General features: G+C 39.3%; 2 protein-coding genes and 1 long non-coding RNA gene across 4 annotated transcripts in view; all 3 read left to right on the plus strand.

Moving 5' to 3' along the window:
• LOC122141721 overlaps positions 1-1,402 on the plus strand; it is a 1,754-nt gene extending 352 nt beyond the window's left edge. Inside the window, exons 2-5 of one of the 2 annotated variants that reach the window (XR_006158033.1) lie at positions 312-454; positions 631-852; positions 966-1,092; positions 1,377-1,402. This is a non-coding gene — a long non-coding RNA (uncharacterized LOC122141721). Of the gene's footprint in view, positions 1-311; positions 455-630; positions 853-965; positions 1,344-1,376 lie in introns of those variants that run through there. The other variant, XR_006158032.1, reaches the window with a different exon arrangement.
• A 7,305-nt stretch (positions 1,403-8,707) lies between these two features.
• LOC122134269 (protein NLRC3-like) lies at positions 8,708-56,134 on the plus strand. The gene is made up of 7 exons (XM_042746593.1): positions 8,708-9,160; positions 35,042-35,317; positions 40,243-40,404; positions 40,576-40,623; positions 48,333-50,130; positions 54,933-55,024; positions 56,130-56,134. The coding sequence occupies exons 2-7, from the start codon at positions 35,059-35,061 to the stop codon at positions 56,132-56,134; spliced, it is 2,364 nt and encodes a 787-aa protein (XP_042602527.1). The 5' UTR covers positions 8,708-9,160; positions 35,042-35,058.
• On the plus strand, positions 23,903-27,115 carry LOC109104341 (calphotin-like). The gene has a single exon (XM_042749527.1). It carries the CDS (start codon positions 24,295-24,297, stop codon positions 26,437-26,439), a length of 2,145 nt encoding a protein of 714 aa, XP_042605461.1. The 5' UTR covers positions 23,903-24,294; the 3' UTR covers positions 26,440-27,115.
• Positions 56,135-72,089: the final 15,955 nt, after the last annotated feature.

Here is a 72,089-nt window from a genome sequence, read left to right on the forward strand (position 1 = left end):
GTCATGAAAGCTTCATGGCTAACGTTTAATGTTTGGATCAGTGGTGATGATAATCAAGCGGCTTTCACAATAGTGTGTTTGCGTTTTGTGTTAGACTGCTACGGTTCTCTTTCACATATATTTGACCGTGACCGTGTAGTGGAGGCTAAACGCAAGTAAACACAGTTTACCCACCTCTGAAATGTCAGAAACAGTTTATCCACTTCTCACTTCAAAGTTTAGCTACCTTCTCAGTAAATTCACTACCTAGAGTTTATGCACCACATGTACTCTAGACATTTATAACCACTTATTATATTTGTTTTCGCAAGATGATGACAGATACCTCACAGCAGGAGACCGTGGACAGTGTAGACACTGTGGAGAGTGTCGATACTGGGGATCAGCCCTTGCCCTCCTACACTTCTGACGCTGTGACACAGTGTTATTTGAAGCCCTCCCCGATGGTCTCGCGGTAAGTTTTGGGTATTTTAAGGGGTAGATATTCTGTCTAAATCATTGCCAGTATCTATGCAAGCAGAACATTTCCATACACATTGATTAAATTAATACATAGCCTACACCAAAACATAGCCGCTTAGATTTGCCATGATTGTCACATGTTTGGGTATGTTTACTGCCTCTCCACAGCTGTGCAGGTGAACCTGAAGCCCAAGATGGTCAGCGTGGGCACACAGACGTCTTTCAGCCCACAAACCTCCACTCCCCTCGCTAGTCCTGAACAGACAGATGATGAAGATGATGATAATGCCTCTGTCGTTAGTGACTTATCGTGGGTGCCCGAAGAGCCGATGCATGAGGAGGACTTGTTTGATGAGGAGCCACCTTACGCGTGTGTGACCCCCACCACAAGTGAGATAATTTAAAACCAACATAGACCATTTTGAATGCTCATTTTATTGTGTACTGTAGCTTTGGTAGTTTGAATGACACCTCCCTCCCTCCCTAATTTTTTGTTGTTGTAGTGGCATTGACAAATTTATTGTTTGCCAAGAGGAGCTGATGGGCCTTTTTGCCATCTGTCCGGCCTGTTGTGAGAGGTCAGATAGTAGCATCGTGCAGCAGGAAGGAACTTTTGTTAAGATCAAGCAGGTACGGTTTTGTTTGCGCAGCAGGCCATCTGATTAGAAAATCAGAATATCTAATTACAATCTGATAGCTCTGACTGTCTTGCCAGATATTTTACAATGTATGTACCAGGCTGGCTTTAGTCTGTTGGTTTGTGATGGCATCATATTTGAGTGTTATACTGTATTGGTCATGTGTGTTTCATTGAAAACATGAAACCAGTAATGTACAGTACTTAATTAACTTATATTGAATCCTGATATACTGTTGATTACTCTTTTTTTTTTTTTACATATCTACATATCTAGGTCTGTGCATCATGTGGCTACCACCCGTTTCTGGCAAAACCAACCAATGCTCCACAGGAATATGCCGACCTGCAACCTCCTGTTAAGTGGGGCCATTCATTTCACTGGATGTTTGGCCACCCAGACATTAAGAATGTTGACTCTGTTTGGCCTGCAGTGCATCAGTGCGAGCAGTTTCTTTCGCCATCAGCACCGCTACACTATCCCTGTAATCGTTCAGGCCTGGCAAAACGATCAAGCAAAGAATTTTAGTGACCTACGGGCAATGGATGGCGGGCTAGTTCTTGCTGGTGACTGCAGGTAAACCAGTGTGAGAGCTCATAGACCAGTTGCACGTTTTGATTTTGTTATTTGTTATCATGTAGGGTGGCTTTAGTTGGCATTTGCAGATGACATGGTGGATTGTCTTTACAGACCTTGATTATTAAAAACTTGAAACATAATTCAAATTTTTAATTAATTCCAGGTCAGATTCTCCTGGGCACTGCGCGATGTATGGATCCTACTCTCTGATAGAGGACAGAGTGAACAAGGTGGTGGAGTGTTCAGCTTGTTCAGGTAAACCTGATGTTATTAGACAAAGAGATGAACTCTGCAATTTGGTAAACTGATTGTATCTTAATATAACATCTTTCCACTAGTACAACGATGCATAGAGCTTTATTGTGTATTGCCTAACTAGAGTACAGTGTATCATAATACCTGGACCAGCAACGCTTCGGGTCATTCACGCCTCCTTCAACAACACCAGGATTCTACACTTACACTGTTATGTCATGTTGCAGAGCTCAGAGGTCCCCAACAGCTCATGGTGTGAGCTTGAAGGGCTCAAGCGCAGTGTTGACCTGCTGAGGGGAAAGGACCTGCATTTGGCAACGCTGATCACGGACCGTCATCGCCAGGTATTTACAATAAAAATGCAGTATAGAATGTAAATATCTGAATTGCATTGAAGCTGGATGTTTGTGGTTTGCTGATGCACTGAGGGCCACACAGGTCAATCATCCACAAAAGTTTGTTTGTTTCTCCTTAGGTTGCCAAATGGGTGAGAGAGGAGCTGAGCCCTGAAGGGACACGGCATTATTTTGATGTGTGGCACATTGCCAAAAGTATGTATCCATTGTTGGAACCTTGAAGCAGTTTTTGTTAGTGCATATCAATTAATACCATTTGTTCTAAAACAGGTCTGGGGAAGGCATTGGATGCAGCTTCAAAAGAGTGTGACCAACTACAGTTGTGGAGGCCTGCTATAGTGAATCACCTCTATTGGACTGCAGCCTCAACCCCAGATGGGAAACCCAGCGGTCATGGAGGCCAAATGGAGAAGTTTAGTCAACCACATCCAGGACATTCATGACCATGACACCCCTGCCTTCTCCAGTTGTGCCCATGGCCCTCTAGACGGGGATCAGCGCAACAAAGAGTGGTTGGACCCAGGTACAGTACACACAGTATCTGGTATTATGCACGCTCTACAGTTTTGTTGTATTTGCTGTCTGAGTGATTGTTTGGATGCTTTGACATGTGACCTTTGTGATGAAATGTTTTCATTCACTGGCAATCTCATAACATTTTGTTTACTGTTTATGTTTGCTATAATTCATATGTGTGTCTGTCTGCCTCCCTGTCTTGGTCTTTGCAGGCTCATTGGCAGCAGTAAAGTTGGAGAACATAATCATGAGGACTGCCTTACTGAAAGATGTTCGACAGCTGTCTCCACAGCACCAGACCTTCTCCCTTGAGGCTTACCACTCCCTCCCTCACTTCGCGCCCAAGCACACAGGGTTTTCATATCTTGGGATGTATAGCAGGTCAGTGCTATCCAATGGAATAATACTGCCAATTATTATGCCGTTTATAGTAATAATAGTACCTATTATCATGCCTATTGTAGTATTTTGTCATGCATACACCAAGTATAAAAAAATTCTCAAATGTGTTATTTTGTAGGCTTCTCTTAGCGGCGCTGCATTATAATCACAATGCCAACCGCGAGACAGCACGGAGAAGTGATGGGACGGAAAAGTACTGCGTGTGGTATCCGCGCTTCAGAAAAGGTGCCCATGTGGTGCTTCCCATCAAAGAGGCAGCCTCATACGGTAAGCAGTGTCATGCAGTTCTATCATATTTTGAGATGGTGCACGAGACATCTGTGATCAGTGGCAATGATCTTTATACAGTATTATTATTATTATTATGTCTGCAGGTTATGCAACATCATTAATGAAGGCCCTTCGGGAAAGCTACACCAATTCACCTGCAGCTCTTCGAGAGGTTAGCGACAATTTGTCCTCCGATGCACCCGACCCCCCCATCGCCAAATCCTTCGAACAGGTTCCTAAGGAGGAGGCCGTCAGCCTCTACCTAGCCCGGCAATCACGTTACAAAAAAAAGTCAGCCTTCACATTATTATTTTTTTTCCACAGACAAGCCCAATGATTTAGTTGTAAGTATTTATTTTAGTTGTTAGTTATCTTCTTTCCCTCTGTCCCTGTCATCTCATTTGGTGGTGGTTTCCTGCATGCTGCATGGTTTGTTTTTTCTTTGTTTGCTGTTGCTTTGGTTTTACTTTGCACAAAATTATTACTTTTTTCCGTCTTTGTAAGTGGCAATAATTGTCGCTGTACCCCATTCAAGGGGTCCTGCATGCTGCATGTCTGCTCCTCTGTCTGTTATTTGCATGAAATGTTGTATGTAATTCAAAATAATTTACCAATCATTTTACCTGTGCCTTGTCAACCTCTGTGTGCGGTGTTGTCTGGGCTCACTGTGTGTCTGCTTGATGTGCTTTTGCGCGTGTGTGTGTGTGTGTGTGTGTGTGTGTGTAAGAGAAACAAAAGAAACTGTGCAAACGTTTCAGGTCAGTAATCTTCGTCCTTGTTCAGTAAATGTTCAGTAACCGTTACAAGCAATGCCAATAAACTGTGTTTTCTTATCAAAATTCATGTGTTCTGTGTACTTTATAAAATTTTAAGGGCAATTGGGGGATCACAACAGAATAAGCTTTTTTTATGAATTTTCATCCAAAAAGCCCTGATAGGTCTGGTCACCACTTTGAAATTGTTGTCTGATGGTTGAAACCACACAAGAGGGTTAGAGGCTTCCTTATACTCCTGCCTAAAACTCCATAAGCCCAGCGTATAGCCTGCCTGTACGCAGTGTACCGGTATTGCCTAGGGATAAGTAGGAAAGATTCTTAAGTTTAAAACTGTAAGTAGGTTGGAAACGTCATTTTACGCCTGTCTCTTATGCATGTTTATTGTGTATGCAAGCACATCTCCTGTCACCTATAGCTGTTGTTCAAAAGACTCAGTGTAAAAAGATTGGTAAAGTAAACATAAACCATGAACATACTCGTGCGTGCTGGCTTGAAGGGGACCATGATCCTGCCTGAAGTGTGAGTATGCTATGTGTAGCACAAACGGATTCAGGCAGCATGCCTCAAATCCAGGATGCTGCGTTAGGCACGTTACATCTGCTGGCCGCGGGGTGAGGTCCTCGACCAGCGACCAAACGCGCTCACCTCACCTCGCTACAAACACAACTCTCCACCCACAGTTTCCATGGGACGACACTGCCCACACAGACACCTGCCAAAAACACAGCGACACAGACGCATACTACTCACTCCCTCTACCGGTAAGCCTGACTGTGTCAATGACAATTAATCACGAGGAAAACTAGTTGGCACTATCAACAATAATCACACTGAAGACACTGGCTACGTTTTGCAAACAACATTTTCACCGGAGAAGGAGGTAAAAGCTTAGAAATAAACACTAGGGGTTCACAGGTGGGACTGTCAAGCTAGCCCATAGCTAATTACTGTCACTAGATATAAAGAAAACGTTGACTTTTATTCGGGTGCTATTCACTGACAGTAAAAAAAAGTTGTTATTGTATGCACTGCTGTTCACAGACTACTAGCTCCAGCGGTCATTTGCTGCGTTTCTAAATGGTAGCAACTCACCAGGACACTTCACCAACTCTCCAGTCATTCTCCTCTGACCATGCATTTATTTGTCTTTGATTGCCATCGGCTCTCGGTATTTCCTCATTCGCCCTGTCACGTCTAAACGGTTCGAAATTATATGGCTGTGGGCCATCATAAATGTTAACTGTGGGTCTTTCCACCTCTTCCTCATCCCAGTTAGACGCCATAGTCACTGAGTGCTAGAACTAGTTCTAGTAGCTGAGCTGCAAGGCTGAGGCTACCTTCCAGCGTGTCTACCTCATGTGACGTCATCGCCGAATTGCGTAAAAAATAACCGTTTACTAACCAAAAACTACAAAAACTGGACTTTAACACCATTTTGGAGACATTTCTAACTTTATATACATATCTTGACTGCTTTACGTACCCATTAATCGAAAGTAGTGTTTAACCTGCACCATGACATTTTTTATTTTTTTTGCATATCTTGACTGCTTTACGTAGATTTGTCTTTGTCTTGTTTTATCTTACGTGTATTTGATTTTATCAGACGACGGCTCAATTACAAATTAGAATTTTTGTGCAGATTAACATCTTGGAAGGGAGAGCTGGTCAATGTGCAGTCTTAAAGGGCCGCGTTTCAGTCATTATTTCATCTCTATCCTGTTGTCTGACTTTCAGTTTTTCAGTTAAGGATTATCTAGTTTGCATTAGATTCTATATAAGTTAATAACAAACAATATCTCAATTTATTTGTTGAACCTAGAATAAGGTGAACCTAAAATACCTTTTTACCTCCAAGAAACTTCAGTTTATCTTTCCATAAGATAACGTTTAACATCCATAGTAACATCTACAGTAACTCAGTCACTTGCACCTATCAATCTTTTGCACTTTATCCATTCATTGTATTCATTTAGTAGTTATAAGAAACTCTTGTCTGTCACTTTGTTAATAAAACCTTTTTTTATTACACTTGTGTCTTTCTTGTGTTGATAATACAGTAAGAGGCTCTACAATGATATCTCACAAATCCTTCAGATTGGTCAGACTACAAATTCATATCATTTAATTGTAATTCTTATTTAGTCAGCAGTTTTCCATGATTGTTATTTAATGTCTAGGTGCAATTCCTTGGCTGGTGCACCGTAAAATAGTATGACCAAAACTAAATATTAATATTTAAGCCCAAAGCCATTACACTGGTGGTGCTACTTAAATCTAAAATCACTGCATTTAGTGGTGCCCCATGTTAGGCTATCTAACATGTGATATCACTACGCCAGGAATCAATAGCACTCCAAGTATGATATTTTATACTTGCCCAATAATACTTACTGGCCTGCACAACTCCATACTTAAGATTCTGTCATCTGGAGATGGACTTCTCATTTGTTGCCCTCTTTTAGCAGTGCTCCGTTTGTCTTTTCCTTTCTGAAAAGCATTTTTTTTTCTTCACCATATCTTTATATACTCCTGACAAAATAAAAATTAAGATGTACGTACGTCACATATTTGAACAGGTTAACTACCTGCCAACAACCTAAAGACACAACATACACAAACCTCCAAACAGCAGTGGTTTAGCTGCAAGTGTTATTGGTCTTTTTGTACTGGGACAGTTGATTTCAACCCAGACATCCTCAATGTCAAGGCCAGGCCGTCTGGTCACCTGGGCCAACTGACCCATTCTCTTATCTTTGATAACAGAAATGTTATACATTTTCACACTTCTGTCATATAAAATAGGGTAAATTTGAATGTATCTATCAGAGACAGGATTTATTTTGTAAGTTTCCACATGCAACAAACAACATTTGCTATGTAGCTTATTTAATTTTAATTAGTTAGATAAATAGAGCAGCTCAGGACAGCAGCATGCATCTGGTGATGAAAGCTTTTTATTGGCTCGGACAAATTAATGGGCAGCAAGATAGTTGATCAATTTTGTCTAGTATTTATTCTGTACTAATGAGTTCACATGAAAAGGGAAACCCTGCAGACTCATGGCATCATGGCATGCAAACAAAGCCTCAAGAACTACATACATTTTACAGTTACACTTTATTATAACTTTCATTAATAAATCATTAACAAACATTATACAATGATTAGTGGATCATTAGTTAATATACATTCAAAGAGTTAGAAAAGTGAGATAATGTGCTTGTTAATGTTTGCTGATAAACGTATTAAACATTAGATAATGTTCAAACAAATCATTATTTCATGCAAGTTAAAATGCTTAAAAATATCATTAAACTTTCAATTCCATATGATCAAGCACTTCTTGAAAATTTACAAATGATTTTACCAGATGTTATAAACTGATTAAAAGCTTGTGTTAATGCACAACACTTCTGCTGCTACTGAGGTGTGATATGGGTAAAGGTTAAGGGTTAGGGACAGGTTTGGTGGTGTGAGTAGGTTTAAGAGTTGGTTAAAGGGTCAACAGTGCACAGGGGTCAGTTTGATTATGATAAGGGAACACGGTTCAATCTGTTTATATTATATTTGTTTTCTCCTGTTTATTTATGATTCAAGGAATATCCTGTTTAATAAAATACTTGAGAGTAGTATACTAATGTGAGTGTATACTAAAGTATACTAAAACTTTTTTGCACCAAAATTACAATCTGTTATGTCTTTAGCAAGCATTTAGCTGAACTTAACCAGCCACCCTGTACACAAACCTAGTTACACAAGTCCAATGCCCATAAAGATACTAAATGATTAGTAATCATTTATAAACATTTACAAATGATGAATAGTTTCAACTTTAGATCTGCTTCTCCAAAAACATGAACACATACTTAATAGATTATTTGTTAAGATGTAAACATATAAGTCTACACAACAAAGACCAACAAAAGAAGGTCATATGAACTGAAAGTTTACTGACATTTGTAAGTATTTCAGTTTACATTAAATAATCATCTGTTAATCATTAGTTAATGTTTGAAAACAAATAAAACAGATGTATTAGTAAAATTGTTTCATTTTTTTAGTTATTATGAATTTATATGAACTTTTTATCTTTTTTGCATTACATAATGTTTGTTAATGATTTATAAATTAAAGTTATTATAAAGTGTTATGTTTTTAAGTTTTTATACAAATTTTCATAATTTTCAAAGCTTTTATTTTGGCGGGTTGCCAGATTTTGCTGAAGATGAGACCTTCATTATTTATATATGGGAGGTACCTGGGTTGTTATTGGTTGCAGGGAAATGAGGAATTAAAGTTGAGAGTCCATGGAAGTACATTCGAGCAGGTTTCTTTCATAATTATACAGAATATTAAAACAAAATATATGTGAACAGAGACAGAGAAAATAATGTAGTCCACACCAGCATTTACAAATAATGTGGAACACATTTCAGTTTACTCGGTAGAATTGCAAGTGATGAATCTGTAGGCATCCAGCATCTGTCAGGTAATTATTTGTGCACTTTCTGTCCAAATGATCCATAACACCTCATTCTCACCAGCAAGGACATGAAACTACTGTGTATCTTTTCCATTATTTGTCAGAATTTTTCAGCTACTGCTTCATCCCTAATATGTAGTTGACATTACACTGAATTATCTGTGCAACTACAACAGTACATTTTCCTGAGAATTCATCTTTCTAAGGAACCAGATCAGTGTGTGTGTGTGTGTGTGTGTGTGTGTGTGTGTGCGCGTGTGTTGATGTCTGACTGTCATTCTTCTGATTCTCATGTCTCTTCCTGAAAGAAAACAGGAAGCAGGTTTCACTTGTTTTACAGAAGTGAAAGAAATTTCAGAGCAGCTATTCAACACAACAGTTCAGAGGAGGAAATAGAAATATCTAGAAATATTGTTTGAGGTGAGTGTTTGATCTATCTTTAGTTATTTTCATGTATGAGTGTTGTCTTATGATGTGTCATTGGTCACTTTGAGCTTCTGAGAATTTAATGCTGTGCTGAAGTCATTTTGATAGTTTTATTTAAAGGTCTTGATGTTGTGATCAAACAGATGATCAAGTGTGTCTTTTCATGGAGAGCTGCTCATTCTGATATTGTTGTCACATCATGTGAAATCACTGTTTCTCTCATTTTACTGTTTGTTAGTGAGTCTGTGATTTCAGTATTTCTCATCATGCACTCTTTACTCTGAGACAGAAACTATCACTCAACATCTTCATGTGTCTGCAGACAGTTCTATATGATGAGCTCTATAACATACTCATTTAATACAATGAGCAGCCAATGTCCTCCACTGTTTTCTACTTCAATAAAACTGTTTTATTTCAGTTCACTGTAGGTGTTGAAAAACAGAATTATATAAATATAAAACTCTCAATATTGAAAACTTCCATTGCAAAAATAAAGTGCCCATAAATGTACAGGTGCTGGTCATATAATTAGAATATCATCAAAAAGTTGATTTATTTCACTAATTCCATTCAAAAAGTGAAACTTGTATATTATATTCATTCATTATACACCAGACGCGATATATATTTCAAATGTTTATTTATTTTAATTTTATGAGTCGTTTATAACTGATAACTAAGGAAAATCCCAAATTCAGTATCTCAGAAATTAGAATATTGTGAAAAAGGTTCAATATTGAAGACACCTGGTGGTGTGCCACAAACTCTAATCAGCTAATTAACTCAAAAACACCTGCAAAGCCTTTAAATGGTCTCTCGAAGTCTAGTTCTGTAGGCTACACAATCATGGGTAACAGACTGCTGAATTGACAGTTGTCCAAAAGAAGACCATTGACACCTTGCACAAGGAGGGCAAGACACAAAAAGGTCATTTCAAAAGAGGCTGGCTGTTCACAGAGCTATGTGTCCCAAGCACATTAACAGAGAGGTGAAGGGAAGGAAAAGATTGTGGTAGAAAAAAAGTGTACAAGCAATAGGGATTAACCGCACCCTTGGAGAGGGATTTGTGAAACAAAACCCATTCCAAAAATGTGGGGGAGATTCACAAAGAGTGGACTGCAGCTGGAGTCAGTGCTTCAACGAACCACTACACAAAGACGTATGCAAGACATGGGTTTCAGCTGTCGCATTCCTTGTGTCAAGACACTCTTGAACAACAGACAGCGTCAGAAGCGTTTCTCACTTTCAAAAAGTGACTATACGTGCTGCTGAGTGGTCCAAAAAATTATGTTCTCTGATGAAAGTAAATTTTTGCAGGTCCCCAGAGTCTGGAGGAAGAGAGGAGAGGCACCACAATCCACGTTGCTTGAGGTCCCGTGTAAAGTTTCCACAGTCAGTGATGGTTTGGGGTGCCATGTCATCTGCTGGTGTTGGTTCACACTGTGTTTTTCTGAGGTCCAAGGTCAACAACACAGCCGTATAACCAAGAAGTTTTAGAGCACTTCATGCTTCCTGCCTGCTGCTGACCAACTTTATGGAGATTGCCGATTTTCATTTTCCAACAGGGCTTTGGCCCCCCAGCACACAGTGCCAAAGCTACCAGTACCTGGTTTAAGGACCATGGTATCCCTGTTCTTAATTGGCCAGCAAACTCGCCTGACCTTAACCACATGGAAAATCTATGGGGTATTGTGAAGAGGAAGATGTGATATGCCAGACCCAAGAATGCAGAAAGAAAGCTGAAGGCCAATATCAGAGCAACCTGGGCTCTCCTAACACCTGAGCAGGTGCCACAGACTGATGGACTCCATGCCACGCGCATTGCTGCAGTAAATTCAGGCAAAAGGAGCCTCAACTAAGTATTGAGTGCTGGTACATGCTCATCTACTTTTTTTTCATTTCATACTTTTTTAGTTGGCCAAGATTTCTAAAGTCCTTTCTTTGTATTGGTCTTAAGTTACAATATTCTAATTTTCTGAGATACTGAATGTGGGATTTCCCTAGTTGTCAGTTATAATCATCAAAAATTAAAAGAAATAAACATTTGAAATATATCAGTCTGTGTGTAATGAATGAATATAATATACAAGTTTCACTTTTTGAATGGAATTAGTGGAATAAATAAATTTTTTGATGATATTCTAATTATATGACCAGCACCTGTATAATTATATATATATATTTTTAACATAGATCCATGAAGTATGAGTTGGAAAAGTAGGACTGAATAGCTGAAATTCACTATATTGAGCTGCTGTTGTTCATAATGAAAGTAAGACAGTTAAAGTGCATTTAAACTGCAGAACATCTACATGTGAGTAAAGTACACTAGTGTAGAGCTGCAGGTAAGTGTAGTAAAGTTATCTTAGATTTCAGTCACACAAGAAAGAAAATGCCTCCTTTCTGTTCAGACCAGTGGTGTAATCGGGGCCATACGCAAGTGTCACACAAGAAAGAAAATGCCTCCTTTCTGTTTTTTTTTTTTTTTTTTTTTTTTTTTTTTTTTTTCTTACTTTTTTTTTTTTTTTTTTTTTTTATTTTTTGTTTTTTTTTTTTTTTTTTTTTTGTTTTTTTTTTTTTTTTTTTTTTTTTTTTGTTTTCCGGTGCCATTTGCATATGTACGACTACTCTAGGGATCAATATCTGCGTATTTATACCCTCGGTATACCCACTTGTTTTGTTTTGCTTTTGCAAAGTCCCGTAATCTACTATCACATGTATCGCTTCCCCTTTAATGGTGTACCATACAGTTGTGTGAAACTCGTGATTCTTTGTTGTAATGACCTCTGTCATTCTATACTGATAATTTGAGAAATCCAAGACATTTTTTTGTCCATACAGTAGAAATGAAAGGTATACGCAAAATGGTTTGGTAACATTCTACAGAATATCTTTTGTGTTCCACAGAAGAAAGTAAGTCATACAGGTTTGCAGTCACTGGGATGGGAGGAAAGGATGACAGAATACATTAGAAGTAGGCCTAATTTTATTTTGGCATTCTAGCTCAAAATCATTGTTTTAGTGTCAAGTGCATTTCTATCTGACAAAAATGCATTGCTTTGAATCTCAGTAATATTTATCATTATTTGTTTCTGTCCTGTTTTATTTATTCATTTATTTACTCCAGTTGAAGGCCCTATAACCCAGCAGAACATTCATGGGCTGGATATGTCCAGGGCCAAATTTGAACCCCAGTCCATCCCTGCTTACATGCTGAAAAATCCCCTGGCAGGAAGTAGAATTCCCTTCCTAAATATACAATCAGTGTATAAAAGCATAAAATAAAACATCAAATTAAGATGAACATTCAGATGCAAAATTCAGATGCATCTCTGAAACACTTTTCACCATGAATAAAATTCCAAAGAAACATGTTGAAATTATAAAGAACTGTAATAATGCGTCGACAGATGGGCTTAAACAACCCTGGAAGGTCATGCTGTAGACTACTTGAGTCAAATAATCTGTTATCAAAATATTAGAGTGCACTGTATTGATATTCCTAAATTTTACTATTTAAAATTACTAATACAACCCAACAACATAAAATGTTTTTTTGTTGTTGTTGTTGTTGTTGTTGTTTTTTTGTGGTGGTGGTACAGGGGGTGGCGACTGGGTAATAATAAACCACTTTTTTCTTTAGGACTACACCACTGGTTCTGACTCTAGCTGCACAAACTCACAGACTCCTAGAAATGATCTCAAACACACAACAGAGCTTCACTGTTTAAACACGAGTGTGGGATCCACCATTAAAATAAATCCTCACCATGCAGTCTACATCCTAAACAGATGTGATTATAAACCTAGAAAATTGGAAGCTATTTGACGTTTTTAAAAGTGATCTAATGGATTGATGCCACTCTAATTCATTGATCATTAGTTGCTGATCAAGATTAAACAGATGTCGCTGTCATAAAAAAAACTTGTTTTAATGACTCCCTTATGCATAAAATTATTAAGATAAAAAACAGGTTAAGTAAAATATGCTAAATATAATATCGTACAAATTTAAAGTGATAGAAACCTTTTGCAAATAAGGACTGCAGTTTCCACTTTTTGCATCTGCATAACAAAGTGAATAATTTTAAACATGCAATGATTCAGAATAAAAACCCAAAATAAGAATGAATTATGCATCACATCTCTTGTCGCACCCAGCAGCATGTGTGCTGAACACACAAAATCTTGCTCTCTGTAGGCTATGCATGCAGTGCAGATAGCAAAAATAGTTATTTGAAACACATAAAAGATTTAAATAAGATAATATTGACAATGAACATTATATGACATTTAAAGATAGGTTTGGTGATTTAGTCCTTACAGTCCGCAGTTCTTTACTACTGCACAGCAAATGCAGGCTAAATCTCTGTAATATTCTTGTTGAGAATGGAAATTTCTAAAATGTATTAGAATGGATTCATTTCTAAAATTATTATGATACAGTAAGTCTGAAACAGCTCACAGCAGTAGACCTATAACAGTCTATCATGTCATCAAACAACGTGGTAAACATCTGTGCCAATATGCATATGATTTAATATGAAGCATCCGTAATGCATTATTAAGGTTGATAAGAACAAAGAATGGAGATGAGTTGTTGATCATAATTCGAATAGACATAAGTTGGTTAAGCATAAGTTCATTGCATTAATAATTATTATATGATATAAACTTAATCTTTAAAAAGTTACAGCTGTGACAGTGTTGAAGAGTCCTGACCTCATAAATCTAGCCCTTATAAATTAAAAAATCAGCTGAGTTTATAAATTTTTCAGCCAGGTCTCCATCTTTCTAAAAATGCTTACCGTTGACATAAAAAAAATGGGTAGCCTTTGATTTCTCAATTGAAAACATGAAATACAGTCGAATGAAAATGTAATTTTACCATAGGTGCACCCCTCATATGTGGTGAATAAACCGATTTCCTTCAAATTTCTTTTAAAGCACATTAATGCAGACTTAAAAGCACAACTTTAAAAGGGTTTTGTTCTTTTGGTAAAAACTTTATTTTTTCATGGTAAGGTTGACATTTGCATGGAATTGCTCATATAGGCAATATGTAGATTCTGTGGTCCAAATATTAGTAAGACTAAAGAGTTGTGTTGTGGGAGGTTTTTTGTGTTCATTTAAAGGGGAGGTCGACCAAGCTATTCTCAAAGGCTTGATTGTGTTTATGGGGGTGCACTGTAACTTGTGTTCAGGCTTGTTGTTTTAAAAAAAAAAAAAAAAACAAAAAACATTACTTTTTTTCACATATTTTAGCTTTTTATTCATATATCGCTTTTTCTGTTTGTCCTAAAACGGTCTGTTGACTTCCTGGTTTTATGAAACCCCTCCCTCAGAAATACACAGTGGGCTCAGATTGATTCGCTGGTCCAGTGTGTTGTGATTCACTAACCACCTAGTCCACTGTGGATCTACAGTGATCACTACTGACTGTGTATACCACCATTAGGCTGATGATACACAGGGCAATACTTTTTGGGCAATGTTTCCATCAATGGGCAACCAGGTGAGACACAGGGCTCATGACCGATCTAAAGTATCCAGATGGAAATGTGTTACCCATTCTCAATGAGTGAGAGAGTGCAAAAGCATTGCTCAAAAGAAGTTGCTTGGCTAAATTGCTCAAAAAGTTGCCCAATGTATCTTGAGTCTTAGTTTTGTTTTGTGTAGCAAAATATCTGTCACCAGAACTACGAGCCCATTATGAAGACTAACCATGGCTTCACTACAGTGGCCAGATTAAACACAGAACCATATTTAGTGTGCTGGTAGCTAAACGAGCATGTGGTAAAAGCTCTAATCAAAGAATAGTTTACACTAATCACATAAACACCAACATTTTAGTTCGCTGGTGGAATTAAAAAGAATTTTGTAAGCATCTGACAGATAAGAATAAATTAGCATTTAGCTAACTGGCTAGCGGAGCCAAAGAGTGTTACCCTTTGTTTATGTCCTTGCTACAACATAAAATTAACAATAGAAACTATTAATGGAAAACACATCAACACAGAATAAAACATACTTACACTTTGTGGCCCATAAACAACAGCTTCTGCTTTTTTAAGGTGGGAACTGCTCCATCTTTCAGGAAAAGCTTTTGGGTGAATCCGGTGTTCTAACAAATAATGCTACCTATCAGATCATGCTACCAACACTGTATTTTAATTTTGTAAGGTTAGGATTAGGGTTGGGGTAGGTGTAGACAATAATAAAGCCTCAAACCACATTAAAATCATGCTGGAAGCACAATTTGATAGAATATATTTTTTTTTGTTGTTGGGAGGATGTTTTATGGGTGTTTTGTTGTTATTATTTTTTTGGGGAAGAGTTTTAAACTTAAATTTAACAATTTTTGTTTTGTCCTGCCATTAGTGAGAATAACAGTGTTTCGACGCCATGGCAACAACATTCTACTACAACAGTTCTTCCTCTTTAAAGCCTTCTACACACTGCACACTTTTAGCAATCCTATAAGATCATTACAAATCACACTGTGTGACACTGAACTAGTAAACCTGGGTATAACATGCATGCAGACTGTACGATGATGACATCTGTTGACTCGTAGGCTACGATGCACATTACTACAGAAGAATAAAATGTCATTAGCATGTGCTAGTGGTAAACAAAAACAGCATGATGAATCACACTTTGGCGGCTGTAGTTTTTATGTGTGCTGAAAAAAAGTGGAAGCAGCAAAAGAGGAAGGGATAAGAGCTTGAGGTTTTGAGCAGTTTTATATTTTAGCGCTGTGTCTATGGAATTACCTTTGTGCCAGTTAAAATTAACATAATTTTTTCAAGAAACTTATGAAAATATAAATTGAAACCAAATAAAATGTCTTTGAATCTAAAAAAAGAAATAAATTGCAGGCAAAATCTTTGGCTTCGTTTATAATACACTAATACACTGTTTTTTCCTCCTTCATTCGCTGATCTGTACTTACAAATGTGCTTCCAGAGTTTTAATTTATGCTTCTGAAGTTTTTGTTCGTCATTCTGGCACAAATCTCTCTTGGGGTCGGGACTAGCAGCAGCGTGTTCTCATTGGCTGGGTTTTCGATTGACAGCTTCTTGACCTGGAAGTGAAGGCGTCAGTGTTGCGTGTGGATGTGAGCAACTGTTAGCGGCTTTCTATATTTTATATTTTAATAATATTTTATTAGGTGTCTTGTTTTTTTTTTTTTTTTTGTTTTTTTAAATTTTGTTTATATGTTGCTACTATGTCAACGTAGGGTGAGATAAAATGCGAGAGAAAAAGAAGGTCATATTGAGGTTTAATTATTAAAGTACTGTATACTGGAAATATTGTATAATGTCCAATGTTCTCTTAGAGTATTTATTGCTAATGATTCTTTTGCATTGTAGGGTTGAGCTGTTACATTTGAAAAACTATCATATATGTGTATGATGTATTCAGACATCAAGAAATTCTCACTCCAACCAGGCAATCAAACTCATTTTATTACATATTCCACTCAAAGAATGTTCTTGCTGCAAATTGGCTTTATCATGCTGACAATTTTATTTTATTTAGTTAACATTATCATCTAACATTTAAAATTGGAATCTAAATCTAACATTTTTACATTTTTAACAATCTTTAACAAAACTCTTTCAAGTGTGACTTTTATAAACCAGTTGAATGAATGTAAATGAAAATATGAATTAATTCAAATAAATGTACATTCTTTATTGTCACTATAGCATACAGGTCCTTCTCAAAAAAATAGCATATTGTGATAAAAGTTCATTATTTTCCATAATGTAATGATAAAAATTAAACTTTCATATATTTTAGATTCATTGCACACCAACTGAAATATTTCAGGTCTTTTATTGTTTTAATACTGATGATTTTGGCATACAGCTCATGAAAACCCAAAATTCCTATCTAAAAAAATTAGCATATCATGAAAAGGTTCTCTAAACAAGCTATTAACCTAATCATCTGAATCAACTAATTAACTCTAAACACCTGCAAAAGATTCCTGAGGCTTTTAAAAACTCCCAGCCTGGTTCATTACTCAAAAACCGCAATCATGGGTAAGACTGCCGACCTGACTGCTGTCCAGAAGGCCATCACTGACATCCTCAAGCGGGAGGGTAAGACACAGAAAGAAATTTCTGAACGAATAGGCTGTTCCCAGAGTGCTGTATCAAGGCACCTCGGTGGGAAGTCTGTGGGAAGGAAAAAGTGTGGCAAAAACACCTGCACAACGAGAAGATGTGACCGGACCCTGAGGAAGATTGTGGAGAAGGAAAAGTGTGACCTTGGGGGACCTGCGGAAGCAGTGGACTGAGTCTGGAGTAGAAACATCCAGAGCCACCGTGCACAGGCCGTGTGCTTTTGAACCAGAAACAGCGGCAGAAGCGCCTGACCTGGGCTACAGAAAAGCAGCACTGGACTGTTTGCTCAGTGGTCCAAAGTACTTTTTTTTTCGGATGAAAGCAAATTTTGCATGTCATTCGGAAATCAAGGTGCCAGAGTCTGGAGGAAGACTGGGGAGAAGGGAATGCCAAAATGCCTGAAGTTCCAGTGTCAAGTACCCACAGTCAGTGATGGTCTGGGGTGCCATGTCCAGCTGCTGGTGTTTGGTCCACTGTGTTTTTATCAAGGGCAGGGTCAATGCAGCTAGCTATCAGGAGATTTTTGGAGCACTTCATGCTCTGAAAAGCTTTATGGAGATGAAGATTTCGTTTTTCAGCACGACCTGGCACCTGCTCACAGTGCCAAAACCACTGGTAAATGGTTTACTGACCATGGTATTACTGTGCTCAATTGGCCTGCCAACTCTCCTGACCTGAACCCCATAGAGAATCTGTGGGATATTGTGAAGAGAAAGTTGAGGAGACGCAAGACCCAACACTCCTGGATGAGCTTAAGGCCGCTATCGAAGCATCCTGGGCCTCCATAACACCTCAGCAGTGACACAGGCTGATTGCCTCCATGCCACGCCGCATTGAAGCAGTCATTTCTGCAAAAGGATTCCCGACCAAGTATTGAGTGCATAACTGAACATAATTATTTGAAGGTTGACTTTTCTTGTATTAAAAACACTTTTCTTTTATTGGTCGGATGAAATATGCTAATTTTTTGAGATAGGAATTTTGGGTTTTCATGAGCTATATGCCAAAATCATCAGTATTAAAACAATAAAAGACCTGAAATATTTCAGTTGGTGTGCAATGAATCTAAAATATATGAAAGTTAAATTTTTATCATTAGATTATGGAAAATAATGAACTTTTATCACAATATGCAAATTTTTTGAGAAGGACCTGTATACAGAAGTATCAAAGTGAAAGTCTTGGATGCATTCATGTTGTGACAGGAAAGACCTGAATCCACGAATCACTAACTTACATTACACTCATAATTTACATTACTACACAAAATGCACAAGAACATAATATGTTTAAAATTCATTACAGTGGTGTGAAATTGTGATTTCTTTTTTTTTTCTTTTTTTCATGTTTGTCACACTTTAATGTTTCAGATCAAACAAATTTAATTTAGTAAAAGATAACACAAGTGAACACAACATGCAGTTTTTAAACAAAGGCTTTTATTATTAAGGGAAAACAAAATTTCACAGTGCATGTTAAATAGCCTAAATGAACTTATCTTGTAGAGGAATCCGAAGACCTTGATTGCATGTTACAATGAAACTAACAATATAATCTGATTTTTTTTAAATTAACAATTCCTGTATAAAACGGGACAACCTTTATATCAAACATTTAAATCGTCCACAGCTCAGCAACGCGGGAGGCAGTTTCTATGCCAAAGAGCACAAAGTGAATGTGCATGCACAATTTTTAGGGGGGAGGAGGCTTTTTTGTTTCTTTTTTTTGTTTTTTTATGTAATTTTCATATGAAATGTGGATAAAATATGGATAAAATTTGTAGGTAGTTTGTAGATTGTTATAGATTTAGCCTAGATTAGGCGCTAAGTATACTATAATGTAAATTTGGTAACCCACAGTAACACATTTTAATCGTTTAATCGCCTATGTTCGTTTGCTGCATGTTTTATAAAAACACACTAAAAATAAATTACGTTCATGAGAGAAAAAAAATATAAGTCATGTATAAGTCACATTTTATTACATTCAGAAATAATAACGTCAGGCCTAATAATGTTATAATGTACCAACAGGATATTTTTAGTTCCCCTCACTTTACAACAAATCCTTTAAATTTAACTATCAGAATAGAACAAGAATTAAAAATATATCATTCTAATGGATAAGTATAATTGCAGTATATAATAATATAGGCTTAGCTATGAAAAAATAAAATAAAAAAATATATATAATAATTTAAAGCGAAATATTATTAAGCTGTTGGACTTCGGGACAAATCCCAAACGTTTCCATATTCGTGATGTTGCCCATTTAAAGCTTAACTATTATTCATTAGGTAAAATAGGCTTTGTAGTTCACACGTGTTTCAGTATCGATGGGAAAAAATCATAATTAGCAAAAATATGCCAAAGTGGACCGCTGATCGCGTCGAATGCTGTTTCCAATGAATGTGCGCGCTTGAGGCACCAGCGCGATCAAACAGCTGAAACAGATAATACTCAATTTTTGGTCACACAGTAAAGACATAATTCAAAACTGCAAAGTGTTAGCAGTTTGAAAAATCAAGAATAATAGCAACAATAGTTTCGTGAATGATTTTAACACGCGACTGACGTGCAGTTAACAGGTTAACGCCGCTAGACTGTATAAAAATATGGACGTAGTGTCCATGACTTCACCCATAGACTCCTGAAGAGCAGTAGTTTGAAGCTCAAAGTGTGCAGAGCCTTGTGAGCGGGCCGTCGCCATCTTGGCAGCACGTCACCCGCGTGACTCCTCCCGGATAATCGTAAAAATGGGCAAAAAGGCGGGAGCTGGTTGCTGAAGCCACGCCCACCTAGCTCGACGACAGTGTCAGCAGCGGCAATCCACCTGTCACTCAAGTGGCCACGCCCTTAATTAAGCAGAACTTTAAGGCTTAATATAATTTAAACGGATGAGTTATAAAAATAATTCACCCCCTCACAGTTGTCATAAAGGGCAAAATTAGCTATATAGACCAAAATAATTTTTTGCACCAAGCTAGTAAACAGGTTTTTTTCTGCTGTAAAGTTAGGCATTTTAACATGGGGAGTCTATGGGACTGACTCCCTTTTGCAGCCAGTCTCAAGCGGCCAGTCGATGAATTGCAGTTTTAGTCACTTCCTTGTTGGCTTCACGAGAGAGAGCGGGAGGTTGCCGCTCAGGCGGTACACGCAGTATTACCCATTCTGGTTGTCCACCTACTGTATGCTCCTTTTACAAGATGTAAAATAAGTCTCTAATGTCTCCAGAATGTGTATGTGCAGTTTTATCTCAAAATACCCCACAGATAATTTTGTTGAAATTGCCACTTTTAGGGTATGAGCCAAAATGCGCTGTTTTTTGTGCATTTAAATGCAAATGAGCTGGTGCTCCTGCCTCCCTTTTCAGAAGAGTGCGGAGCTTCAAGAGCTCATGCATACCGGTGTTACGGTTTAACTGGTGGTAACCGTGTTACAGATTTAACGTTGCTTCCAAATGCAATTTTTAACAACCACATTCCTATTTACGATCATTCTGGTAGCCTGTGAAGGCAGCATCAGTAAAAACAGGGAATACAATGGTAGCTTTAGCAACATTAGCCTTACAGAGAGCCAAGAAGCTATTTTGGATAACAAAATATGACGTGTAATGCTTACTTTGTCTGGAGTCTGGACATTTGCGCACAAAGCGTTAGTGTCAATCCCTCTTTAAGAAGCAACCTTTGCAAAACTCCAGCACTGAACTGACCCTTGTTTGTGAAGCAGTCCGGCATAAAATGATTAGCACAAACATATCAGAATCAGAAGAGCTTTATTACCAAGTATGTTTACACACACAAGGAATTTGACTTGACGACAGGAGCTTCCAGTGTAGAAGAAACATATAGGACTTTTCAGTTTTTTTTTCCGGGACATTTCCTTTGAAAATTAAATGTAACCACCATGTCCACAGCAGTCTATGGAGACTCCTTTGTTCATTGGTCCATCCCAACACACGGCACTTTTAAGTAAAACATGCTTCGAAATGTTAAGATTAGCCTTAAGTAGTAATGCAATCTATGTTTTTGTTTGTCTTCTGTAATTAATATGAGCTAATGTTTAGAATATAAAAAAGTCAAAATTGGCCTATTAGATTATACCACTGTCAATGACTTTTTTAGATGGGTCGCCACCCATCCTTTCCACCAATCCTTTTTGTCAGTATTTCTCCTATGACAAATTGTCTAACAAGTCTGTCTGCAATATTGAAGGATGCGGGGCAGAAATAGCCGGTAATCACCGAGGCATATTCAACGTAAACATCCAGCAGAGTATACTGTTTCAACCAGCATTAAAAGACCAGCATCTACAGCAGATGGACAGACAACTCTGGACGCGGTCATAGTGAAAAAGCCAAAGACAACAGACCTGCGTATTCAAATGAATCCTGAAGTTTGTTGATTTGGACATCTCTCCATGTTTCTGGCAGCTAATCCAATTGTAATAACAAGTTAGTAATAACACATACACACACACACTATATATAATTTGTATATATTATTATTATTTATTTATTTATTTTTTTCTGAGAAAATTTTATACACCTTTTATATACTTTACTGCAGACATGGACATGGTACAGTACAAATATTTTGAGCATCTCTTATTCTGTCCCTTATTTTCCTTTATGGCATCCCTAGTTATATTGTTAGGAAAAGTTTAAACTGTGTGAATTTTAACTACTTGGTCTGTAATTAATTACTTTTTAAATAAAATGAGCAAAACTCTTTGTGGTGAAAGGAGCATTGCGATAAGATGATATTGAGGCTTGCTACTGAGTAATTTTAACATTCACAACATGCAAACACCAATAAAACTATTAAAGTTATTTAAAAACAATCAACATGTAGCAAGAAACACAAAAAGAAAGTTGGATGAACTAGTTTTGTTTTATCTGATTTAGTTTGTAGATACTGCATTTTACAATAGTGTTTTAGTTGTGTAAGGTCATCCAAAGGCAGAGTGCAGTATCTGCATTTTAGTGGTCAAAGGTCACATCAATGGTCATGGTTTTTATCCATAAAAATTTTCATCCTAAAAAGGCTTTAAATGAATGCATTGCCACTAATCTACCCACAACATGTTTGACTGGCTGATGTAAAAACTTTAAAGGCATTTTTCTCAGTTTCAGTGTTTGCGTAGTTACTGCCCTTTGCCTTTGTAGGGCAGAATACAAGAGGCTATAGGAAATGATTTTGCCATCAACACCTCAAATATCCGTGATATGGTGTCAAATGTTGCTCGGGTGGGAAGCTTAAAGCTCAAGAATGAGTTAAAGGGAAGGCTACTAATGCTTAAAATTGATTCAGCTACATGCAGAGACCGATCTGTTCTTGGCGTAAAGGTACAGTACACTGACAGAGAAAAAATTGTGTTGGCCGTAACAGAGCTAACTGAATGACACACAGCTGAATACAGCTGAATGTATTAGAACAATATAATGTTGAATTAGGGCAAGTTTACTCAATAAAACAATACTCAAACATGTTTAAGGCAGTGTCTTTACTATCTGATATGCACGAGGGAACCCCATCGGAAGCGAATGAAATTGATCCCATGGGCGCAGGAATGGAAGAGGCGAAACTCCTGATTTGGAAATTGAACTTGACTCTGTGCTATCAGGACATGTGTTACGCAGTGTGATGTGCTTGGCTCATACCCTGCAGCTAGCAGTTGATGATGCATTAAAAGAGCAACGGTCATCCAATTTGATTTCTAAAGCGAGACGTGTTGCAAAAAAGTTGTCACACAAAAACTTTGTCACTCTTCTTAAGAGAATGGGGCACAAAAGGGTAGTTGTTGACTGTCCAACGCACTGGGATTCTACACACGATATGCTGGAGCGGCTTTTAGGGTTCAGGAATTTTTGCAAAGACGTCACCAAATATTAAAGAACTACATTTAGTTGAGAATGAATGGGAGGCAATATCCAGCTTGGTGCGTGCACTGAAACCAGTGAAAATTGCTACGAAAAGCCTCCAATCCGACCAGCTTACAGCGGGTGACTTCTACGGTGTTTGGCTTCAGGGTTTACTGTGTACCGACAGAATTGACAATTCCTTTGCAAAACGCCTTGTTCAGTGTGTCAGGAACCTGCCCGGACAGTCTTGTCTTTGTTCGGTGTTTTACTGTTTGTTTTGTGTCTAAGCACATGGTTCTGTCTCTGTTTGTGTCTGCCACATGCTCCTCTCATCCCACCTCCTTGTTTCCCTTGGTCACGCCCCCTTGTTTAGCCCTTGTCTGCTTGATTTGTTTTCACCTGATCCTCGTGTGCTGCTCTATATATTGGGTTTCCTTTCCTTGTGTCTCTGCTGGTTCGTTTTTTGGTGTTTACCTGTCTCTTGGGCCCAGAATTTATCCTTTTGATCTTGATCATTATTTTTGATCTCTTCTCTAGATATTTATATCCTTTTTGGTCTTTAGTTTTTTGTCTAGTTTAAGAAGAATGGAAAGAAAAAGAAATTTGTTGTGCATTCTAATCTAGTTTTTTTGTTTCTCATTTGATTTAGATTTTCATCTACTCTTGTTTAAGAGATTCCAGTTTTGGATCTTGGCTTTTTGTTTTTTGTGTTTGTCCTGTCTTTACCCTCTCAGAATCCCTGGCCACTGAACCCCACTGCTTGGAAGCAGTTCACCTCTCTCACGTGTCAAGACTCTGGTCCCATGAGCCCCTACCTGGCGGCTAGACTGGTGACATTAGAGTTTCACTTAAAGCTACGGGTTTCCTGTGTGTCTACCTGGTCCTTCCTCTTGAGCTGCCTCCTCTGTGCTTGAGCCCGTGGTCATCTCGGACTGTCTCTGTGGTCATCCCTCCTGCCTGTATTGTTGTCTGCCCTGCCCCTCTGTTTGAACTGTTTCACTGCAAATTCCTCCAGCTGTTCCAGTTTGTCTTGTTAATAAAATACCCTTGTCTGCTCATTCTGCATTTGGGTCCCATTTCCTGCAGATCCGTGACAGAACGAACCAGCCACCTCAGGACCCAGCAATGAGCATCCGCATTGTTCCTCCCAGTACCGCCAAGGGGAGACTGGCACTCCAACGGGCAGTGGCATCGCTCCGCCAGCAGGGCCTGGAGGTGGGTGCATTTGCCCAGTTTTTCTGGACCATGGCAAGGGGCCTGGAGTACTCTGACTCCACACTAAAGGAAGCTTTTAATCTCTGTTTGGATGATCCCCTACCACAATGGGAGATGGAGCAACTAAGAGGCATAGATTACTGGACATTTTCTAAATATTTGCACCATCGCAAGGACTGGCAGATTCTTACACCCCCAGAGTCAGCCTGCAGGGACGATGCCACCTTCCCTCCCAAGCAGAGTCAAATTCAAGGCCCTCTTCAGTCTCCTACGTTAAAGCGTAGACTGCGGAGGAGGAGAGCGGTCAAGACTGCTGTACCTGTTTCCAAGTCCACTGAGTTAACTGCTGTCAGTGTAGAAGCTTTCACTACAGAGAATCCTAGGGCTATTCCAGTTATCCCCAAGTCTGTCCAGTCTTCTCCAGTCATTCCAGAGCCAGATTGCAGAGACCAACCTGCTCTCTTACCCTCGCTGAGTCAAGTCCCAGATCATCTTCTGACTCCAAAAAAGCATAGGGCAAGAAGGAAGAGCACAGCCCAGAATGCTGCATCGGTCTCAGAGTCAGTCAAGTCCGCTCCAGTTATTCAAGAGCCGGTTCAGCCTACTCCGGTTAGTGCAGAGCCAATCCAGCCTGCCCCAGACATTCCAGAGCCAGTCAAGTCAGATCCTGTCATTCCAGAGCCAGTCAAGACAGGGCCTTTCCTCCCAGAGGTGGCCAAGTCAGCAGCCATAACTTTTAAGGTGGTTAAGTTAAATGCAGTCAATTCAGAGGCAGCCGCTAACACATTGCTGTGCCCCCAGAAGCCAAAGCAGATGAGGGCCTGTGTTGTGCAGTTCGACATTTCTTCCCAGGAGGTCCCAAGTCCTGTGGTCCAGAAGGACCTAAGCCATGAGACCCCAAGTCCAGAGGTCCAGGATTTCTTAAGTCAGGATGCCCTACCTCCAGTGGTCTTGGAAGACCAGATTCAGAATGTCCCTAGTCCTGTTATCCAGGCGGACCCAAGTCAGGTGGTCCAATATCCAGTGGTCCCAGAAGTATGTGACCTGGTGGAACCACACCCTAAGCTGCCTACTTCACCAGCTGTCTCTCCCCTAGAGAAGGAATCTGTGACTGTCTATGTAACTTCACCTGAACCACCGGTTAATCCTGTCACGCCCAAGAGGGGTAACCATATAAGTCATGTCATGTTCCCAGAGCTTGCTGTTGAGATGGCACCCCATGAGCCTGTGTCAGCTCCAACCTCTGAGCCCATTCCAGTGTCGGTGCCAGCTCCAGAGTCTGCGCTGGTCCAGGAACCTCTAGAGTCCATCAGCGCAGCCCAGGAGGGCACGCCAGAGTCAAGCCCAGTGCCTGTCCTTACAGCCCAGGAGGGCACGCCAGAGTCAAGCCCAGTGCCTGTCCTTACAGCCCAGAAGGGCACGCCAGAGTCAAGCCCAGTGCCTGTCCCTGAGGCCCTGGAAAGTGCTTCAAGGTCCGTACCGGAATCCATTCTTGCATCTCCGGAACTGGTTTCCCAAGGATGCACCCTCTCTGCCCATGTGGTCATGGCCCCTGAGTTTGTCCCAAGGTCCTTCACGCGTCAAGAGTTTGCCCCAGAGGCCATAAGGGCTATTCCCAAGAATTCTCCAGTAAGACAAGTCCACATCCCCAGAAGGACCACCAACAGGATCCCCATCCCACCCACCCTATTAGCTAGTCCTTTTGGATCCCATAAGCCAGAACCTCCTTGGTCCACCTCAAACTATTCCCCAGGATTATTTTCCTCCCTCCCAGTCCCACCCTTTATGTTTTCTGGCTACCCTGGAGTTCCAAGTTTTGTTCCCAACCCGCCCCCCCAGTTGGTACCTCCCTGTACTGTTTTGCCCACTGTGGACGCCTGGAGGCGTCCATTGGGAGGAGGGTATTGTCAGGAACCTGCCCGGACAGTCTTGTCTTTGTTCGGTGTTTTACTGTTTGTTTTGTGTCTAAGCACATGGTTCTGTCTCTGTTTGTGTCTGCCACATGCTCCTCTCATCCCACCTCCTTGTTTCCCTTGGTCACGCCCCCTTGTTTAGCCCTTGTCTGCTTGATTGTTTTCACCTGATCCTCGTGTGCTGCTCTATATATTGGGTTTCCTTTCCTTGTGTTTCTGCTGGTTCGTTTTTGGTGTTTACCTGTCTCTTGGCGCAGAATTTATCCTTTTGATCTTGATCATTATTTTTGATCTCTTCTCTAGATATTTATATCCTTTTTGGTCTTTAGTTTTGTCTAGTTTAAGAAGAATGGAAAGAAAAAGAAATTTGTTGTGCATTCTAATCTAGTTTTGTTTCTCATTTGATTTAGATTTTCATCTACTCTTGTTTAAGAGATTCCAGTTTTGGATCTTGGCTTTTTGTTTTTTGTGTTTGTCCTGTCTTACCCTCTCAGAATCCCTGGCCACTGAACCCCACTGCTTAGAAGCAGTTCACCTCTCTCACGTGTCAAGACTCTGGTCCCATGAGCCCCTACCTGGCGGCTAGACTGGTGACATTAGAGTTTCACTTAAAGCTACGGGTTTCCTGTGTGTCTACCTGGTCCTTCCTCTTGAGCTGCCTCCTCTGTGCTTGAGCCCGTGGTCCTATCGGATTGTCTCTGTGGTCATCCCTCCTGCCTGTATTGTTGTCTGCCCTGCCCCTCTGTTTGAACTGTTTCACTGCAAATTCCTCCAGCTGTTCCAGTTTGTCTTGTTAATAAAATACCCTTGTCTGCTCATTCTGCATTTGGGTCCCATTTCCTGCAGATCCGTGACACAGTGTCTCAAATCAAGACAAACAGCCCTCTTTGACAATGACGCCTTTGTGGCTGCTTTATTTCTTGATCCTAGATACAGACTTTTTCTTAGCAATCTTCAATCCCAAAGTGCAAAAATTCACTTGTGTCGTGCCTGGGAAGCCATTCAAAATCTATCTGGCAGCAACACGATGGCACAGCAAAGTCCGTTCCAATCATCCGGCGATGACAACGAGATAGAACAGCTGTTGATGGCAAAAGAAAAAGAAAGCACACATTTTGGATATTTTTAAAGTTCTGGGCATGTGTTGTTCCCCTAACCTAACTTGCTATGAATGTAATTGCACTACCTGTAACACAAGTCAGCATAGAGCGTGCATTTTAATGCGTCAAGTACATTCTTTCCCCACTGAGGTCTTCAATGAATGCACAGGTCATGGAGGACATTCTTTTCCTATGTTTAAACAAGCAGTATGGACTTTAGGCTCATATAGACTTTTACAGTTAGTGCATTTCGTTTAAACCTATCCAAGTAACTCAGGTAGCCCAAAACAGGTCAATGTGATTTCTTTATAGACTGTTAATACTTTATTAAATTATTAGGGCTGTCAAATGATTAATCACGATTAATCACATCCAAAATAAAAGTTTTGTTTACATAATATATGTATGTGTACAGGGTATATTTATTATGTATATATAAATACACACACATAAATTATATATTTAGAAAATATTTACATGTATATACATTTATATATTTATATTCTTATATTTTATATTATATATAAATATATTTAATATATAAACATAACATATTCTTCTTAAATATATACATGCATGTGTGTGTATTTATATATACATAATAAATATACACAGTATACACACATATATTATGTAAACAAAACTTTTATTTTGGATGTGATTAATCGTGATTAATCATTTGACAGCCCTATATATTATATAAATTTTGTTGTGGTTTTATTTTACAATTTTATATTGTATTAAATGATCCAGCTTTATTAGCTTACTGAATTTAATTCTGTGATGCAAGGACGTCGCGTAGGGTGTTTGCGTTATAGCCTACTTTGAAATTAGCAGTTGACGGTGCATTAAAAGAGCAATGGTTATCCAGTTTAATTTTTTTCATGTAATTTCTAAAACAAGTAGTGTTGCAAAAAAAAGTTATGTACACAACGTTATCAATCTTCTGAAAAGAAGACTTTCGATTGTTCAGTACGAACGGTTCAGTAAAACAGGTCAATATTTTTCTATGTTTATGCTTTATAATTAATGGAGGTATTTCTGTTGTGGTTTTAACCATGTTATGCATTAAATGTTCAAATTTAACTATCATGTGTTATGTTATTTTTGAGTGAAAATTAGTCTGTTTATACAGTTGTACATTTGCAAGTATATGCAAAATGAAAAATAATGTAATTAACTTTTTCAAACTGCAGGTTTGAAAAGCAAAAGTCTGGTCTGACACCACACACCCACTCTGACCATCTCACAGCACAGCTGTGTGAAGTCCCCTCCTGCTTCAAATGCTCCACCATCATACCTGTACCCAAGAAAAAACCAAAAATCACAGGACTTAATGACTACAGACATGTTGTTTTAACATCTGTGGTCATGAAGTCATTTGAGAGACTGGTGCTGGGCTACTTAAAGGACATTACTGGACTCTTGTTGGACCCCCTGCAGTTTGCTTACTGAGCAAACAGGTCTGTGGATGATGCAGTCAATATGGGATTGCACTACATCCTCCAACATCTGGACAAACCAGGGACTTATGCAAGGATCCTGTTTGTGGACTTCAGCTCCGCTTTCAACACCATCATCCCCGACACTCTTCAAAATAAACTCACACAGCTCTCTGTACCCACCTCCATCTGTCAGTGGATCACCAGCTTCCTGACAGACAGGCAGCAGCTAGTGAGGCTGGGAAAACTCACATCCAACACCCGCACCATTAGCACTGGAGCTCCTCATGGCTGCGTTCTCTCCCCACTGCTCTTCTCTCTCTACACAAATGACTGCACCTCTAAAGACCCCTCTGTCAAGCTCCTGAAGTTTGCAGACGACACTACAGTCATTGGCCTCATTCAGGATGGTGATGAGAGCTGGCTGTCTGGTGCAGTCACAACAAACTGGAGCTCAACACGCTCAAAACTGTGGAGATGATCATGGACTTCAGGAGAAACCCCCCTGCTCTCCCTCCACTCACCATCATGGACAGCACTGTGGCTGCAGTGGAGTCATTCAGATTCCTGGGAATCACCATCTCTCAGGACCCTGAAGTGGGACATTCACATTGACTCCATTGTGAAAAAAGACCCAGCAGAGGTTGTACTTTTCTTCGTCAGCTGAAAAAGTTCAACCTGCCAAAGGCACAGATGACACAGTTTTACTCCGCTATTATTGAGTCTGTTCTGTGCTCTTCTATAACTGTCCGGTTTGGGTCAGCCAGCAAATCAGATTTAAGAAGACTGCAACGGACTGTAAGAACCGCAGAAGGGATCATTGGTGTGCACTTGTCCAGTCTTCAGGATTTGTACAACTCCAGAGTAAAGACATGGGCAGGTATCATCATTGAAGACCCCTCTCACTCTGGACACTAGAACATCATTTAGGCTCATATAGACTTTTACAGTTAGTGCATTTCGTTTAAACCTATCCAAGTATCTCAGGTAGCCCAAAACAGGTCAATGTGATTTCTTTATAGACTGTTAATACTTTTAAATTATTAGGGCTGTCAAATGATTAATCAAGATTAATCACATCCAAAATAAAAGTTTTGTTTACATAATATATGTATGTGTACAGGGTATATTTATTATGTATATATAAATACACACACATAAATTATATATTTAGAAAATATTTACATGTATATACATTTATATATTTATATTCTTATATTTTATATTATATATAAATATATTTAATATATAAACAACATATTCTTCTTAAATATATACATGCATGTGTGTGTATTTATATACCATAATAAATATACACAGTATACACACATATATTATGTAAACAAAACTTTTTATTTTGGATGTTGATTAATCGTGATTAATCATTTGACAGCCCTATATATTATATAAATTTTGTTGTGGTTTTATTTTACAATTTTATATTGTATTTAAATGATCCAGCTTTATTAGCTTACTGAATTTAATTCTGTGATGCAAGGACGTCGCGTAGGGTTGTTTGCGTTATAGCCTACTTTGAAATTAGCAGTTGACGGTGCATTTAAAGAGCAATGGTTATCCAGTTTAATTTTTTTCATGTAATTTCTAAAACAAGTAGTGTTGCAAGAAAGTTATGTACACAGAATGTTATCACCTCTTCTGAAAAGAAGACTTTCCATTGTTCAGTACGAACGGTTCAGTAAAACAGGTCAATAGTTTTTCTAGCTGTTTATGCTTTATAATTAATGGAGGTATTTCTGTTGTGGTTTTAACCATGTTGTTATGCATTAAATGTTCAAATTTAACTATCATGTGTTATGTTATTTTTGAGTGAAAAATTAGTCTGTTTAGTACAGTTGTACATTTGCAAGTATATGCAAAATGAAAAAATAATGTAATTAACTTTTTCAAACTGCAGGTTTGAAAAGCAAAAGTCTGGTCTGACACCACACACCCACTCTGACCATCTCACAGCACAGCTGTGTGAAGTCCCCTCCTGCTTCAAATGCTCCACCATCATACCTGTACCCAAGAAAAAACTAAAATCACAGGACTTAATGACTACAGACCTGTTGCTTTAACATCTGTGGTCATGAAGTCATTTGAGAGACTGGTGCTGGGCTACTTAAAGGACATTACTGGACTCTTGCTGGACCCCCTGCAGTTTGCTTACTGAGCAAACAGGTCTGTGGATGATGCAGTCAATATGGGATTGCACTACATCCTCCAACATCTGGACAAACCAGGGACTTATGCAAGGATCTTGTTTGTGGACTTCAGCTCAGCTTTCAACACCATCATCCCGGACACCCTTCAGAATAAACTCACACAGCTCTCTGTACCCACCTCCATCTGTCAGTGGATCACCAGCTTTCTGACAGACAGGCAGCAGCTAGTGAGGCTGGGGAAAATCACATCAAACACCCGCACCATCAGCACTGGAGCTCCTCAGGGCTGTGTTCTCTCCCAACTTCTGTTCTCTCTCTACACAAATGACTGCACCTCTAAAGACCCCTCTGTCAAGCTCCTGAAGTTTGCAGACGACACTACAGTCATTGGCCTCATTCAGGATGGTGATGAGAGCTGGCTGTCTGGTGCAGTCACAACAAAACTGGAGCTCAACACGCTCAAAACTGTGGAGATGATCATGGACTTCAGGAGAAACCCCCCTGCTCTCCCTCCACTCACCATCATGGACAGCACTGTGGCTGCAGTGGAGTCATTCAGATTCCTGGGCATCACCATCTCTCAGGACCTCAAGTGGGACATTCACATTGACTCCATTGTGAAAAAGACCCAGCAGAGGTTGTACTTTCTTCGTCAGCTGAAAAAGTTCAACCTGCCAAAGGCACAGATGACACAGTTTTACTCCGCTATTATTGAGTCTGTTCTGTGCTCTTCTATAACTGTCCGGTTTGGGTCAGCCAGCAAATCGGATTTAAGAAGACTGCAACGGACTGTAAGAACCGCAGAAGGGATCATTGGTTGTGCACCTGTCCAGTCTTCAGGATTTGTACAACTCCAGAGTAAAGACATGGGCAGGTATCATCATTGAAGACCCCTCTCACTCTGGACACTAGAACATCTACACATAAAAACACCCCCATGCCATCTCCAGCTTAAACAGCTAACATTTGAATCATTACCTGTGTTTTGTAATTCTGTGTTCTGTAATTCATTTCCGTAAATCATTCTACATTTTAATTATTGCCTTCTCAAGTATTATGTAAATACATATGCATATCTATATTACTTATACAGTTCTATATAGAGTAAAAATGCACAAATCTGTACATAAATCAATCTACTGTTCCAGATTCTTTCACATTATTTATTGCTAAGTCTTGTTAAAATTATTTTTATTTTTTGTTCTCATGTCAGATGTGTATGTATGCATGTACACTCACCTAAAGGATTATTAGGAACACCTGTTCAATTTCTCATTAATGCAATTATCTAATCAACCAATCACATGGCAGTTGCTTCAATGCATTTAGGGGTGTGGTCCTGGTCAAGACAATCTCCTGAACTCCAAACTGAATGTCAGAATGGGAAAGAAAGGTGATCTAAGCAATTTTGAGCGTGGCATGGTTGTTGGTGCCAGACAGGCCGGTCTGAATATTTCACAATCTGCTCAGTTACTGGGATTTTCACGCACAACCATTTCTAGGGTTTACAAAGAATGGTGTGAAAAGGGAAAAACATCCAGTATGCGGCAGTCCTGTGGGCGAAATGTCTTGTTGATGCTAGAGGTCAGAGGAGAATGGGCCAACTGATTCAAGCTGATAGAAGAGCAACTTTGACTGAAATAACCACTCGTTTCAACCGAGGTATGCAGCAAAGCATTTGTGAAGCCACAACATGCACAACCTTGAGGCGGATGGGGCTACAACAGCAGAAGACCCCACCGGGAACACTCATCTCCACTACAAATAGGAAAAAGAGGCTACAATTTGCACGAGCTCACCAAAATTGGACAGTTGAAGACTGGAAAAATGTTGCCTGGTCTGATGAGTCCCATTTCTGTTGAGACATTCAGATGGTAGACTCCAGAATTTGGCGTAAACAGAATGAGAACATGGATCCATCATGCCTTTTTTACCACTGTGCAGGCTTGTGGTGGTGGTGTAATGGTGTGGGGGATGTTTTTCTTGGCACACTTTAGGCCCCTTAGTGCCAATTGGGGATCGTTTTAAATGCCACGGCCTACCTGAGCAGTTGTTTCTGACCATGTCCATCCCTTTATGACCACCATGTACCCATCCTCTGATGGCTACTTCCAGCAGGATAATGCACCATGTCACAAAGTTTGAATCATTTCAAATTGGTTTCTTGAACATGACAATGAGTTCACTGTACTAAAATGGCCCCCACAGTCACCAGATCTCAACCCAATAGAGCATCTTTGGGATGTGGTGGAACGGGAGCTTCGTGCCCTGGATGTGCATCCCACAAATCTCCATCAACTGCAAGATGCTATCCAATCAATATGGGCCAACATTTCTAAAGAATGCTTTCAGCACCTTGTTGAATCAATGCCATGTAGAATTATGGCAGTTCTGAAGGCGAAAGGGGGTAAAAAACACAGTATTAGTATGGTGGTCCTAATAATCCTTTAGGTGAATGTATGTATGTATGTACCAGGAGCACCTTTAAAAAACCACAACAAATTCCGCGTGTGTTTGCGCACACCTGGCGAATAAAGCTAATTCTTATTCTGATTCTGGTTATTTTTCGAATTAAACAGTTTTGGAACAGTAATGTTTAATGAGGAACGGAAACGTTATAATACCGATTATGTTCTGAGTGAACTGATTGAATTTTTTATTTTTTCGTTTTTAAGCCCTGGCTGCGAGTACACGCCCCTTACTGCTGATTGGCTGCGAGTACACGCCCCTTACTGCTGATTGGCTGCGAGTACACGCCCCTTACTGCTGATTGGCTGCGAGTACATGCCTCTTACTGCTGAATGGCTGCGAGTGTGTTTTGGGACTCAGTCTAACACTGGTCAAAAGTTTTTTTCAAATATTGCTTAGTGCACCTTTAAAGGGTTAGTTCAACCAAAAATGAAAAAAAAAATAGCCCATAAATTACTCACCCTGAAGTCATCCTAGGTGTGTATGATTTTCTTCTTTCAGACAAGTTGGAGTTATATTAAAAATTGTCTTTGATCTTTCAAGCTATTTCATGGCACTCAGCGGGTGTTACATTGCTTCAGTCCAAAAGAAGTTAAATAAAAAGTACCCATCCATAATAAAAAAGCATCTGTCACTATCTTGAGTCCCGGGCACAGGGTGTACTCACACTAGGCCTTGTACCGATTGTCCCCGCTGGTCTGCACTCACATTGCTGTTAATGTTCCAGGCCGGTGCACACATCATTACCATGCTACTTTATGTTTTGAAGAAATGCTTTCGCTAATAGACTGTCTGAATTATTTAGCACTTATGCAATGCAGTGAGTTTTCATTAAATTGTGCTGGATATATCAGAGGATTATTACAGCATGGTATGGAGATATCGCTCTAGTCAAATCAGCTAGACTTTCAGATGTGCTCGGACATGGTTCAGATCACCTAGTCTGAGTATAAAGCTAATGCTGCTTTGAGCTCAGAGGAACTCCTGCAGTCTATCTGTTCTCCTCTTAACAGTTTATTTCAGTGTGGTCTGTCTGCCTCTGTTTATCTGTCTTTTTTGTGTTTGTCACCTCTATTTCAATCTCAATCATTTTACTTAGTGGTATGACAGATACATTATGTGCGGGTCTTTTGAGGACAAATAATGATTTCAGCATATTTACACACAATTCTGACAATTCATAGGTCTCTCAACTCGACTTTATCTCTGTCCTCTCATCAAATGTACACACATTTCATCTCACAAGCTTTAACTCATTCATTTAGATCATGTGAATGTGTGTATATTCACAATTTAGTCTGTCCACAGCAATATATTCTGTCAAACCTCAGCTTTCACATCTGACTACTTCTCCTCGAGCTTGTTGATGTGTGTGTGCCTGCTTTTGTGTGTCAGTGTTTGTGTGTGACTCTTGTGTGAGGAATCACTGACTTATTATCAGATGTGTTTGGGTGAGTTGATTCTGAGAGTCCTGATCTGATCACAGATTCATTTAATATTTCAAATAACACTTGAGTCCACATGTTAAGAGTGAAACTATTTCAGATCTTTTTTGTCTTGTCCTGCAGCTGTGAAATGGTGAAAGATGATGGCATCTGTTGAAGAACTGCTTCTGAAGTCGCTGGAGGAATTGGTCAAAGAAGATCTGAAGAAGTTTCAGTGGCACTTAAAGAAACATGAGTGTATATCAACGTCTGAAATGGAGGATGCAGATCGATTAAAAACAGTGGATAAGCTGGTGGCGTGTTTTGGACCAGAAGAAGCTGTGAAGATCACGGTCGGCATCCTGAAGAATATGGGCATGAATGACCTGGCTGTGCAGCTGGAGAAAAAACACAAGCAAGGTAACATTTAACTCGCTGTGACTGTAACACGAGCTGTAACGTGTAATTGTTTAGCAGTGTAACTGTTTGACACTTTCCTCTTTGCTCTGCTGAAGTGTTTGTGTGATTCATGTTTCCCAGTGAGTGATCCTCTCTCTCTCTCTCTCTCTGAGTGGATATTGGGAGTGAATGGGCGGAGTTAGCGTGTGTGAGTGGAAGAGAGCTACTGAACGAGTGAGTTTTTCTATCTTTTCGCTATCTTTTGCTGTTTGTTTGACTTGGTTTTTCTGTTTTGTGAGCGACTTGCTAAACTTTTTGACGTGCTGACTGAAAGCGCTGTCGATCAGCGAGAGCTGGTTGGCATGGCAGCCGCAGTGTCTCAAAGTTTGGATAACTTAACACGGAGGCATGGCATTAAAATCATCGGGTCCACCCGCCAAAAAGGATTACGCTTTCAAATGTACCACCATTTATCAGAGATGATACTTTTGAAAGAGAACTAATGAGACATGGCAAGATTGTGTCTAAAATTAGAAAGATTTTGCTAGGTTGCAGATCACCTGAGTTGAAGCATGTAGTATCATTTAGGAGGCAGACTCACATGATTTTAAAGAATGAAAATGAGGAGTTAAATTTAGCCATGAAATTTAGGATAGACAACTATGACTATGTGATTTATGCATCTTCAGAAAACATGAAGTGTTTCGGTTGTGGACAGGAAGGGCACGTAGTCCATGCATGTCCTGAGAAGCAAGATTTGGTGTTGCTTCAGAATGAGAATAGAAATAAAGAGAAGGCAAGTGAAGATAGAAATGACCAACAGAGACAGTTGGAAACTGGTGAAGGATCAAGTGTTGATACAGGAGAAAGAGATGGAAATGATAATGGAGAATTTAGTAAAGGAGATTTGGAAAATGTGGTGAATGAAGTTGAAAAAACAAGTATTGATGCTAATTTGATTGGAGCAGAAGGTGAAGGAGATACTGATATGGTAGAGGATGAAAGTGTTTTTAAAACACCTGCAATAAAACAAAAAATGAAGAAAAGAGGTCACGGGAAGAGAGCAAGGAAAGTAACTGCAGATGAACTTGTAAGGAAAGGTGACGAAAGTCCTGCGAATCACATATAAGTAACGCTGATGAGTCTAGAAAGTGAAAGTGAGTCTTCAGGGTCTGTGAATTCAGTGTCACAAAAAAAGATCTGTTAGAAGTGCTTATACTCTTGAGAAAATCAGAAAATTCCTACAAACAACCAAAGGAATGAAAGGGGTGAAAGTGGAAGATTATTTTCCTGATCGTGAGCTGTTTAGCTCAGCCAGAATGTTGATGAGAGAGAAGGATACAAATAGCTTCTCTGATCAAGAAATCTTTAGACTAAAGAAACTTGTACAGAAATTGAAACTGAACATATTGAATGATGAATTTGAAATTGAATGAATTTTTATCTTTCTTGTGGGGTATTTGTGGCTGGTCTGTCCTTGTCTGATCTTTATTCATTCCTTTGAGTTCGATAAGACTGGGCACACTTAATATAAATGGTGCACGAGACAGTAGAAAAAGAACAATGCTTTTTGAGCTAATAAGACAAAAGACATATGATGTGATGTTTGTTCAAGAAACACACAGTGATGCTCGAAATGAGAATGACTGGAAAATGGAATGAGATGGGGAAATAATTTTAAGTCATAATTTTAAGTCATAAAAGTTCATGGAGTGGTGGTGTAGCGGTCCTTTTTCAAAAACATTTCAGGCCTTTATCTTATGAGGTTGAACATGTTGTTGAAGGACGACTATTGAAAATTAGAGCAAAAATTTGAGAAGTTCATTTTGGTTTTTGTGAATATTTATGCACCCGTTCTTGGTCCTGAGAGAATTGGTTTTATAAAGAAGTTGAATAATACTATCTTTATTCTTAAACAAGATGAGTATATGTTTATGGGAGGGGATTTTAACTGAACAGCAAATGATAAAGTAGATAGAAATCATAAGGAGCCCCATATAGCATCGCAGCATGAAATATTGAAATTCATTGCTGAATATCATCTTTATGATATTTGGAGAATCTTGAATAAAAATGAAAGACAATACACATGGGCACAAGCAAGAGAGAACTGTATTACTTTGGCTAGACTGGATAGGTTTTATTGTTTTAAGCATCATTTTAATGTTATAAAGAAATGTACAATTTTACCTGTAGGTTTTTCAGACCACTGTCTAGTTGATTGTAATGTTTATGTGTAGCAAATATAAAATTTAAAAGTGCTTATTGGCATTTTAATGTTTCTTTTTTGCAGGATAGGTTTTTTATTGAAACATTTACTTTTTTTTGGAAACAGTTTGGTTTTAGAAAACATGAATATAAATCGCTACGACAGTGGTGGGATCGTGGTAAAGTGGAGATACAGCAACTGTGCCGCCAGTACACTTTCAATGTTTCTAGAGACGTTTCCCAGTCAATGAGAGACCTAGAAGTTAAAATGATGGAATTGCAAAGTTTAGTTGTGGGTACAAGAAATCAGGGGCATATTGAGCTCCTTAAAACAAAAAGGAAAGCTTTAGATGACCTTTTGGGTGTTAAAGCACAGGGGGCATTGGTTCGCTCTTGTTTTCAGAGTGTCGAGTAGATGGATGGCCCAACCAGGTTCTTCTTTGGTCTAGAGAAAAAGAATGGACAAAGTCGATATATTTGTTCATTGTATTCAACAACTGGAATAGATATAACAGAGCCAAATGAAATTAGGAAAAGGGTTGTGTTATTCTATTCAGAATTGTATAAGAGTGAGAGTCTGGAAGTGGATGAGTCAGCCAGTTCGTTTTATACAGGACTTGCTTAAAGTGCCAAATGAAGCGAATGCTGAACTTCAGAGGCCCATTTCAGCAGGAGAATTGCAGATTGCACTGCAGAGCATGAAATGTGGCAGGGCACCCAGAATGGATGGTTTTTGGCAAAACTGCAAGCTATTATTGTAGATTTTTCTGGAATGGATATCACTGGATTGCCCAGAGCATACTTTTTCTTCCTAGGGAGAAGGGAGGACAAGGACTTATACATCTGGCCAGCAGAAGAGCAGTTTTTCGACTGTTGTTTATACAGAGATACTTAACAGGACCAGAGGTTTTGGTCTGGAGGAAAGTAGCTGACATTATTTTTAAATGGGTCAGCGGTTTGGATTTGAACTCTGTACTCTTTTTAATGGACTCCAGCAAACTACAGATCAATGCATCAATTCAATTCTACAAAGGACTCTTTAACATCTGGCAACTATTTAAGAAACAGAGGCAAGACACAACATCTCTGTACTGGCTGCTTAAGGAACCCCTTGTTCATGGAGCGAGGTTGGATGTGGCTTGTTAAGTCACACCAGGATTATCTCAAATCTTATGCTCATCAAAGGCTCTAAGGCTACATAATTTAATGGACATTGGTGGTCCTGAGCTAAGCAATGTTCAGGCAGTTGCATCTTTTTTGAGAGTTCAGTCTGTTTGCAGTTTGGAAAGATTATAGATTTGCTAATGCAAAGGTTGACAGTAGAAGAAAAACACAGTTGAAGGAATATTATAATGGTAAGATTTTTCCTGTAAATTCAGATCCATTTCCAAACATTTTAATCACTCCTGATTTAAAGGGCTTAAATGTTTTTTTTTTTTTTTTTTGGACTTGGAAGGTCTGGAGGATCTGAACTTTCAAGATGCTCGAAGTAAAGTGTTGTATAAATGCTGTGTTAAGGTTTTGAATAAAACTTTTCTTAGGGAACGAAAGGATTCAGTATGGAGAAAAAAGTTGGGGTTGGAAGATGATGTAAAACCTGTATGGAGAATTCTTTATAAAACACCTTTGGAAAAGTGTACAGGTGATCTTCAGTAGAAGATACTGCATGGCATAGTTGCTGTTAATGCGTTTGTGAGTGTTATTAATTCTAATGTGTCTGACAAGTGCCCATTCTGTAAAAAAGGGGAAACAATTTTTCACTGTTTTTTTTTTACAGTGTTCAAGATTGGAAAATTTGTTTAATATACTTACCCTAATGTTTTCTAATTTTGGTGAACATTTTTCTTTTCAGAGTTTTATCTTTGGCACATTTTATAGAGCAGCTCACAGAACTAAAAGTCAATTGCTGAATTTTTTAATTGGGCAAGCTAAGAGAGCTATTTACATTAAGAGGCAAAGAAAAATAGAAGGTAGAGAAGCACAAAAACTAGAATTGTTTTTTACAAGATTGGTGAAAGGTCGAATCTTGATTGATTTGAACTTTTAGAAGTTGATTAATGACTATGAAAGTTTTTTGCATAGGTGGGGGTATAATGAAGTTATTTGTACGGTAGTGGATAAAATGTTGTTTTTTAATTTGGTATTGGAGTAAGTTTTAGGTGTGAAAAAATGAAAACGTGGAAACACCTTGGAAATGTGTAATGTGATGAGTTTTTAAAATTATATTGTGAATTTGTTTGTATGATTTAATAAAGTTGTTGTGAAAAAATTATCTCTCTCTCTCTCTCTCTCACCCACACACACACACACACACACACACACACTCTCTCTCTCTCTCTCTCTTATATATCTCAAGCTGAAGGCAATATGAACATCTTATTCTGCTGGAGCTCATTTACAGGGTAAATAACAATCACTGCTTGTACTGTACATGGAAACAGGAAATAAAACAGCAAATTGCAGGGCATAGCCCAACAGCAGCAGGTCTTACACAAATAAATTTAATAGAACTATGACCCCCAGTTTACAAAGGACTAAAAAGCTTGATTAAAACTTTTTATACTGTGATATAATTTATTTTTATAGTGTGATACAAATTATGCTTGACCAGTAGGTGAAATAATTTAGTATCATGAAGGCATCATTACAATCACAAATACAAAAAGTATGCAAGTTATATAAAAGTTGTAAAGTATGTAAATCTTTGTAAGAATCATAAATCTTTATCTCTCTTTCAGCTGATAAATTTCCAGTCCAAATGAGAAGCAGTGCTCAGCCTGGAGCCAATGTTGTTGAAGTGAAAGCTGAAACAGGTGCAAGTGTAAATGCTCCTGTACTCACTGGAAGCACCTTCACTGGACCAGAAAACTTCATGTACAGCTCACATGCTGCAGGAAACGGTACACTGTCATCACTATGACAAGACTCACTGCTAATACTAGCATTTGAGTAAAGACTGGAAATGTTACATCCTCGTAGTGAGTTAATGGGACACATGATTTAGCACCATTTTAGTGCTATAGAATACTCTTATTATTCTGTTTATTTCTCTCATTCTGTATGCATCTCAGATAAACACAAATGCTCAGAGACAGCAGAGAATAACAGAGAAAAACAAGGTAAACCTTTCATGTATGAAAATTTGTGCACCTGCTACAATTATATTACTGAGTCCATCTTCCTATTAACATATCTGATTTAACAGTAATGAATTACCATTGCATTGATGCATTTGGTGCATTATTATTGAATAACATTATATAGGCTATTTAATGTGCATATTTTATAATTGCTTTTTAGTCAGACTGAAATCCCTGCAGAAATACATATTTAGTCTATGAACGTCGAGGCAATAGTGCAGCTACTCCGATTTTATTGTCATTTTAGCAATAGCAGGAGGATCCTTCAACAATAATACACAAACACCTGTTATAGGGCCTCTGTCTACATATTTCATTTAACAGTAAGCTCAAAAAATTATTGTAGGCAAATGGCCAGCACACATCTCATAACCGTAATAAAATAAACAGTAAAATAAAATAAAAAGTTGGAGAAAAAACATTTCCTTTCCATACATTAAAGGAATAACTCTATAACAAGCCAAACAAACAAAGCAAAAACTCTACCAAATCATTTGCATTTTGGTGTGCAAAGTCTTTCACTGCAGCGTTAACGTTGATTTCGCGAGCACAGACATTATCACTGCTAAACTGGACAGTCTTTCTTGTAACATTGATTGAACAGCGTCACCAGAACTTTGATGTTTAGAAGCAGTGTGCATAGTTATAGGGGAAAATTCAGAGCTAAGTCTAGAGCAGGGGTACAGTAGGTGGCCATCCAAAACGTTCATTCTACTGCCGCTCGTACCGCCGCCGCGGTGTTAGCAAAGTGCATTTGCAGCTTTTGACCGCTGAGTGGCGCTTTAATCACAAGTTTTCAAACAAGCGCATCAAAGCACATTTTCGCAAATAGACGTCAACTTTGCCTCACCGAAGTGTTGTATTTGACTGCAGTCGGGGAAAATGAAAGAAAAAATATTTAATATTCACAGATGAAAGTTTAGTCCTTATGAAGATATGTGCGTTTCTTAGAACGAATACAAGCAGGATAAATATCAAGCCTATGAGCATGTGCTTATATTTTCTCTACACCACATTTTAGATTTGACACATTTAAATAGTGTGCAGCATTATTTACATAATATGAATTATGTGTTATATTATTCAAAAGAAATTGTGGTTTACTTTGCATTGGAGCATTAAAAGTGGTAGCATAGTGAGCTAGGCTTGCTGTTTTATAAATTAATTTCTTTATTTTAGTAAAACGTGAGGCACTGAATAATTTCGCTCCCATTATTTAGGCCTAATTAAAACATGAAACTAATAAATTAAACCTGCACAATTTAACTAAATCATTGAAACTCTAAAGAATGGACTGATTAATAAAACGTCCTCATGATTAAACTCAAGTTCTCGAAATACACACGATGTAAAAAAAGAGCTTCATTAATGGACAACTTCAGTCTTCTTTACTTGCTTTCATGTAATTTAAGTAAAAATAATAATAATAATAAATAAATAAATACATTGTAGCCGCATTCAAATGCAGGTTGGTATAATATTCCGTAAAATATCAGAGTGCAAGATTTGCTCAGCGCGCATGTTGCTGAGTGCACATGCAGCATTTGTTCTTATTTGTCTACATATTTTATCTTCATTACAAATCTTGTTTGGTTTTATTTTGGATAATTGCATGTAAAAAAAATATTTGCTTTGTATTGCATATGCAAAATGTGAATTATTATTCATATTCAAGTATTTGTGCGAAAATCATTATGCGTGCATGACAGGGAGGCTCCCTCTCGGTCACGTGATTTTTTTTCCTGATAATGAAATAACTGAAAATTGTGGTGTCTCGCATACATGAGAAATATATCTACAGAAAGCTTGAAATGTCTTTTAAACGAATCAGTTCAAAACGAAAGCATTATGTAATCTGTGAACGTTGCATTTCTCTCTAAAGGCGCGTCCATGTGGAGAGAGTCAGCACTGTGAATTTCATCTTGCAGCCGACAAGAAATCATTTGTTTATTAATAATAATTAAAATGTCTCCTTTTTCACAATTATTGGGCTACTTCTGCCTGTGCTTTGTGGCAAACTTAATGCATGTGCTTGAGCGCGGAATATATTAAGGCTCATTATGGATTATAGATGTAAAATTTAATATAAACCTGCGATTAGTTGAATACTGACAAATGAACGACTAGTAACTAGAAAAATCTTACGTGGGAGACAGATCTATTAAATACCCTCTAGACATCTCTGTTAAAATTTTTAAAGCATTTAATACGCGTTTGCATAAATTCTTCTTTCAGAACGGTCTGTAATGGAGAGATGTCTTAACAATGATTTTTCCTCTGAAAAACAAAAACGAAAATTGAAATAAAATTGATATTTTATGTTTTGAGAATGGCCAGCCCTTCTCTGAAGATATTGTGCTTCTGGTTTGTGCATTTTAAATCACATAAGGTCTACAAAATATATAAAAACTCTTGTGTTTTTTGTCACGTCTGCAAAAAAAAGGCTATAAAACATGTTCATAAATGGATACTTTACTGATGTCTGGACTCTGTTTGGGATTTAGAGAAACTTCAATATATTGTTCATCAATAGGCTACATTCTGTGAAAATTTATATTTCACACTAAAAAATATTGTATGGACGCAACAAAATAAAACGGCCGATGCTCCACTCAGGGCTCGTAGTTCTGATTGGGCTCAACCCCTGATTGGGCTCAACCCCCCAATTATACCTTTTAATGCTGACAATGTTATTAGTTTGGCGTTTGGTAGGAAAAAAAGTTTGCACACAATAGCCTAATCCCCTTTGAAATTCTCCTGTTATTTTATTTATTTATTATTTTCTTTTTATAGGCTGTGTTATGAACATAACATTTCAGCTTTATCCACGGAGCGAGTGCGGAGCAGTGAATAGTGGTATCAGTGAGCGCGGAGTGGAGTGATTATTAAATGCTCGGAGCGCGGAGGGGAAATTCTTGCCGCTCCACTCTCACATACTCTGCTGCCGAGTGAGAGATGTTTCGCCCTAGAAATGAACAAGACCGTCCGGTGTAGACGTGGTTAGACAGTGTCTGCTATATTTACAAATAATTGATATAAGAAATAAAAATAAATACATAACCTAAACCAGCGGCATAACGAGATGAAAATATAGACTAGAAAATATTTTTACACTTGCTCTGTCCTGTCCATGACACTGACTCACTGGAGCTGCCAGTTTTAATCTGAACAGCTCTTAACGCCGAGTGGATGGTTAGATGCATGATGGGCTAGTATTAAAAAAAATAATAATAATAAAATAAAGGTCTTTCCAGCATTAAGGTAATAACATTACTGCTTTTTTAATCATCTCGACTCAGTTATAAATTTGACTGGTAAATGATAAAGAATTATATTAAAACTTGTTTTGAATAATTTATTTGTCATTTGATTATTGATTTTAAGTAGGGAGGAAAAAAAATCGATTTAAATCGTAAATCAGATTTTTTGTGAAAAAAAAATCAGGGATTTTTTTTTTAGGCCATTGCCCAGCCCTAATGCAACAGTTTTTTTTTTTTTTTTTTAGTTAAGGCAACTTCCTCTGAAATTAAGTTATAATAACTAATAAACTTTATTGCGCTATACAGTAGTAAACATTTGAAGTGGATCAAACCTTTTTTTAAAGTTGTTTTAAAACCAATATTTCCTAAAAACCTGTTCTGCAAGTATGAAACCCTCATAAGACACTGTGCATATGAAAGACCAAGAGATTCACACCTTTATCTCGACCCCCACAAGCTATACAGAACTACCCCAAAACCCCCAACCCCCTCTAGATGAACTGAATTCGGTCTGTTTTTTGGCCGTGAGGAACTGTGTGTTGTTATGTTACTGGGTAGAAACATGCCTGCACTCACATCAGCCCTACTCTTTTTATTCATTATTTTCTTGCAGCCCATATTATTATTATCACTAGACCATAATAATAACAAATTATCAATTGATATTTAATCATTATTTTTGAGAAAATCGTAGACGTTTGTGAACGTAGACGTTTGAGGCAGGCTTTAAGACCAAGCGGAATCCTCCGTCAGCTGCTCCCGCTTCACAGCGCTCGGGACTCGCGCTCACTGACCCAGCTTCACCGTCCACGTTTGGATTTTAGAAAATCAGTTTGAGGCGAATACAACTTATTGATCATGAGCCCAACATTTAGCAAGGCGGGAAAACAATCAGTCTACCTGAAGGAAGATGCATTTCATTGAGCTAATGCTGTTAAATAGAGTAATAATAAAAAATAAAAATAAAAAACACTGTAGGCTATTCTTAAACTTGGAGTTCATTATATTGAAGTACAAATCCAAACACCAGAAGCAACCTACACTCTGTGTTCTTTCATTGAAAAGTATGCATTTTATTTATTCACAGGCTATGTGGTTGAAATAATATTTTACTTTAAGTGCCATTGTTTAAAAAAATGCATCATAGAAATGTTTCATAGACCTTCAGTTGTTATGCTTTAAAATCCAATGGACAGACATAGGCCTATATTATTGTACATTACAAATATTTGGATCGTCCCTTATTTGCTTAAAGAGTAAATACTTATTTTCTTCAAGAATAAACATTATAAATAAAGAATAAAATAAATAACCTCTGTTAGTCCTTATTTTCCATTTCTGAAGTTAATTTGCAACTCTAATGATGATGTGACTCCCCTGACAGTGACATGTTCCTCAAAAAAATAAAATAAAAATAAAATAAAACCTTGTTAGAGCTATGTGAGTGATTAATTGTTTTAAAAAAGAAAAAAAAAGTGTGTGCTTGGTTTCCGAAATGGAAAACGAATACAGCTTGTAAAAAAATGATATGATGAAAAAGTCATGATATATTAATTCATAGAAATAATTTAAGCAATTAAAACCTTTTTTTAAAAATACCATATTCAACTTGAATTTCAATACTATTAAACTGACTTAAAAATCTCAAGGAGTTTATAAGTTGAAACGGTAAAATGTCACAGTGCATGTTAAATAGTCTAAATTAACTTGTATCTTTTATAGTATCTGAAGACCTTGATTGCATCTTAGCATAAAACAATATATTTTGACTTTTTTTTAATGAACAATTCCTGTATATAATATGTGACAGCAACCTTTATATCAAACATTTTGAAATCGTCCACAGCTGAGCATCGCGGGAGGCAGACTGAGCGCGCGGAATGAATGTGATGCACAAAGTCATTTTCAGATGCAATGGAAAAATAAAGCTGGATAAAATTATAGCTACATGAAACTTGTAAATAGTTAACAACATAGCTTAGATTAGGCCCATACTCTGTTCCCAAGTATATAATGTAAATTTGTTAACCCACAATAACACATTTTAACCGATTAATTGCATATTTTCGTTTGCTGCATTTTTTTTAAACACGCTAAAAAATAAATTAAATTTGAGAGAGTTGCATTTTATTACATTCAGAAATAATAACGGCAGGCCTAATAATGCTATAGGCTAATGTACCAACAGGATATTTTTAGTTCCCTTCACTTTACAACAAATCTTTTAAAGGGTTAGTTCACCCAAATATTAAAATTATGTCATTAATGACTTACCCTCATGTCGTTCCAAACCCGTAAGACCTCCGTTCATCTTCGGAACACAGTTTAAGATATTTTTGATTTAGTCCGAGAGCTTTCTGTCCCTCCATTGAAAATGTATGTACGGTATACTGTCCACGTCCAGAAAGGTAATAAAAACATCTTCAAAGTAGTCCATGTGACATCAGAGGGTCCGTTAGAATTTTTTGAAGCATCAAAAATACATTTTGGTCCAAAAATATCAAAAACTACGACTTTATTCAGCGTTGTCTTCTCTTCCGTGTCTGTTATGAGCGCGTTCACAGCACTGCAGTTTAGTGATATCCGGTTCGCGAGCGAATCACTCGATGTAACCGGATCTTCTTGAACCAGTTCACCAAATCGAACTGAATCGTGATTCGTTCGCGAACCGGATAACAGACACGGAAGAGAAGACAACATTCTCAATGGAGGTCTTACGGGTTTGGAACGACATAATTTTAATATTTGGGTGAACTAACCCTTTAAATTTAGCAAATTTATCAGAACAGAACAAGAATTACAAATATATAATTCTAATGGATAAATATAATTGCTGTATATTATAATAATATAGGTTTATAAACAAAACAAAAATAATAATTTAAAGCGATACATAAGGTTGGGCTTATCTCTCTCATTCGGGACAAATCCAAACATGTTGCCCATTTGAAGCTAAACTCTTATTCATTAGGTAAAATAGGCTTTGGATTTCACACGTGTTTCAGTATCGACAGAAAAAAAATCATAATGAGTAAAAATATGCCAAAGTGGACCGCTGCTCGTGCCGCATGGCTCGGTGAACGACTGCTGTTTCCAACGAATATGTGCGCGTGAGGCACCAGCGCAATCAAAGTCACAAGTCACAATTTTTGGTCACACAGTAAATGCATAATTAAAAAATGCAAAGTGTTAGCAGTTTGAATAATCAAGAATAAAAACAGAGTGAATAAGAATTATTTGTAAATGCGCTGGATCTTTTTTATTTCTGTATGTGGATGGTGAATGTAGATTATTTTTTTTTTTAACCAAGAATGAACCGAAATTAAAATATTTACTAATTATAACGTAAATGTAACATTTACTTCTACAAAATACAAAACATTTACTAATATAAAACTTTTAATCCGTATATAAGGTCTTTCTTTAAATTTTTGATGAGTAGACTGTAGCCTAAGACTATCCTATTTTTTAATGGCTTTTAAGGATGTTATAATGTATATTATAATGTTATTGCTGTTTTACGTCTTCCTTTCATTTTACAAATGCATTCAGTTCGCAATCCGTCCCTTTGCGCCACCTGGCGGTAGTTTTGCGAATGATTTTAACACGCGACTGACTTGCAGTTAACGCCGCGGCGGTATTACCCATTTTGGATGTCTACCTACTGTAGGTAAGTTAAGTCCTATATAGTTGCTGGAAAAAAAAAAAAAAACTTCTGAAAAAGAAACTCACCTGCCTATAGTCTTTATAATCCTGAAGACGCTGACTAGCTTGTTCAGGTGTGTTTGATTAGGGTTGGAGCTAAACTCTGCAGGAGGACAGTGGCTCTCTCGGACTGAAATTGCCTACCTCTGGTCTAGAACAGGGGTGTCCAAACCTGTTATGGAGGATCACTGACCTGTGGAGTTTAGTGCCAACCCTAATCAAACACCCACTGAACACCCTCTTAAAGCCTAGTTCACACTTCACGACTTAAAACCTTGGCAGATCCCTGTGCTGTTCAGACTACAAGACTTGATTGTTTGTTTTGAAGTCATTATGGTGTTCACACTACGTGACACTACGTAAATGATCGACACACTACACAAGCTGCCAACTCTGTCACCCAACGACTCTATCCTGTCCCCAAACCATGTTTTGTCACAAAAACACATGCGAGATCACCCACTGATTTTCCCCCAATCACAGCTGGACCTGTTGGCGAGCTCGGTAACTTGCATCAGGCATAAAATCCTGTTGTGTGAACTAGGCATAAGTCTCATTCATTGGCCCTTGAGGAGCATTAATTCGAATATAGACTCACAAACAGTTTTCAAGTTTTGTAATGGGAATCACAGACCATGTCAGAGTTATAGTCAGATTTATAATCATTATTTTATTAAAAACCAATCACTTACTCTTAGCTGACTTTTTCCCATTTTCTCAAAGGCTCTGCAGAGGACAGTAAAGCTACTCATAATGATTACACAAAGGTCTTGAAGGACAAGTTAAAACAGCACTGTGAGCGGATATTGATTGGTAATTCACAGACGGGTCATAATAAATACCTGGATGATATTTACACTGACTTATATGTGGTGGAGAATCAGACTGGAGGAAGAACGAATGAACACGAGGTGAGACAGATCGAATCAAATCACAACCGACTGACTGCCAAGGACAAGCCGATCCAGTGTAATGACATGTTCAAAGACCATATGGGTCGACGAAACAGAAAAGTGCTGACAGTGGGGATTGCAGGAGTGGGAAAAACTGTCTCTGTCAAGAAATTCATCCTTGACTGGGCTAAAGGAAAAGAAAATCAAGATATAGACTTCATTTTTCCACTCCCATTCCGTGAACTGAATTTGATTAAAGAGGAGTACAGTCTTATGGGATTGCTTCACAGATTCTGCTTTAGTGGCCTTAAAGAGCTGACATCTCTTCCTGAAGATGGCAATAAGGTCATGTTCATCTTTGATGGGCTGGATGAATGTCGCTTCACTTTGAGCTTTGAAGAGGGTGACTGTTTTACAGATGTTAATAGAAAAACAACAGTGAGTAAGATAGTTACAACCCTAATCAAGAATCATCTGGTTCCCTCTGCTCTCATCTGGATCACATCCAGACCAGCAGCAGCCAGTCTGATACCCCGAGAATACATTGATCAGGTGACAGAGGTACGAGGATTCAGTGATGAGCAGAAAGAGAAGTACTTCATCAAAAACAGCAGTCCTGAGGTTGCTGAGAACATCATCCGTTACATCAGAAAATTCAGAAGTCTGTACATCATGTGTCACATCCCGGTCTTCTGCTGGATCTCTCTCACTGTTCTTCAGCCTCTGCTGGTTGTGCTCGAGAGTGAAATGACAAAAAAAACACTCACAGGGATGTACACAAACTTTTTAATTTCTCAGAAGCAACAGATGAAAACAAAATATTGCAAGGATCCTAAAACTAAACGTAGAGTCATGTCTTTTGATGAGATTATTCTGAAGCTTGGGAAACTGGCCTTTAAACAACTACAGAAAGGTAATCTGATTTTCTACAAAGAAGATCTTGAGGAGTGTGGACTAGATGTCAATGAGGGGTCTGTGTACTCTGGGTTATGTACCCGGATGTTTCAGGAGGAAAAATCTATGTCAGAGAGAAATGTTTATAGCTTCATACATCTCAGCATCCAGGAATTACTTGCTGCTCTCTATGTGTTTTTTATTAACAAAAACAAGAAAGCAAACCCATTTCTTAAATCCTGGAAAAAACTGACATGTATCCTATCCAAAAAGCCACTGTTTGAACTTCATAAAGCTGTAGTCAATGAGGCTTTACAAAGTGAGAATGGACACCTGGACCTTTTCCTCCGATTCCTCCTGGGTCTCTCACTGGAGTCCAATCAGAGAGACCTGAAGGAACTACTGCCAGCACTGGAGCTCAGAACAGAGGACACCAAAGACACTGCTGACTATATCAAAGAGAAAATAGAGATGGAGGAATCAACAGAGAGGACCATCAATCTGTTCCACTGTCTGAATGAACTGAATGATGACTTTGTGGAGGAAATCCAGAAGAATCTGAGCTCTGGAAAACTTTCAGAGCAGAATCTCTCCTCTGCTCAGTGGTCAGCTATGGTGTTTGTGCTCCTCATGTCAGAAGAGACTCAGGAGAAATTTGAACTGCAGAAATACAGAAGATCTGATGAAGCACTGATGAGACTGCTGCTAGTCATCAAAAACACCAGAAGAGCACTGTAAGAGTCTTCTTAATATTCATTTATATATACTGTTAGTTGTTTTAAGGGGAGACACTGCAGGCAAAAATACTGTTTTAGATGCAGCTGTCAATTTTGAGATTTTGGGCTTTTTGGCTTTTCATAAAGATTAGTGGAAAGAAATAATCCAAAAGACACTAGGTGCGTTTACATGGACACTTTTTGCTTTCATCGGCATGAATTCATTCTGATTGACGAATCCGAACATAGTGTTTACATGAACGCTAAATAAAGTGATTGGGTTGATATGCACGTTTACATGTCACAAGCTTCTGATCGGATATAATCTTTTGATATGTGCACACTGCATGAATTATACAGTTTCCCACTGTTGTCGCATACTACTATAAAAAGCACACGTGATATTTATCTACTTCGGGTTCTAATTAGGCGACGACCAGCACATAAACTGTTGTGCAGTGCTGCTTACTTTAAAAAACAATATTAAAAGTACCCCTTCATGCACCCGTCTGTTGATGAGAGTCTTAAACAAGGACTGGTGGGACGTTGCCCTACTCCACTTCAAAGACGCTGAGTGAAATGGGAGTTTCATAATGACGAGATACTTTATTTATGACACTTTATTCACCAGAAAGAACAGCTCGTTCCACGAGTCATACGTCATTACGCTATTTCTACATCAATGCGCAAAGTGCGCATGCACAGTACTTTCCAGTTTCGTTTTTCAATCCGATCAAGTGTTTACATGTCCTCTCGCTCGGATTACAAAAGGAATTAAACAAACCCTTACAATCAGATCGAAATTTTAGTCGGATCTGGCCAATTTAATCCGATTGACGTGTTTACATTTGACATTTTTATTCTGATTGTGCTTCTAGTCCTATTACGATTGGATTAGTAGGGTCCAGGTAAACACAGCTACTGTTAAGTGTTTCTTTGATGGCACTTTATCTATTTGTGTCAATAGATTTCAATTTAGTTTTTTTATCATACACTAAGCCATAAATCCCCAGTTCAATAGCACGTACACACTCCACTTACACACACTTTCATTTTTATTCCTGTCTATATTCTGAAGGTTTTTACAGAGGAATTTGTTCATATATAATTTGCATGATTATATACATTTTAATCCCCCCCCCCCCCCCCCCAGTTGTTAAAATATATTGTTTTCTGGCTGTTCAAAGATTTTTCTGAATTATGGAGTGACAAAAAGAGATACCAAAAATTCCTTCTGTAAAAACATTTTACTCTAATATGTAAAAAATAAAAATAAAAAAAATAAACAAGAATTTAAAAAAATGACTTATACTAAAAATGTATGCAAATTAGTGCGTATTTCATTAAACAATGCCTCATTTGCATATTTAAACATAACATTTTAGGAAACTTGTAATATAAAAAAATGTTTGCAATTGTCAATGTAATCAATTAACTGGGTAAGTAAGGTGTTAACTATTAGTAAATATTTTTACCCTATTCACCTGCAGTGTCTCCCCTTATTAATTGTGCTTTAATTTTACACAGTGACTTTTTGGCCAAGACTGTTCAGAAAAATTAATAAACGTAATTCTATCATGACAATTCTCAGGATATTTTAGCATGGCAATGAATATGACAACGTTAATGTATTTGGTCTTGGCGGAATAGATCTGCTACGCTGCAGCTGCTGAATTGCTGCTGCTGTTGGTTATTGCTGTATTATTGCTGCAAGCAAGTACAGGAACTTGTTACAGCCAATACATATGCTGATATGATGCTGTGAGTATTTAAGACATACTGCTGCTGCACAAATAGCATATGAAAATAATGCATAGCAGATCTATACAGGTGGAGCTATGGGGGTAGAATTGTTGCATTATTCCAAATAAATCCACAAATAAATGTAAAGAGATTTACAAAAAATTAAATATAACAAGTAAATAGAATGAAATCTATAAATAAATCTCAGAGGTTCACAATAAAATTCACAAATAAATAAAATGAGATTTGCAAATAAAAAACATATTCAGTCTTGTACATTTGTAGATCGCTGCACGCATTTGTGGATTCATCCAATCATAGCACATTCTCGCTATAAACAATCACGTTTTGCTTTACAATAAGGGCGGTCTCTTCCTAAAATAACTTAATTAATAATATGCATTGGCTCAAGTAGGAAATATAAGGGCCATAAAAATTTATACAGTAAAAGATGTTTAAAATTGGATTTCGTTAGATCATTACACTGTGTACCATGCCAAGCCGCAGTAATTTTACATGCATTTGAAAATGCCAGAGAAACAGCACTTTAAATCACGGCTATGGGAACAATGCTGTACTGGATACAAACGTGTTATGGAAGCATCATTCAAGATGGAAAGAAAAGCATCAATAAGTAACTGAGTAATGTGTGAATAATTTGTCCTTCATCATGTTACGCCTTGTGCAGAGTACACAGCATCGCAGTAGATTTCTATTTGCTTTGGAAGAGCTGGACAAAGTATGAAAATATTCTACTCAAGTAAAAGTACCATTACAAGAATTAAATTTTATTTAGTACTAGTAAAGACGGCTTATGGTAGAGAAATGAACATTCAATTCATGGCCAACAGCTCTGGTGGACATTCGTGCAGTCAGCATGCCAATTGCACGCTCCCTCAAAAACTTGCTACATCTGTGGCATTGTGCTGTGTGATAAAACTGCACATTTTAGAGTGGCCTTTTATTTAGGGCTGTGCAAAAAATCAAATATTATTTTTTTTTTAATCTCTTCAGTAAAGGCGCTCATGTGATTAGTAGTATATCTCCAGCACGTGCGTTCAGATCAGGGTTGCCAGGTTTTCACAACAAATCCTGCCCCGTTGCTTCTCAAAACTAGTCCAAAACTAGCCCAATCGCTTTTCCAGGAGGTTCCCCGATAAAAATTGCATCCCGGTGTTAAAATGTACGTTTTTCGGCAGGGTTCCTTCGGTAATATTCACATTTTAGGGGCTAAATATCACGTTATTGGTATTGGGGTCGCTTCAACCCGCGAACATGAAAAACAACCACAGACTTGGCAACACTGGTTCAGGTGGAGCGGCATTTACTACACAGAGCCGTAATTCACTGACAGTCTACACAAAATAAATTTTAAAATCGCAGGCGATTCTTTCTCGATTTTGAAAGCGATTTTGTGTAGCTTGTCGGTGGACTATGGCTCTGTGTAGTAAATGCCGCTCCACCTGAACCAGTGTTGCCAAGTCTGTGGTTGTTTTTCATGTCCGCGGGGTGAAGCGACCCCAATACCAATAACGTTATATTTAGCCCCTAAAATGTGAATTTTACCAAGGCAACCATGCCAAAAAACGTATATTTTAACCACGCGATGCAATTTTTATCGGGGAACCTCCTGGAAACGCGATTGGGCTAGTTTTGGACTAGTTTTGAGAAGCAACGTGACAGGATTTGTTGTGAAAACCTGGCAACCCTGATCTGAACGCCCGTGCTGGAGATATACTACTAATTACAGGAGCGTCTTTACTGATGAGATGCGCATGAAAATCGTATTCGATTTTTTTGCACAGCCCTACTTTTATTGTGGCCAGCCTAAGGCACACCTGTGCAATAATCATGCTGTCTAATCAGCATCTTGATATGCCACACCTGTGAGGTGGATGGATTATCTCGGCAAAGGAGAAGTGCTCACTACCACAGATTTATTAGGATTTTTTGTGAGTATTTTTTGGGAGTAGTAGGTTTTTTGTGTATATAGAAAGGGTTTTATATTTTTGTTTTGATCTTGTGAAATGTGGGGAAGAGCAAAAGTGTTGCGTTTATAATTTTGTTCATTGTATTTATTTTGTGAATACGTTTGGTTTTTGTTAATGGCTTTACATTTATTTGTGGACCATAATCTATTTATTTTGAATAATGCAACAATTCTACCCCTGGAGCTGGGGAATGTGGAGGGTTTCAGAAAGTGAAAGTTCTGAAAGCGTGCTTCAATGCTCAAGCGAATCCTAACCAGCTACTTAAATGTAAAGCAGCAAGCTCATTGGCTGCGTATGCAACATGATACAATCAGATTGTGACAAGTCGTTTAATGCTTAGAATATCATCAGTTTACATTAAGGACTCATCAGCCTGTGCCATCTAGAGTAGAGCCCTGAACGGGCTTCAAATTTATGCCCTAGCCCGGCCCTGGCCTGAGACGGTAGCACGGTCTCATGTTATTTCCACCCGTGCGGTAAATGTTTTTTTTTTTTTTATCACTAATTTATGGATGTCTAAAATATAAAAATAAGGAGAAGCCTTAAACAGGCCCGTGGCCCAGCCCACTTCTGAACTATGACGTGAAAATTGGCCCGAAGCCTGGCCCGTGGGGCGTGTAAAACAGTCAGGGCCCGTCGGGGCGGGGCTGAAATGCAGGTCTCTACTCTAGAGTTTCACGACAGAACTTGGTATATGTATTATTTTGTGTGTTGATATTAAATGCCAGTACATCTCCACCATCAGGCAAGTTGTATTCAAGTTCTAGCCATTTTATTGTTCTTTATTGTGTCATAAGATAAGGAAACTTTTGGTTTATTAAAAGCGTAGGTTTGATGTTTTATGAAGAGTTGAATTATTGAAACAAAATTTAAATATTAACTAAAAGAAGCCTTTTATTTTATAGCCTTACACTCTCTTTTAAATTCAGTAATCACTGAATATATCATATATAATATATGGTTATAGCTTTGCATTAACTACATCAAGAGTCAGTAGTTTTTGCAAGTTATCTGTGCTCCAGAATATAAACCATACCAAATAAACACATTATTTGTTATTATTATTATCATTTTTTCTCTAAACAGGCTACAGAGCTGTAATCTCACTGCTCAGTCTTGTGACAGTTTGTCTTCAGCTCTACAGTCATCAAACTCCTTTCTGAGAGAGCTGGACCTGAGTAACAATGACCTGCAGGATTCTGGAGTGAAGCTGCTTTCTGATGGACTGAAGAGTCCAAACTGTCAGCTGGAGATACTTAGGTAAATGGTTTACCATAAAATAATTAACAAATGCTATCATAATGAATGACTTGAATGGATGAATGAATGAATGTTATCACCAAAGTTGGCATCTGCTCTCATTGGAATGCCAGAACGTGAAGAACAGAAGAGAAATAAAAAAAAAAAAAAACTAAAACAAACAAAAAAAAAACAGGCATGTAATTTTCAGGAATGTAACCCCCCCCCCCATATCCCCCCCCCCATATTTATACAGATGCCTATTATACAGATTTTTCAACCTGTGAAAAATGACCCAGGTGGACTGTGTACATCTGACAATAAAACTGTTGAAATTTTGCAATGAAAAAATTAGCATTTTCAAATACATTTATTTCATGCATGAATTCCTCTGCACAGCACTACCCAAGCTAGCAGCATCATCTAGTGGCTGTGTGCAGAATAACCATAGCATCTAAGCCAGGGTCTAGAATTACCACATTACCAACTCCATCTTACACAAGTGCTATGAGTTTGGATCACTTGGATTTGAAAATGCATATATAAAGAGAATGAAAAATTATTAGAAAAAAGTAGAATTCAGAAAATAATGGATTTTAACTATTTTCAAATAATATTTTTATTTAAAAATATACACAAATACACTTTTATTTGTATACCTAGTGTTGAAAAGGACTTTTGAAATTTACATATACTGATTTAACAGACACTTTTATCCAAAGTGACTTCAAAATGAAGAATTCAACAAGTGATTCGTCTTGAGGCAATAACATGAGAAGTTCTAATAATGCAAAGTTTCAAACATGGTCAAGGATAGTGCAAACTAGAAAAAAAATAATAAATTAAAACTGAAGAAGGTGAGCATGATTTATTTTCCATATCAAACCACTCTATTGACCCCTCCTGTATTCCAAATGAAAGTGCTCTTATATTACATGCCCAGTGCCCAGTAATACAGCTGAAAATGATGTAGGTATCCCCCCCATCCCTCCTTTCGGTTTAATTCTCCTCTTTTCCACCTCTTCACTACTTTTTTATTTTCAGTTTAGAGCACCAGACAAATGCCTCTTTGCTTTCTTTAACTTAAAGATTATAATTTTATATGAATGCGTTATGTAAGGAATAACTGACCGTTGAATTATTAGAAAAATAATGCACACCCGAGGATGCGATGAAGCCACAACGCGAAGCGGAGTCAATTATTCCGGCATATTCTGTACTTAGTATATTGGCATATACTACAGTTATCACACCTCAACACATCAATCAGATGATATATTTAAAGGGATTTATCCGGTTTTTGTACTTAAATTGCTCTTGTGAGTAGGATTATTTCTTCTGCATCTCATCCAACACCTCTTTTGATGGTTCCAAAATGTCATTTTAAAGCTGGTAATGGAGGCTTGAGCCGTTAATAGCATTCTAATTCAGTTATTAATGAAGTTATTAGAAAGTGAGACACACAGAGAAAGAGAGAGAGAGACAGAGAGAGCTTGTGTGAATTAGGCTACCTCTGTGTGTCCCTCAACAGTGTTCTGCAGCAGCGTCTCTAAACTGCGCTGTTATTACCTCGCTAGTGAGAAATGTGGTGTATATACTTTTGGAAAATCGTCTGTCATGTTGTTGTCCTGTAATTTCTGTTATAACAGTTAACTATGCAAAGTGATATGGAACTGTAATGCGGTCAAGAGAGCTGCCTGGAACTACGTTTGCCTTGTGTTTCCCAGAAAAAATTCCAGACCACAGAACGTTCGTCAGCAAATCAGATTCAAGCACTCAACGGCCCCATAGTATAATAATAGTTAAAATGTTTTCATGTATACAAGATAAAATTTAAAAAAGGTAAAAAATTATTCCAAATTGGTGGTGATTTAGGGATTTTCCTAGCGACCTGGTGGGCCCATATGCCTGGCATAGTCTGCACCCCATAACAGTGCCCCTGACAGCAGCCTGCCCCAGGATTTAACACTATGGGACAAAGAACATTTTCTTTCCCTGTCAAATCAATTCAAGTCACCTTTATTTGTATAGCGCTTTATACAATACAGAATGTGTCAAAGCAGCTTTACAGTGTCAAACAGGAAAATAATTTGTCAATAATGCAAGAAGATGATAACAAAGAGTCATTTTTCTAGATAAAGTCAGTTTATTGATGATTAAGTGATGTCATCATCCAGTTTAGCTCTCTTCCAGTAGTGTCTGTGCAATCAATTAAGTGTCCTCAACTAAGCAAGCCAAAGGTGACAGTGGCAAGAAACAAAAACGCCATCAGTGACAGAATGGAGCAAAAACCTTGGTAAAAACCAGGCTCCGCGAGGCTCTTCCTCTGGCCAGACGACACCAGCATGCCGTGGTTTAATTCCAGGCTTCAACACAGGTGCAGAGGACTTGTCTGGTTCCCATGGTCTTGTGTCGATGGTCGTCAAGGTGACGAGGTCTTCACAGGTGATCTGTCTCTGGGGCTCCTCTATATGACGTGGTCTCCGCTGACATTCAGGGCTGTAGAGGTCATCTCTAGGTGCTGATCCTCCATCTGATCTGGATACAGATAAAGAAGAATGAAAGAGACTAATATTAGTGTAGATGCAATTCTTCTTACGATGTAGCAAGTACATCAGGTGTTATGGGAATGTTCCAGCTGATCTAATTAATGCAGCCTAACAATCCTTTAATGGATTTGAATTATAGAAATGCGATAGTGTATTATGTATATGCTAGGTTAAAGAGATAGGTCTTTAATCTAGATTTAAACTGCAAGAGTGTGTCTGCCTCCCGAACAATGTTAGGTAGGTTATTCTTCAGAATTTAGGCGCTAAATAGGAAAAGGATCTGCCGCCCGGAGTTGATTTTGATATTCTAGGTATTATCAAATTGCCTGAGTTTTGAGATCACAGCGGACATGGAGGACTATAATGTAACAAGAGCTCATTCAAAATACTGAGGTGCTAAACCCATTCAGGGCGTTATAAGTAATAAGCAAGATTTTAAAATCTATACAATGTTTGATAGGGAGTCAGTGCAGTGTTGACAGAACTGGGCCAATATGGTCATACTTCCTGGTTCTAGTAAGAACTCTAGCTGCTGCATTTTGGATCAGCTGGAGATGGTTTATTAAGCATGCAGAGCAATCACCCAATAAAGCATTACAATAATCTAACCTTGAGGTCATGAACATATGAATTAACATTTCTGCATTTGAAATTGAGAGCATAGGTCATAATTTAGATATATTTTTTAGATGTAGGAGAGGAGGATTGTTGTTATATGGTAGAACTAATTTGTTAATTGTTGATGAAGAATTATTAGCAGAGCCTTCAAGTGTTTTTGGTTATTACAGGTAGAGGTTTTTAGTCCAATAATTAAAACCTGGTAGGAAATTACTAGTCATCCAGTTTTTTATATCAACATCATCATCATTATCATCTTCAATATCTGTTAGTTTTGCGAATTTGTTTGTTTAATCAGGCCGCAAAGAAATATAGGGCTGAGTATCATCAGCATCAGCATTCATTTAATGTACTGATTTAAGTTGTACTAATGTTTTTTGTACTAACTAGGTGTACTAAAATATATATGTAAGGAATAATTGACGACGGGCTGTTGAATTATTAGAATTAGTGGTAATGCGGCCAAGATAATTGCACACCTCAGAACATTCGTCAGCCAATCAGATTCAAGCATTAAACGGCCCCGTAGTATAAATATATTTCAGACAGGACCACTTTGGCAAGTTACTTGAGTTTATTGAACACAATTTATCTTTGGCGGTATGGTTCCTTATGGGGGTTCTTGCTCCCAAATTAATTGAACATACAAGAGCTTAAACATTAACCCCCAGAACCATCAGCTTGGAAATACATGACAATTAAGACACTTAATAATGTCTTTAAAAGCGCACCAGTGGTAATGGTGTAGATGTGGCAGTGGGACGTCTATCCTGTAGCCTGGTTATGAGGATGAGTGTCTCTCAGCAGTGAGGTCCATGCCAACCAGGACTTGAAAGCCTTAGTGATCTGAAACAAAGAAGACGACAACCAGAAGATGCACGGTAATATGCTCATGCTTATAATGGGGAGGGAGAGAGGGTTGCGAGCCGTTTGAGCATACTTACTGAGCAGTAGTGACACGTATATATGTCCCATGTCTAATAGGACAATGGTAGTGATAGGAGCTATTTGACGGCTGATCGCATCAGCTGGTCGCAGCCTATGCCTCCGTGGCCTGACTGAACTAATGCTGCGCTCGATAGATATATATATCTGTAGTGGCGGGGTGAAGAAGCACACGACACGAGGATGCAGGTAAGTTCCCCGAAGGGTGGATTTTTATTGTTGTGGTGTGGGTTTTTATTGATGTGGTGGATTTTGGATAGTGACGGTTTTTTTTGCTCGTTGGATTTTGGTGTGCTCGGTGCTCGGCCTCTCTCTCTCTCTCTCTCTCTCTCTCTCTCCTTCCTCTCCTCCCGTGCGCTGTGCTATGTGGGTCCGTGATCTCCGTTCGTGGCAGGGCTGGCAGTCACACACTGCTGTCTGGGGGAAATAATAGGTTTTATGGTTGGGCTGGTCTTTGGAGAAATCTTCTCACCTCTGTGCCGTCTCCCAGGCTTATGAAGCCGCCGGTGCCTGATGGGGTGCAGGTGTGGCCGCTCAGCCCATGATGAGCAGGTGCAGGTGTGGCCGCTCAGCCCGTGATGAGCAGGTGCAGGTGTGGCAGGTTGGTTTGTGGGGCGATGTTGTTTACGGGGTGGCGCTGATGAGAGCTCGGGACACGTGTCACACTCTAAGCGTCTTAGTGTTATTGTGTTGTTGTGGGGAGATTGGGGGGGGGTGGACGGTGGTGGACCTTGAGAGAAATGTGAAAATATCCTTGAGAGAACGTCGGCATTCGCGTTGGCCGTCCCTGCCCATTGTTGTACGGGGAAGTGGAAATCCTGGAGTACGAGGAACCACCGAGTCACCCTGGCGTTCATGTCCTTGGCTCGGGCCATCCACTGCAGAGGGGCGTGGTTGTGATCAGGGTGAACTGGCGGCTGGGGAGGTAATACCGGAGCTCCATGGACTGCCCACTTGACGGCCAACGCCTCCCTTTCGATGGTCGGCGTACTGTCGCTCTGCATGGAGTCAGCTTTCGGCTGATATATATCACCAGGTGTTCCTCGCTGTCATGGACCTGGGAAAGGATGGCTCCCAACCCACTGTTGGATGCGTCCGTCTGCAGCAGGAAGGGGCGGTTGAAGTCGGGGGCTCTGAGCACTGGCTCCGATGTGAGGGCTGTCTTTATCCGCTGGAATGCTGCCTCCGCCTCAGGTCTCCAGGGGATCTTCTCCGGCTGCCCCTTCCTGGTCAGGTCTGTCAGGGGAGAAGCTAAGGAGGAGAAGTTAAGGATATTTAAACACAGTGGTAGTAGTCCGCCAACCCCAAAAAGGCCCGTTTACCCGAGTCTTGGGAGGCACAGGCCGTGGCATGGAGAGGATAGCCCGTCACCTTCTTCTCTTGGGGTCTAATGAGGCTGCGACCCACCTGGTAGCCCAGGTACTTTGCTTCAGCGAGGGCCAGGTGACACTTCCGGGGGTTGGCGGTCAGGCCAGCCCGGCATAGTTCCAACAGCACCTTCCACAGCCGCTCCAGATGGTCCTCCCAAGTCTCCGAGTGAATAATGACATCATCGAGGTAGTCTGCTGCATAGGCTTGGTGTGGCCGCAGGAGGACGTCCATTAGGCGCTGGAAGGTGGCGGGGGCCCTGTGCAGGCCGAAGGGAAGGACCCGGTACTGCCAATGGCCACTTGGGGTTGAGAACGCCGTCTTCGGTTTGGCCTGCTCTGTTAAGGGGACCTGCCAGTAGCCCTTGGTGAGGTCTAGGGTCGAGATAAACCGGGCCCTTCCCAGGCGATCCAGCAGCTCGTCAACCCGTGGCATCGGGTAGCCGTCGAACTCGGACACTTTGTTTAAGCGGCGGAGGTCATTACAGAAGCGGAAGGTGCCATTGGGCTTTGGAACCATGATGATGAGGCTAACTTTAGCATCTCCTTCACCTCTTCCTCGATGGCGTGTCGCCGAGCCTCTGGGACACGATAAGGCCGCTGCCGGACGATGATTCCGGGTGGTTTGGTGAAGTTGTTTTGGGGGATTCTTGTTCGGGGATGTGTGTGGTAAGAGGATGTGGTAAAGATGACTTTTGGGAACTGACTTTTGGGTGGCTGAATGTTGACAACCACGGGAAGTGTGTTAGCGAGGGCAGAGAGCTGGGGTCTGGTCCCGACCCAGCGCTTCAGGAGATTCACGTGATACAGCTGGTTCTATTTTCTTCTTCCTGGCTGCCGTACTCGGTAAGTGACGGGGCCGACCTTTTCCGTTACGGTGTATGGCCCCTGCCAGCTGGCCAGGAATTTGCAGGCGGCCGTGGGGACCAGGACCATAATGTGGTCTCCTGGCTGGAACTCCCCTGGCTGGGCCATCCTGTTGTAGTGTCGTTGCTGGGCTTGTTGGGCCTTGGCGAGGTGTTCCTGGACTATAGGCATCACTTTGTCGATCCGCTCTCGCATCTCCCGCACGTGTTCCACAGTTGTTGTTCCCAGGCCTCTCTGGCAACGTCAAGCAGGCCGCGGGGCTGCCGGCTGAAGAGGAGTTCGAACGGGGTGAAGCCAGTGGATGCTTGGGGCACTTCTCGGATACCGAAGAGTACATAGGGCAACATCTTGTCCCAGTCCTGCTTGTCCTCGGCAGCCACCCAACGTAACATCTGCTTTAGCGTCTGATTGAACTGTTTGACCAGTCCATCGGTTTGGGGGTGGTACACGCGGTGGGTGCGGAGCTGTTTTTGACTTTCAGGAGCCGACAAAGATCTGCCATTAGCCGAGACATAAACAGGGTCCCCTGTTCAGTCAGTATCTGGGCGGGTATGCCAACCCGGCTAAGAGCAGGAATAGCTCTTGGGCGATGGCCTTCGCTGTGGCTTTACGGAGGGGGATGGCCTCAGGATAGCGGGTGGCGTAGTCCAGGATGACCAGGATGTGTTCATGCCCCCGGGCGGACTTCGGCAGCGGCCCTACCAGATCCAAATCCCGATCCACTCGAAGGGCACCTCAATGATGCGCAGCGGTATCAGCGGGCTGGGGGAGGGGAGTGCGGTGACGTTCGTTGGCAGGTTGGGCAGGCCTGACAGAAGTGCTTGACCTCGGCCTCCAGGCCCGGCCAGTGAAAATGGTCGCGGATGTGCTGGATTGTGTTTTGGGCCCCCAGGTGGCCTGCCATGGGGTGTGCATGGGCTAGCTCCATCTGCGCCTCTGTCTTGGTCTGAGGGAATACCAATAGGGTTTTTTCCTCCCCCTACGCTGTGCAACACAGGCCATTTTGCACCACAAAGTGAGAAGTTGGATGGGGTGCTGGCTGGAGCTCTTTCCCTTCGGCAACCCTCAGTTGGGCCCAGCAGTGTTGCTGTTTCAAACGGTCGTCCTCCGTGTTGCTCTCTGGTGAACGCAACCCTCTCCCCAGTCACCTGCTGAAAGAGATCAAAGTAGAGGTTAGGATTCTGGGGGTTGACTCACCATCCTTGGGGCTGTCCGAGGCCAGCAACACGGGGCGCTGTTGGGGTTTCCTCGCTGTCCTCTGTTTTTGGCAGTTCCTGGCAGGGCTGACAGGCTGAGGAGGACCGGGACTGGCAGATCCCGGACAATCCCGACTTCTACCGGCCAGGTGCCGGGTGGTGCTGTGATGGTAACGTGCCGCGCCGGAACTTCCCTTGTGTGTCGCCGTGTACGCAGGATGATGGGCACAGCAGCGCTTTTGGTTACGGCTCGCGGTGGGGAAGGACAGTTGATTTCACTAGGCTGACACGCGCAGCTGCGCGGAGTCTCAAGGTGGCCGAGGAACGGTTGCCGGCCCATTTACCTCCACCTCCGCCTGCGGTGCCTTCCGATGTTGGACAGGCCTCCACCAGCTCGTTCGATTAGATGTCGGGTCGTGGTCCGCATACCGGATGCCTGAAGAGAGAGCGGGGTAAGGGCGGGAGAAGGCGGGTCGACCACACTACACGCTAGAATTACTCTTCTACCCAATTAATAAACATTGAGATAACTACCGGGTGTGCGGTGGGACCCCCGGCCAGTAGCCGGTGGTGGGGAGGGAGGTAGAGGTCTTGGGCTCGGGCCGGCTGCCGCAGGTTGAAGGTCCCACTCCTGGAAGAGTTGGGGCAGTGCGCAGTTGGGCGGAGCTAATCAGTGATAGCCCAACCGGGCCTAAGATCTCCTTCTTCAGTTCCTCATAGGAATCACTCTGCTCGGGGGAGAGCGCAAAGTATGCCCGTTGCGCCTCTCGCCACAATTCGCGCCCACTCGTCCCTGGGCCAAGCCTCCCGGGCTGCGATGTGATGGTTTCGAACCATTGGAGGAACATTTCGACGTTCATCATCATGCACCGTCATCCTCGGGATCACAACTGTGCAGCTTGGGGCACGGGGGTCAGGTAGCGGAGTTCGGTGGGCCAGGGGCAGGGGGTTGCGGAGCGCGGCAGAGGAGCTCGCGTTCGGTTTCCCCTGTCGGGGAGGCCATCGTACTCCAAGATCTGCTGCTGGCGGATGCTAACTTCGGTGAGGTGCCCTGTAACTACAGTTCCTTCCATTGTGGGGGAGGAGCACCACCTGGGGGAACAGAGAGGGTGCGTGAGTCGAATTATTGTGGGGGAGGAGAAGAAACAACAACCGCGAAATCAACCCCAGAAAGGGCGAACACTCAATGTGGAGGGATCGCTGTTGGTGACTTCTTCACTGTAAATGCCCACATTTCTCCACCAGTGTGGCGGGGTGAAGAAGCGACATGACCACGAAGGATTGCAGGTACTGAGTTCTCCTGATAGGAGTGGATTTTTATTGATATAAGTGACGGGGGAAGAGACCCAGTGTGAGGGATGTTGTGGTGCTTCGGTGCTTCGCACATCTAGTTCACATAATCTAACAAGTCTCCCTTCCTCTCTCCTCCCGTGCGCTGTGCTATGTGGGTCCGTGATCTCCGTTCGTGGCGGGGCTGGCGGTCACACACTGCTGTCTGGGGGAAATATATATATATATTTATTTATTTATTTTTTTTTTTTTTATTTTTTTTTGTTTTTTTTTTTTTTTTTTATAATTTATTTTATTTTTTAGTTTTATTACATTTATTACATTTTTATATATATATTTATTTTATTTATTGTTTGTACGAAAGGTGCTTGTTAACATAAAATATATTTCTACTGTTCATTTGCCTGCATCTTTGCTGATGGTACCGCAGTGTAAAGTCAATTCTGAGAATTGTTTCTAAACACATTATAAGAATTAAACTATGGTCTACTTAAAATTGTGTAGTTAAACAGGTGTCCTCACCATTTTTAGTGTTCAGAATTTTTTGTAGCGGGGCTTAAAGAATCATGGAGCTCAATGATGAAACGCAAAGTCACTGAGCGTGCCCCACCCTCCCCTAACTCCTATAAAGACGTGTGTTCAACTTGCACAGCAGTCACTGTGCAAAGTACAGAGCTTATAGAGAGCAGACTGCGTCCTCCATCTTGCTTTCGCTATCGGCTCCCAGTTGAAATAAAAAACAAAAAAAAAGAAGAAAAAAATAACAAAAAAAAAAGAAACATACTCTGATCCGTTCTGCACAGCCCTGCTTCAAGTCGAACACATCTAATAACTACAGCGCAGTGGTTTTCCTGATCAATCTCAAGTTACTGCCATTCGTTACTACAGCCTAGAGCAGGGGTCTACACCTTATTTCATTCGGGAGATACTTTTTTAAAAATGAAAGCGGCTGAGAGCTATCAACGTTATACAGTACTTAAATCTCTTAAATCATGTATCAATCCAAACTGTTATACACACCGTTGTTAAAATTTTCTGGAAATATAAAAAAGTACTGATATACACACTTAAATCCATTTTACCAAGTTTTATGATGAAAGCCAACAAATAAAATTAGCAGCACTATTCCCTTTTTATTTGCCTAAACATTGAAATAAAACATTTAAAAAAATCATGGTCAGATTTTAAGCTAACAAAAAATATTCATAACGTTATCTACTGCAAACCTGATTCCAAAAAAGTTGGGACACTGTAAAAATTGTGAATAAAAACAGAATGCAATCATGTGGAAGTTTCAAAATTTCAATATTTTATTCAGGAATACAACATAAATGGGACACTAATCCAATGTTTAAAACGAGAAAAATGTAATCATTTTTATAGGGATCAAATAAATTTGATGGGGTAAATTTCATATGGCATCAAAACACATCTCAAAAAGTTGGGACAAAGGCCACACTTTTACCACTGTGTGGCATTCCCCTCTTTTTATAACCAGTCTGCAAACGTCTGGGGATGCTGAGGAGAACAATTGCTCAAGTTTAGGAATAGGAATGTTTGTTCACCATTCTTGTCTAATACAAGCTTCCTAGTTACTCCAACTGTCTTAAGGTCTTCTTTGGTCGCCATCTTCCTCTTTATGATGCGGCAAATGTTTTCTAATGGGTGAAGATCTGGACTACTGCAGGCTGGCCGATTTCAGTACCCTGAATCCTTCTTCAACACAGCCATGAATGTTGTAATTGATGCAGTAAAATGTGGGTCTGGCATTTGTCATGGCTTGGAAAATGCAATGCAAGGTCTTACCCCTGAAAGAGATGACGTCTGGACTGGAGCATATGTTGTTCTAGAACTTGGATATACCTTTCAGCATTGGATGGTGCCTTTCCAGATGTGTAAGCTGCCCATGCAACACGCACTCATGCAAATCCCCATAACCATCAGAGATGCAGGCTTCTGACCTGAGCGCTTGGTTGTCCTCATTTAGTGCCGGATGACATGATGGGCTTCCCAGTTGTTGCCCAAAAAAGAACTTCAAGAATTGTGAGTCCGTCTTGACCACAGAACAGTTTTTCCCACTTTGCCACAGTGTCCCATGTTTACACTGAGCCTTGGACCAGAAAAACCCTGCCTTCTGATCATGTTGATCTGGATCTTTGTTGCAGCACCGCAATTAGAGTCATAGCTGGCCATACAAGCGAGCGTATTGAATACAGCCGCAATCATTGCTAATCGAAGCACGGTGGATAGTGCTGGTCATCGGCAACACTTTGTTTTCTTCGGAGATATGTTAGTGAGCCATCCGCGCCAAATGTTTGTGATCTCCATTACAGTAGCTTCCTGTAGGTGATAGCAGTGCCGGCAGTCCAGGTAGTATAGGTTTCCGCCCTTAGACCCTTATGCACAGAGATTGTTCCGAAGTCTCGGAATCTTCGGATGAGATTATCACTGTAGAGGAGGAGAACTTCAACTTTTTGCAAAGTGTTATTTCTGTGAAAACGCCTTTATCCTGATAGTGCTCCACTTTATTTTCCGACGCGCACAGTGGGGAAGTGGTGTGGATCTCACTTCTGGCCCATCCTCTGACTTCTGAGAGACACTGCCACTCTGAGAGAGGCTCTTTTTAATAACCCAATCATGTTGCAATTTGACTCTAAGAAGTTGCAAATTGGTCCTCCAAGCTGTTCCTTACTTTGTACATTTAACTTTGTGCCTGGCATTTATATATTGCTACATGTCCCCAGCTTTACATGGATATGTATGTAAGCATCCTCATGTATATCCAAATAGCAAGATTTTTTTGGCATGTACATCTTCAAAGGTCTCACTTTCAACTTTGAATATGTGATCTAGATTCGTCATTAGTGAATAAAAATATAAGTTTAATAGAGATTTGTAATTGTTTCAATATACTTTTTTTTACGGCACAATTTGTATCCGTGTCCCAACTTTTTTGGGAATCGGGTTGTAACGTTCAAATAAAGTTTTTGAACCATTGTTTAAAATACAATGTATAAACACTACCAGCCTTTAAAGCTTTCTTTTTTGTGAAAGCAAAGGATGAGTCAAATGGATGAGTTTAAATTTTATCTGCTGCCATCAACAGTGTGCTACATAACAGTTCTACATAAGCTCAACTCTCAACACTTCTGATAACAAGGTAGGCTATTTTCCATAGACCGGTTAAGATTTAGAACAAAAATCTAATCTGATTTTGCATTGGTCTGAACCATAGACTGTATAAAAACAGGTCTGAACAAAACTATGGCAGACTGAATGAATTTGTAAAGCCACAGTTTGACAGCAGTGGGCGCTTATTAACTGCAGAACAGAGCTGTTTCCACAGTAACCTTTGTAAACAAAGCTGCACTACACTTCTAAACACTGCTTTATTATGCATTACACAGAGGAAAGATGGTAAGCAAATGCAATCGAAACTTTTCTACAGACATTCAGTTTCCTATTATGCATTCACACAAATAATGAAATCATTTATTCTTTCATATAATTTCCCTCAGCAGTCTGCATTCAGTCATTTTTTCACACAAAACGCAGGTTGCGCCTGTGTGAGACTCTTAATAGCTTTGATTAAAGCTGAACTGTATTTACTGTGAGTTTTTCAAATTGCGATAATCAAATACGGGTTTAATAATAATTAAAATAACCTCACGGCGATATGTCAATATGTCTTAGCGAGCTACTTCCAATCAGGCTGCGAGTTACTGGTAGCTCGCGAGCGACATGTTGGAGACCCCTGGCCTAGAGGTTGCTAGCTAGCTATGCCTTCGTCATGTAAATGCATTATATCTGGTTGCAATAATTTACAAAACAGCTTGGTCTACTCATTTAAATAAGCTGCAGAGGAAGACAGTTGAGAGAGACAGCAGCTTTTCCATGAGTGGGCGTGGTTTCAGGGCCGCCAGCGGACACGCCCCCAGCGTTTGAGAGCAGAGAATACTGCTTATTTTTTTGAGATTTTGATATTTTATTCGCTTGGCAGGTTTTTTAGCATTCAAATTTGGCTTGGTGGTTAATAACAAATTTTTCTGTGGTGTGATAAACTCAGAACACACATTTAATATTGACTCTACATGGACTTTAAAGACAGAAGACAGGGAAAGGAAACAGAGGCTAGTGGACGTGCACACAACAGCACCACTGTTAAAAACAGTAGGGCCACACTGTTGCATGTAACACTAGTACTAAACTTTCCTTTTCTTATATACCATCAGTGTCTGATAATTAAATTTTTTGGTTTACTTTGAAATTTAAGATGTTAACGTTGATTTTACCCCTTATCCGTACCTGAGGCCAGCTCCAAGTAATCTCTCTCTTTGGTCAGTGCTTCAGTCTTCTCCTGTAGGTTTTCTTTCTGCAGGTTAGCCATCTTTAATTCATGGCACCTTTTTTTTCTTTCAGCTGTGCAGAAGGTGTGATGGACACACCTATCAATAATTTTATAGATTTCAGTAAGAGTACTGTATCATTTCTTTGATGCTGTAACATAACATATTATGTCATATAGGGGAGAAATATTTTCTGTTAAGTTAAAAACCAAAATGTCATCATTCCTGATCAACAAGAAATAATGTGCAGAATTTTAAGAGAGTGTCAGATTTCAAAAGACAATAATGGTGGGTATTCTAGATTAAGCTGTAGATTTATCATTACATCACTTTCATCAGCCATATTATGTTGTAATTAATAAAACCTAAATTTCATTTCAGCAGGACGGTCATCTGAAGTTTTAGATACCAATCAAAAGTAATCACAATTTTTGTTTATGTAACATCTCACCCTGGCCTGAATTGCTAAGAAATAGTTGTAAAGGATCGGTCCACTGTAGCGAATATTCAGAAAATCAAACTAAATTATATTAAACACCTCGACTGATAATTTTGAATACAATCACAAGACACCTAATTACTGTTAATGTATATTTTTACTTGTTTCATTTATTGGTGTTTGTTATTTTTGTTTCCTCTTTATCGCCACCACATTTAGAGCAAATGTGCGAGCTCCTCAATTTCTATAAAACACCATCACTTTTTTAGCATTATCAACTCCACAAATTAGTCACCGTCTGTACGTTTTTGGCGCGGTGCTACACTGCTGTAGGTACACAGATAGCTTTGGTGACATACACATGCCTATGATGGCAGGATTGTATGTTTCCTCGGTTTATGTTGAGAGAGCAGGATCACAGTTTCAAGTTAAATAATGTGGAGATCCCATGAATTTATGAAGCTTATTAATGGAGAAACATTAAAGTTAATTAGGTGGCTTCAGAGGAGAACACTTTTAAGAAGAAAGATGAAAAGTCGATTCAAGAGGGTCACACGTCTAAAGAAGCAGACAAAAGGAATGGATCAGTGTGTTTGGTAAGAAGATTCTCAAATGCATGCAATTAACCAGACACACCAATATTTTGTTAAACTTTATTTCGATTGTCCACTTTAGACATTTTACTAATTATAAGTAACTTTGTAACTACATGTCAACTAATTCTCATTAATTTGCAACTACATGTCTACTAACTCTCAGAGTAGACTGTTTAGGGTTAGGTTTAGTGTTAGGGGTAGGTTTAGGATTAGTATAAGTTGACAATAAGTTGTCAAAGAAAGTGTTAGAAGATATTAACCAGACAGTCTACTAATACTCTACTAACTGCTAGTTGACATGTAGTTACAAAATTATTTACTGTTATGGTGCGTTCACACCAGACACGAATGAAGCGTTAAGAGCAAGTGATTTACATGTTAAGTCAATGCAAAGACGCAAATAGACATCCTGTGGCGCGAAATACGTTTTGGGCGTTTTGACACGTGAATTACGCGAGTTGAAAAATCTGAACTTTGGCAAAATTTCGCGCTGCGTTAACAAGTCAGGAGTTTGCTCTAGTAGTGATGTGATTAGGATGTAGCGAGTGGAGGGAAAATCTGAAACAACATGGAGGACAAAGTCATCGTTGCTGTATGTGGATACCCGGAGCTGTATGATACTTCTTCATACTTTTACAGAAACCGGAATAAAAAGGATCTTGCTTGGAAGAAATAGATAAATTGAATAAAGACCAAAGATTATCTGTTAGAGTTACCCAAAACAAATTATATTTTATGTTTAACCACTAAAGAGACATCAGAGCCAGCAGCAAATGTCAGAGGGACTAGATGAGTCGAGACTGCTCTCGTTGGTAACATGAGAACTGAGCTCCCGCTTTACAAATAAACCGCATATTTGAGTTTAAAACAACTACATTCTCGCCTGAAATACTTTTAAAACTACATTTCATGACACGATAACAGTAATATATTATCTGAATAAATGGTGGCATCTGTTGTGAAGTTAATTTCATGCGCGAATAAACTCAAAATGTTCAAGCATCCAACTACGCGCGAATAGCGCGATTTATTTGCACAAGTCGTGTCTGGTGTGAACGCACAGTTAGTAGAATGTCTAAAGTGGACTATCGAAATAAAGTGTTACCCAATATTTAGCTGTTGAAGTATCACTGTGTGATTGGATGTGCTTCATTTACAGGTAATAATCCCACTCGGACAACGGCTGGATGGTATGAAATTTACGTGCTATAAAACCAGTAGATACATTTTCAGTTCATAACCATGTGTATTTAAAAATCTTAAACTATGGCATACTTTCCAATTGGCTTTGCTGATTTTAATGGAGCATTTTGGTTATGCCGTCACATTTTACTGGAACGAGGGAGTATATGATAGCAGGGAAAACAGCATAGAACAGAAGGCAAAAAATAGCAAACAAAATTTCTACTTTTTCATTTATTTAAAAAACTAACAAAAAGTGTCACATCGTTCAAAGGCTTTGCTTGAATAAATAAATAAAGATGGAGAAGTGGATGGTCAGAAGCTAGAACCAAATTTAACAACTGACCGTCAGCTGATATCTAGAAACCCAGTGTGAAATGCTTTTATAAAATAATGCCAGAATAATAGTAAATGTAGTGATGTATACATTTAATAGATTTTACTAGACTAAAATTTTGCTACATTCACTATTTTTGCCAAAATGTTACACCTTTTGTGTTCTTATCAATGGTGAATACTGTAAATACAGTAAATCAATATAAATACATAGGCCATATATATTACTGTGGCCTCACTGTGTGGATCATAAAGTCTTAATGTTAAGAAATGCATTACTTATATATTATACTATGTACATGTATTATGCATAAGATTTGTTTATACAGAGGATCCAATCTGTTTTGTATATTAATATGGATTAATAAAGACTCATCTTTCTTTTTTATCTGGCAGTATGGGAGAGGAAGAATGAACAGAGTTTCGAAGAGAAAGAAGAAGGTATTTAGGCTGTTGAGTGTCAGGAATATAGAAAATGGAAGTGGGAAGCCTATTTTAGAGCTTGTGGGAAAAAAAGGACTCAAAGACATCTTGTTCCCTTGATGGCCCATCATGTAAGTCATATAAATCCTGGGGTCCTCTGTCATCAAGTGACAAGTGGCATGCCTACCACATACTGTCGGTTCTAGGGTATGATCATCACCCTGTTAACCACAGCAGGTGGTATGTAGAACCACATTCAGGTGTACACACCCAGCATATTGAAAGAGCCTGGAGAATATACACAGAGCAGAACAGGAGGCTTAGGAGGAACCGGACTAAAAGCATGCTATCTGATCACCTCACTGTAATCGAGTGGTATGAATGGCTTGCTAGGAAACACTGTGATGGACCCTTTGGTAAATTAATTCATGGCATTTCAAAAATGTCTAAGTAAGTGTGTGTGTGTGTTGTATTTTTCAAAAAATCCAATGGTTGTGTGATGTTTTTATCCATCAGGCCATCTTTTCTTTGTCATGTCAAGCCATGTTAATAAAAATAAATGTTATGATTTCGGTATGACCTGTGTTGTGTCTGCTGTGATCCTTACAAAAGAAGGTTAAGCGATGGCCAACCTTTAAAGTAATGGATCATTAACCCGTTACCGGTCACCCCCATTTTCAGCATGGAGACACAAATGACATACCCAAAATTAAAAGGTTGCTTCTCATGAGTCTTTCACATCTCCGCCAGGTATGAAACATTATTCTCATTATTCTTTTATCATTATTCTTTTGTTTTTATTCAGCCATTATTAGCCTTTGTTGTGGTATTTCAAGGTTTGCCAAGCCAC

This window comes from Cyprinus carpio, chromosome A4 (assembly GCF_018340385.1).
Source record: "Cyprinus carpio isolate SPL01 chromosome A4, ASM1834038v1, whole genome shotgun sequence".
Lineage (NCBI taxonomy): Eukaryota > Metazoa > Chordata > Actinopteri > Cypriniformes > Cyprinidae > Cyprinus > Cyprinus carpio.

Excerpts from the sequence above, each read along its gene's own strand:
- LOC109104341 (XM_042749527.1), top strand. The coding sequence starts at position 24,295 with ATGAGCATCCGCATTGTTCCTCCCAGTACCGCCAAGGGGAGACTGGCA.
- LOC122134269 (XM_042746593.1), top strand. The coding sequence starts at position 35,059 with ATGATGGCATCTGTTGAAGAACTGCTTCTGAAGTCGCTGGAGGAATTG. Across the intron at positions 35,318-40,242 it reads GGAGAAAAAACACAAGCAAG|CTGATAAATTTCCAGTCCAA; the intron begins GTAACATTTAAC and ends TCTCTCTTTCAG. Across the intron at positions 40,405-40,575 it reads CTCACATGCTGCAGGAAACG|ATAAACACAAATGCTCAGAG; the intron begins GTACACTGTCAT and ends TATGCATCTCAG.